This window comes from Gambusia affinis, linkage group LG15 (genome assembly GCF_019740435.1).
Source record: "Gambusia affinis linkage group LG15, SWU_Gaff_1.0, whole genome shotgun sequence".
In the NCBI taxonomy this organism is placed as follows: Eukaryota; Metazoa; Chordata; class Actinopteri; order Cyprinodontiformes; family Poeciliidae; genus Gambusia; species Gambusia affinis.
In genome coordinates, this window is record NC_057882.1 from 24,466,682 (window position 1) to 24,532,558 (window position 65,877).

The 65,877-nt window shown below is 35.7% G+C and overlaps 1 protein-coding gene across 4 annotated transcripts; it reads right to left on the bottom strand.

Annotated features, from left to right (window-relative positions):
- Window positions 1-17,231: 17,231 nt before the first annotated feature.
- gabrg2 (gamma-aminobutyric acid type A receptor subunit gamma2) lies at window positions 17,232-58,832 on the bottom strand. 4 transcript variants are annotated; one of them, XM_044140718.1, is made up of 10 exons: window positions 58,328-58,832; window positions 49,784-49,923; window positions 45,439-45,506; window positions 44,052-44,272; window positions 41,637-41,719; window positions 40,045-40,182; window positions 27,805-27,957; window positions 25,503-25,708; window positions 24,318-24,341; window positions 17,240-20,793 (listed from the first exon to the last, which is right to left on the bottom strand). In XM_044140718.1, exons 1-10 carry the CDS (start codon window positions 58,447-58,449, stop codon window positions 20,512-20,514), a joined length of 1,437 nt encoding a protein of 478 aa, XP_043996653.1. In that variant the 5' UTR covers window positions 58,450-58,832; the 3' UTR covers window positions 17,240-20,511. The 4 variants fall into 4 exon arrangements, with proteins under 4 accessions (XP_043996655.1, XP_043996653.1, XP_043996654.1 ...); XM_044140719.1 differs by having other exon boundaries at window positions 17,240-20,790; window positions 58,328-58,819; XM_044140720.1 differs by lacking the exon at window positions 24,318-24,341 and having other exon boundaries at window positions 17,232-20,793; window positions 58,328-58,819.
- Window positions 58,833-65,877: the final 7,045 nt, after the last annotated feature.

A 65,877-nucleotide genomic window follows, 5' to 3' on the forward strand; every position in this document is an offset into this window, starting at 1 on the left:
TCAGAAGGCGATTTTTGGTCAATAAAGTGCAGTTTTTTTTAAGTAAACCATCAATTCATCTATGGAAACTGGAATGTTATTGAACATTCAAATTCTCCTAGGCTTTCTATAACTTTTTACTGCTCATTTTATTTGTTCAATACTCATTTCCCCTGTCATTCCACCTTATTGCACATAATTTGAGTTATTGACTTGTTTCTTTTGATTTTATTTTTTTTTGTATTATAGATTATTTTAGCTGATATGTGCAAAGCTTGTTTATGAACCTTAACCTTTTTCTTTATCATATGTAAAGAAAACCTTTTTCTTTATCATATGTAAAGAAAAAGGTTAAGAGGAACACTAAATAAAATAAGAGATTGTTGAAATAACACAACCATTTTAAATTATCCTATATAAGGGGCAACTGACATCACAGGGGTCTTTTGTTGCCTCTGTCTACCCATCACAGAGTCATCACTATTTGCAAGTCAACCTAGTTTCCATGAACAAAGATGACATTTTACAGCAAGCCACTTAGACACGTCTCCCACAGCTGTTTATAGTTTCACAGGGGGGATGTCATCTGTTGAAAGTTTTCAGATAGCACCAGTCCCATGGGAAGCTTTTATCAAACTGACATTTTGAACACATGCAGTCTTTCTAAACTTTTTTTCATAAAGACCCACAAATAGATCTCTGCCTGTCTTTAGTTAACATCTTACAGCATTCCCCACAAAAAACCCACCTTTTCCCTGTTGCATATCACTTATCCAGCATCCCTCTCATTCCTGTAGAACCTTTCCCTGTTACAGCAAGTGAGATTTAAATGTAAAATGCACTGGACTGAATTATGTACTGAATGATTCATGTGTTTTTCTTCCAGGGCTCAATTCTTGGTATCCTTATAAGCATTTATGTTCCACATAGTGTCAAAAAGTAGAAATGAGAGCAAAAAGAATAGAAATGCTTTTTTGTTGTTGTTTTCTCTTTACATGTGACCATGTTTTTGTTCTGAGCAAAAACGAGTTTTTCCACTGGTAATGTTTTTTTTGTTTTTTCTAATCACTAAAAACAAATATGATACTGAACACAACAGGAGCGAGATGGTCATTTGGCTTTCTTCATCAGTTGTTTTACTAATTTGTTGCTTTTTGTATCTATGGGAATAGTAATTATGTCGCTTCTACTTTTTGCAGGATTTTTGGATTTCGAAAGGTTTTACATGCTGAGCAGGAGAACATGTTTTTCTGAGTGATTGATGGTGAGGTAAATAAAATTTATTTCTGTTCAAATTAAACAGAAAATTATAAATAATACCATTCATGGCATACCACAGACAGAAACCAACTGGTGTTTTAAGTAAATCAAAATATCACAGAACTGTTGAACCTAGTAGGTTTCAAAAGGTAAACTTGATTATACTTTTGCTGTTTTGTTTTATGATGTTAGAAATTGTATTTCAAAAACTTTGGTAAATATGTATTTTTGTATTGGTATTTACATTGAATAATGTGAAATACAATATTTGTTACAATTTTGTGTTTTAAAATAATACTTCTATATTTAAATGTGACCAGTGAATTTTGAATGTTGTCAGAAAATGCATATATGTGTGTATGCATGTGTAAAAGTTACAGTGAATCATTCTACACATGGTGTAGTTTTGTAAGAGGTCCGAATGGGAACAATGACAGTGGAGGACATGGAAATACATGACAGATGCAACTAATTATGTTAAACGTGTTTAGAATGACAAGCAGATATGGCCAGGTGCATAATTAGTCAGTAATAGGTATGAAATAAGTTTCCTGTCAAACAGGAGTGAAGCCTGGCACAAGTGCTTCATATTTCCACTCAAAATTAGGGCATCCTGGATGAAGTCGGAAAATGATGAAAAGGAGATGATTATCAAATATATATTTTACATAAAGTCACAAACCAGTAATCATCACAGACGTACCACAATCCTTGGTATAAATACTGCCCTCTAATCCTACCAAATGTAAACATGTTTTGTAAAAGCCCTCACTGCACCACCTGAGGCCTCCATTAAGCTCCAAGTAGTAGCATCCACTAAAGCACTGGGATCTCCCCAAGATTGATTTTGGCAGACTTGAGATAAGTTAGGAGACCTCCCCACTTTTTGCTTCTGGTCCAAACCCAATCGTCTTTTCTGGGGAAGAGGCTAGGGACTCCTGCACTACACAAAAGCAATATTGTCTGATAAATTGCCTTTCCTGGCACAATCATACACCAGAGTGTTCCCTGTGGTCTTTGGGACCACGGTTTCAGAACTGCAGCATTGTCGGAGGGTAAAAGTGAGGTAGTCTGCTTTGCAATACAACTGTAAAAGGATGAAATGAAGTACTTGGCTGCAAATAAACACTTCAGTAAAAATAAAAATAAAAATAATTCAATATATTATATTGTGATGACTGTTTTGCAAGTTATTGGTTTATAGATTTAAGTTGTTTGGTAAAGAACACTGAACAAAACAAACAAAAAAAAAAGTCAAAACTGGATATTGACATACACTATAAAACATCACTGACATTAAATCCCATAAAACCTGTCCTGTTTAATATGATAGCCAAAGTTCTTTATTTGTTAAATGACGATTTATATATATATATATATATATATATATATATATATATATATATATATTTTTTTTTACTTTTGTTTTCTTATTGTACTTTCTTACAGACTTTTAAAAAATGTTTAACTTTGGTTAAACATTTTTCATATTCTTCCACATGCTTCTCACAATAGTTGGCTAAAATGTTTTTGCCCATTCCTTCATATGGAGCTGCTGTTGGGCACGACGACAGGAAAAGGAAAATGGTCTTGTTTTTCCAAGACTACTTTGATATGATTGGCCACATTATAAAACAATCAGTCAATTAATACATTGTCTGCACAGTCGCTGTTAAATGTGTTTTTAATATTCTCAAACAAATGCAGAAGTTTCTTAAGTTCCAATTTGTGGATAAAGTGCTCTTTGCCCTCAGCGTGGTTGGTTGAAGCTCTGGAAATGCAACACATTCCCAGAACTTGCTGTAAACGTGCAAAACTAGCTGACAATCAGACTTTAGGGAATAATGAAAGCTTGTTCCAAGGCATTGGCCTAAGGACTGTTTTAGTTGAAGCACAGCAAAGTGATGTGGCTAAAAGGAGAATGTCTGCCAAAACTGTTGGGCGCACTTTAATTATGGAGAGGGATTGTACAACCCGCCTGACTGGTCTGACATTATTCAAAAGTAATTAGTTGCTTGTTATTTTAATTATGGATGAAAGGACACAAGAACAGAGTTAATCCAGAAATGGCATGGCTGCATTGCTACACAAAGACAGTAAAAAAGAATGTAGTGGGGATTTTATTCATTCATAATTTAATCACAAAATGGAAAGCAACATTCCTTTACTCCTAAAGTCCAACTTTAAGTTTTCATTTAAATGAAAATATTTTTAATCTAATGCTGACCTATTCAAATGATATTTCCTAACATTTTTCAAAATCATTCATCTACAAATTAAATATTTCCAATTATTTAGTGGTGTGTATGTAATAATCTACTCTGAAACATTTTTAAGGATTTGATATCAACTTTAGAGTTCAGAATGTTTTCATTGTTTCTCTTTCTTAGAAAATGTATTTATTTTAAAAATAAAATTGGTGAGACATTTAACCCAGCTAAGAAAATCTGGATCTAAAAAGCCTGAATGTACAGGAAACAGTGAATTCAGATCCAACTACTTCAGTGGTACAGTGTCAAATAGGTTAACTTAGGCAACATGTATGTCTAACAAAAGGTGACCACAAAGCAAAGTTTTCAATTCTGTTTTAATCTCCCTTTATATAGCATGTTAATATTTTATTTAAGCAAAATAAACCTAGGTTTTGCTTACACAAATGAATACACTGTGGTTTATATTCTTCATGGAGTGAAGCTTTTAGAAAGCAGATGCAGTGGTGGGTAAAGAATGGCAGTCCTCTGGGGATCCTCACCACATTTCAGCAGAGAGCTCTATGACTACAGATTAGGTCCTATTGCTCTTCTTTTCCGTTGACAGAGGAATCTTGGCCTTCTTCGTGCTCAAGACTTGTCTCCTTCGATTCTTCCTTTTTCTCTTTTTTAGTCTTTGCTTTGCCCATACATTCATCTGTCTGGGCTAACCTTCCCATTTAGTGACTTTCTGATGCAATATATTTTGTCTAATGTATGTGGGAACTTGCATATATTTGAAGAATCATTCTTTTGTGACCTGTTGCCTGAATTAACAATGATTTCCATAATTGATATGCAGAGAGACTCCTCCCTTGATGCCAGTCTCAGAAAACTCAGTGTCTCAGATGCCATGTTTTCCAGGTTGTACTAACCATACACAAGAGACATTGTGCGCTTGTCTTATTTTCTGGCAGCTTGCAAAACTTTATTACAGTTGCCCTCACTCACCTTACCTTCACTCCCTTTTCAATTTGGTCTCAGTACAATATCCATCTGCAAAAAATAAATCCCTTTCATTTTTGTACACTTATTTCTAACACCTCCAATGACAAAAATGAGGACAAACATTTTTTTACATTTTGCCGTTTCAAAACTTCTAAAAAGTTTGGAGTTAAAATAGAAGCTTCCCCTGAGCATTGTTGTAAGCTTATTGTCAAAAAATGTCCAATATATGAACCCACTTTCCTTTTTAGTAGCTGTATGTTGAATTAGTTAAAACAAAGAAGGGAATGAAAGCTGAGAGGAAGAATGGCTAAAAATTAAAATACAAGCAACTAACAATTAAGATATTTATTAATCAATCACTAAAAGACCTTTTATAATATCTTTGTGTCAAATTGGTTTAATTTACATAAAATAAAAATGGTTCAGGAACAAATATGTTATAGATGATCCAGTCAAATTATGATTATAAAATGGTATGAAACCTGGATCACATAAAAAACTGTAGAAAAGGAAAGTTGTTGTACACCACAGAAAGTGCAACGTTTCTGTACAATGTACTGAGTAGGTCTGAGCTGAGGATTTTTTTCTTTCTTTGATTTAAGGTTTTTCTAAAATACAGTTTTAAAATCAGCAACAAAAAAGATCCTGTCATTCTATTTCTGAGTTGTGATTGTTATTTAAACTTTCAAAACTATTCAAAAGACAGAAAATGCAAGCTGCTAAGGTTCTGTGCTGTGAAGAGTAACATCCCCCCTCTCAAGTCCATGCTGTCAGTCTGCAGTGTGATGACCAAAGGAGCTGAAATTCCTAACTTTTCCCCATGCTGAAAGAGAAAAAAAAAAGGCAGCACCAGGGCAAGACAGAGAACACCAGAGCAAGGGCATGTCCTGTATGTCTGAGAGCCAGGCAGTCTTTACCAAAGCAGCCACATCTCCACTGGGCTGCTAGGTTATTCTTTGTGGGAGGTCTGCATGTCTGCCCAACTGCCAGGCCATTCTTCCTCTCTGCATATTTGGCCTTGACGTTCACACAGTGCACATCCCCTGCAAGGTCACCCACTGAAGAGATCTCACTGATCTGTTCATCTTGACCTTTAGATTGCCTCTTAAAATCTTATGGCTGCCGGGTCTGTTCCTTGAAAGGTTCCAAATTGTAATGTTCTGTTTAGTAATAGTAATTTATTGAATGAGATTAATAGAAACAAACTATGTGACACTGTTTATATACTTAATTGTCTCCATATCATATTCAGCTACCTGAGGTACAAATGATCACTGAACGTCTTCATCTCCTCTCCATCTATCTCAATAGTCAGGGATGTATTTAATATTATTTTCTATTTTAGATTTGATCCCTCAAAGGTAAAAATTAATTACTTTCCAACTCTTCTTTTAGTTGTTTGTGCTAATGTTGTCTTAGAGTGTTATTAATTGAAAACATTGCAAAATTACACAAAAAATAAATTGTTGATGCCTAAACTAAGCACATCTGTTTATTTACATAACACAAATTTACAACACATTCATTCCAAACTAATCCTTCTTATCAAACAAACCAATCAAGTTCAGTTTATTTTTAAAATTGGTTGAAACTCTTTCTAAGGAAAGTTAGCAGATTATATCAATTCATTGACGTTTAACATTCACTCCTCCTAGACAGGAATGCAGACATGGTAGATTGTCGCTTGTATTGTGTAATTAACTTTTCAGTAATGCCTCATAGAAAAACAGAGAGAAAAACTCCTGTGAAACAGTAAGAAACTTCCAGCTGAACCGAGCTCTGTGTCTGACTGGAAATTTGAGAAGACAGAACATACACACAGAAAAGACCCAAAATCAATAGAAACAACACAGAAGCACTGATCTAGGTGTACATTGTAAGTTAAAGTGAAATGTTAATGGAAATAGTAACACCTCTATTGGTGTAGCTCGAGTTTTTCCAATAATAACCACAAGGCTTATGATCTAACTAAATTCTTTTCTTAGCTGAATTTAGTAAATCCAACACAGAAAAACAGCTAATTTCAGGCATGGCAGTTTTTACTTTTTTGTAAACCTAAGTAATGTTTAAGCTATTGCATATTAGAAAGAAATGAGAAAAGGAAGGGAAATAATCATCCCCAAGTCTTCCTAGTTTGAAAACCTTTTTTTACTTTGTTATCATTAAGTGGGAAGACATAACTCCCAAGTGATCAAACTACCAAGATTTTATAACTGCTACAGAAAATACATTTGAACCAGATTAAGAGTTAAGACAGAAATGAACCTTTGTAAAGTACTCAGGGATTTTTTAAGTTCAGCAAGTCGTGTATTTCGTATTTACTTGAACTGCTGGTAAAGTTTGGGTGGAATTTTTTTTTCTTTGCATCTTTTTAAGTAACTTGATTCCTTTGTATGTTTTTTTTCTATAATTCTCAAACGTATGTTATAATAGGCAGCAGTTGACTTCAACAACAAAAAGTAGTTACTCTCATCAAAATAACACAATAAAAAATTTTATTTGCATACAATGCCTTGTGAAACTATTTCACAATGTTTACACAGTTTTCACACCTTTACTTAATATGTTAAGTGTTCAACACTGAACAGCATGCAGTTTGGTCTTCAAACATTTTCCAATTTAATCTGAATCACAAAGAAGGAGCAAGAGCTGCTTTGCTGATTCAGCAGTTTTACAATCAGACAGAGAGTGCCGTTTATTCCTCCAGGGGCTTCTGCAAATGTTGAAGGGTTATCAGGTAGCTGTGATACTTATGCCTCAAAACACAAAGAGTTCTGGTCACTGTTGACCCACATCGCCCTCAGTGGAAGAAGAAGTCGTTCTCCAGGACCACCTGGCATTGAGGAGGATATTTTCAGAAATCGAAACCTTCTGTAAGGCCAGACAAGCCCCATTAGGGCAGATCAAGCTCCCGGGAAAGCAGAGATCTTTTGTCACACTTCTAAAAGGTTGTCCCACAATAAAAGAGCGGATTTAATGGCTATCCCACAGCCTGGGAAAATACTAAATTGGGTGTTATAAAGCAATTCTGACAAGGGCACAAGAGCCTGTTTGAGTGTCAGCAAAAAAAATGACAAATAGAAAAAGATTTTGAAAAATCCTTTTTGGGGAACTTGAGGGCAACATAAGCTGACAGGCCATATTATAAACCACATTGTGACCAGCAACTTTACTGTTGATTGGATTTCTTTTCTTATTTTAGCTATTCAAGGCATGAATCTTATATTTCAAGTCCAAGTCAAGTCTGAAAACTTTAACACTAGAATTACCAGAGAAGGGTCATTTAACATTTCTACCTGTGGAGCCCAGAGACGGGTCGAAATCCCTGGTAATGCTAGTGTTAAAGGAGGACTTATGTATTTATACAACAATCAAGTACCATCATTTGTTATGATAATGCCGTGTTTATCAAAATCAACGTTAAGAAATGTAAGGATCAACCTTTTCCGATACTCCTTCTCCACTACATCAACACAATACTACCATGTCGACTGAACAGTAAGTAGCTCTGAACATTGTACAAGTTCCTGTAAAATAACAAGTTTTTAAAAATTTAAATAATTGAGGAAAACTACAAAACAATTTTTGAGCTGGTGGTATAAGAGCACAACTCAAACTTAAAGTCATAAAATCACCTTTTAATTCAATTTCAGCATTCAGTGCCAATCAGCATTTTACTTCTTGAAATTGTAATATTTGCCCACTTTGCTTTACAAACGTATTTCAATCCAACAGACAACAGTGGCAGTTATTTAGGTGTTAATCTAACTGTTACAAAAACACGTTAGAATAATTTATACCTCAAAATCTATATTAAGAATAACCCCAAGCACAAACAATGTTTTCCTTTCTTGTTCCTCCCCTTATGATTTGCTGTCAATCTGTTCAGGGTCACCCTGCTTCTCACCTCATCATGATCTGGATAGGGTCCAGCCAACTCCCTGAACAATAAAAAGGTCCTATGGAAAGCAAATGAATGAATGCAAAAGAAAAGAGAAACTCATTTGGCCTCAGAACTACCTGAGGGATTTTAAGTAGATGTGACGAAAGACAAACGCATTGCGGGGAAGATTAAAATGTGGTCTCTCAGTATGCACCTGCGGGATCACAGCTCGTCATTACCACAAACTCTCAGAAGGAACAGAAGACAAGACAAAGAGATAAAAGGGAAAGCAGTGTAACACTTCAATGACTTTTACATCATTTCAACTTGCTCTGGGGAAAGCAGGAAGCCTTTAATAAAGAAGCAATGCAGCGGCAAAAAGTCTTCACATTCATTGAACATTTCTGTATGAAATAACACTGTTAAGAGTAATTAGCACACCTTGCAATGTTAATTTGGTTTGTTTTAACTGTAATTTTTATGCAATTTGAGTACGTATTCAGGGTAGCTGACAGTCTTTTTCACAATGCTGTCAAATGGACTACTAGGTACGTAACAATAACAGACACAAACGCAGATCTTACAAAATTATTAGAAATGTGCAAATGAAGGATGGAGATTGGACCAAGAAGTGCATTGAGTACAGAGGTAAATGAGTTAGGCAGGTGATTTGAAGGATAGAGAAGATGGCAAATTAATTTCTGTTATCTAGACAAGTCGAGAGAGACCAAAGGATGGTAAGTGGCTTGGCAGAGTATGTGGTTGGAAGAGAGTGGTGGCGTCTGGAAATAACTGCGTTTCTCTTGGGTAGACTTGAGGTAGAGAGTAGACAGACGTGAGGCTGAAGGTTTTCACTGGTGAGCAGCCGAAGGACCAGTGAAGAGATAGCGGGAGATGGATCAGCAAGCTGCAAACTTGGCAGCACAGTGAGGTAAAAAGGGCATCATTAGATTATCCTGACAGGCCTCTGCCTTAACCAATAGGGCAAAAACAGAGTTTGATCTTTGAGGTTTTAATTGTGTTGTTTTTTTGTAGCATTTATTTCTGATTGTTTTCTTTGTTTTGTATCAAAGTGTAAAATAAAGTGTAGTTCAATTGATACAGAGTTTATTAAAACTGGTTTTTAGTATTTTGTTGCATCTAACAGAGCTGTATTTAGCCTTGAGTGGTGTTATCTACAGCAGTGGTCCCCAACCACCGGGCCGCGGACCGGTACCGGTCCGTGGACCAATTGGTACCGGGCCGCGCAAGAAATAATAAAATATGTCCGCTCCATGTATTGAGTATGGAGGAGCTTTTATTTTGAAAATCGTACACCGGATGCCGATGTCATGCGCCAGCTCACAAACGCGCAACAACCCCCCACCCCACCCCGTTCAATCTTCACAACGCACGCACGAACACCCCCCCCGGTCCGCAGGAAATTTACGAAGGCTTGGCCCGGTCCGCTGTACTAAAAAGGTTGGAGACCACTGATCTACAGCACACGACAAAGAATGTTCCACACAATATTAGATTACTTACAACCTTTTTCTAACACACTTAGCTGTGTACAGGTTGGCAGGAGGGCACCACCCCTTGTACTCCCCAAAAGAAAAGATAAAAAGTAAAGTCCCTTACAAGGTTTTGTTTCTCCATAAGCAGATTTTATGTTCTTCTGTTGTAGGTGTTCCAAAGCAAGTCATCATTTGTGATTTATTTGGTGATTTTAAGCCCATAAGTGTGCTTAGTATTTCCCTAACCCCCTTTGAGATAGTTCTGTATTGCACTGGCACCTCTGACCATATTCTTTCCTATCTCATATGTCAGAATATCACCGGAAAGGTGATTTTGGTCGATACCAATTTTTTAGTCTGAAATGTTGCTCAATATAGCAAGAAAGTTGCTGAGTTAACAGTGGGGTAATTACTGTTAATTGTAAAAGTGCAGACATAACTTGGCAGGCCGGTCTGTCAATCAAACCTTTCTCACCAGAGAGCAAAAGAGAACAGTGGCTGATTCTTAGACCTTTGCCAAGCTAGATAAGATCGGTGAATAAGATCGGCTTCACATGTAAAAATTGGCCGATCACCCAAAATTAAGGAAATCGGCACCGATAAGTCGGTGCATGCCTACTTTTTACATTTAATACGAACATATGGTGGGCTCCTGGTGGACTGCCCTAGCCCCCTTATCACCAGGCATAGTGGGTTTTCTGAGGGAAACCTTGTAGAATCTAAGCATTTTCACAACTTCGTGGTGGGTAATTGTCTCTGACTGTGACATTAATGCTATATGATTATTGTATCAAAATGACCAAAAGACATTATTTGTAACTTTTTTTTATGGCCTACATAAAAACTTTGCTTTTTATAATGATGGGGTAAAACTAGGACAACTAATCAAATTACAAGTTGAAAAAAGTATTTATTTTTATTATTATTTTTAAACTATCTCGGGTCATTATGACCCGAGAGCAAAAGGAAGGTTGAAACAAGAGTCAGTTACACAATTTTCCCATCTAGTTGTTGCATAAAGTGTCTCATTTTCCCACTCACTGGGTGCAGCTGAGCTTCAGTAAGCAGGTGCTGAAGAGCACAAATGGGGACAAATAACCCAACATAAAACAAGAAGGTTAAAAAATGCCCTTAAGGTAACCTAAAATGCTCTGGCTGGTTTGTCACATGCATATAGAATGTTATTCACAGATCTAAAGTTATAAATACTAATCTCATTTAGACAGACCGGTTACTGGTTTCAAAGTATAAAAAAGTCACAATTTCAAAAAGACTGTTGTTGCATCAGTATAGGTTAATTATTCTGCATGCCAAAAATGCTAAGTATGAACGTACACACTACAGTGGAATGAAATTTCAGCGTCACACTCATGATCTAAGAACAGCTTCCAAAGACAATTACACACCATAGAAGTTATGGTTAAAGTTACATGTCGATCCTAATTGTTCCTTTAGAATAGCAGTGGCATAGCAACAGCTCATGACAAAGGGTGAAGATCAGTTCGCAATTCAGCAAACTTAAGAAGTAAATTGCCTATGCATAGACATCAAAGCAGACTAAAGAAAATGCAAAATACCATCTGATAATCTGTAATCACAATACCTTGATAGCGTAATATTTTTACCTAAGGTTATCACATTGTCATAATTCCCTATGGACTCATGCCTAATCTTATTAGAAAATGTAGAATAAAAAAAAGATCACAAAACACAAGCAATAAAAACAAGTATTATCAACTTCCAGGTGTATGAGGTTTGGGATGAGTTGAAACAGTTTAGCTGATGAGCTGGGTGCTCAATCAACCCTTCAGTGCATTTTGGTATTCATAATTTTCAATCTCTCATAATATGGGCTGTATTATTCATTTTGCTTGTTTCAGGCAACACCAATATGAGCCCTAGATTAAAGCTTATTTATTGTGCATGACAAAGTACGCTGTAACAGCTGGCTCGTTCAATTTTCATCAAACTTTTCTGCATTCGGCTGCCTCCTATTTACTTTATTTCCATGCCTGCTAAAACTATATTTTACCATAACTCAGATATGCTTTGCTAAGTAGGTAAACAAAGAATTGCAGCAGTAGTTTATGATAAAAAAGTAGCATGTTTCTTTTGGAATACTTTGACTTTTTCTGTTTACACGGCATTTCACATCAAAGCAAAAAGCAAATAGGCAAACTCCTGCACTAATGTTATTCAATTAAACACAGTTATGCTTGACATAATATTTTCAAAGCAGGGTAAGGCTTGTTAACATCTGCCATTTTCATAATTCAGGTATCAGGTGCAAAAGCTGCCTGTGAGGTACAGAAAAAAAATTGCTTAAACAATAACGCATCACCTTTAACGCCTTTGTTTTTTCTCACATGGGTCGTTTGTATCAAAGTGAAAGTTATGCTGTTTGATAATGTGGGTGGCGAGGGTACAGTGGAAGAAAAATATCAGGAAGCAAATCGAACCAAATCTGATTAAACTCACATTAGCATCTAGAGAAATCTCATCAATCAAAGCTGCCTTCCTGAGCCAACTTCAGAAGGCCATCTAGTGCCAAAGGACTGTGTGGAGGTTTTTTAAGGTGGAGTAAAAAATGTAATATAAAAATCCTTCTTAAACTAATGACCTTTCCTTACTACCTACAACTTAGCCTTTGATTTGACAGCTATTTGAATTCAATGATTGTTCTTATCCCAACATTAGTTTTGACATATTATTCCTCCCAGTTTCAATATAATGCTGGTAAAATAAAAGGGGAATACAAAAAAAAGAAATGTTGACCTTGGTAGCGTTGCAGTACAAGTAATGGATGAAGAGGACAAAGTGAAAATTTTGTACAAAACAAAATTGTAGCTTGTCAAAGAAAAATGATTTCACGTAATTTACCTTTTTGATTCATTATTATGGAATACAAGAATTAATCAAGAGGTTAGATTAGAATGTGGTACCCTGAATGAGGCTCTGGAAATGTTATTTTACAGACCATTGTACTACCAGTTTACAGGAAATGCAACTTGATATTTATATTGCATTAATATTTTTTTCTCAATCTTCTGAATAGATACTTTGTTTAAGCCACTAACAATTTAGCTTAGATAATTGTATGTCGAAAACAAAACACTTGAACTAATTTTAAACAAGAACCTGATGCAGAATTTAAGTTTAAACAACACTTTAGGTATGTAAAAAAATGAAAATACAATTCATTTGCATTGCATATGTAAAAAAACAGCTTTTCATAGTACAGTCCTTTCAATTATGGTGATTTGAATCACAATTTCACTCCATACCTCTCCTCAATATTTCAGTTAAAACATTAAACCAATAAATAAACCATTGCATTGGAGCTAAAAACAAACGGTTTGTTTCCTTGCAGAGCAAATAAAATAAACAAACACACATTCATTGGTTTGGTTTTGTACTCACAAATCCTTCAGAGTTCGAGGAAGATGTGGAAATTTCTTTATAAATGGCGCTGAGCAAGGAAAGTAGGCAGGTGACGTCAAATTGAACATCGAGATCCTTCATGGCAGCAGCCTCACAAATGGGAACCCAAACGGTCAAATGGGGAACTTCTGTTGGTCCAGCAGGCCCAAAAGGAAGTTCATGGCCCACTGTACACATTAACAGGTCTTAGTATCACTCACATTTGTCTCATATTGAGCCATTAAATCATTTAGCAACCCTCTGTTAGCATTTTAACATACAAAATGAGCTGCTACATCGCGCTAGCATGTTAAAAACTAACTGCATTTAGTATGGTTTTCTTCTACACAGAAAAAGGCATTTACCTTTCATATGCTTCCTAAAGTCCTTTACTGAAAGTAACTCCATTAACTGTTGTAATGGACAGCTTTACTTTGTTTTCGCCTCACATCTGCTCCGCTGTTTGCGCTGTCTCGAACGCCTACCCACGTTTCACGTAGAGCACTATTAATCCCGCCCACTCCCATCTGATTGGGCAAAATAAAACACTTCTTCCAATGTCAAACAAATCTGAACGAGATTTTGCACAAATCAAAATGTAGGTTGTGTACTTGCCACCGCTGCCCATGTACACTTTCAACAAACCTATGTGACATTCAAGGAGCATAGTAAAAACTACCAAGACCTGGTCTAGTCTGCTTCAGATAGATTTTCTTAAACAACAAATATGAACTATTTTCAAATATGATAAATTTTAAATGGTAAGGAATTAAAAAAATCTCAAAGAACTAGTCATGTTTTAATCATATTTTATAACTTTTGACTTTTTTACTAATCAAAACCAAAACAAGACTCAGGGTTTACAGAATGTATGTCTCTTAATAAAATTATTTTTAACAGTTGATGAAAGCCATATGGAAAAAAAGTCAAAATACATCAAAGCTCTCTATGATGCTCCCAAAAGCACAGTGTGTAATCAGCACATTAATTTATTTGCATGAAGGTAAGTGAAAAACCTGTAGACATGCGAGTCTCCACAGACTATTCCCACTTTTCCACAGCATAGCATAGCATTCATATATGCTCAAAAGGTTATTTTGTATGTAAATTTGTTATGATTTTGTTCCACTTTGCTGTTGGTGGGCATATGCACTATGTTTTGATACTACTCTATATGAGGATCCATTTTTTCACAAGTAGTAAAAGTAGCAACTATGTGAAGCTAAAAAGTTGTTGTTTTTTTCAGATGACTGTGCTTAAAACAGAAATGTGAGCTGACTTCACATTCAGTGGTATATGTGTTTATAGTTGGCTGTACAGCAAGCAGTCATTGTATGAAAAGTTTGCTAAGTTGTCAGAGGGCTCTTTGATTAACAAAATTGTTCACAATCAAAAGCTGTCCTAAACAAATGTTACTAAAGGGTCTTGTTTTTTTTAAGAAGAGAAAATTATTTAATCAAACATTTGCTTGAAAAATGCTCAATCTAGGAATTTTTAAGGACATGTTGATTGAGTAGGTTTTTTACAAAATGTTCTTGGACCATCAGCTGATGAAAAACTTTGATTTATTTTTGCTTAATTTAATCTGTAATCAACTTTTAAAAAGAGGAAAGAAAAAATTCAGTTTAGGAATGATGGATTTTTTTAATTATTAAGAAAAAAAACTGGTGGTATCCACCTTTCCTTCATTAATTTTGTTGACATTATGTACAAGTAAACAGCATGAAAATTATACCTTTTTAATGTTTTAGTTTGAAAATGAGTGTGGCATTCATTTGTATTCAATATTTAATATGCCCAAATTCTGCATAACTTTGGTTGTCAACTTTTTTGTAATGACAAAATTTGTGTCTATATGAATTAATGATCTTCTTGAACAGTCAGTCAGTTTAGTCCAATGACCATTTCATGGTATGTCATGTCTTCAGATTATGGATTGAACATACCTTAAAATTAAATTAAATTTAATGGTTTTAAAGAGACAAATGTTAAAGAGTCGAAGACGTATCATGTTATCTTTTGCAACACACTGTACTGCTGCTGCGCGTCTCAAAAGAAAGCAAAAAATGTGCATACTTAGTAAATTAGTGTGACAGCACTGTAGGAGTGTCAGAGAAAGAATTCTGGATTTGTTTTAGTACAAATATCAGATCACAGGAAAGTTCATCAGTATTTTATAACCCCCACAAAAAACATTTTTATGAAGTACAAAGTACTTCTTGGGTCTTTTTTCTTGAAAATCCACATCAGCTATGCTATATCAGTATAATCAAAGTAACCCAAAGCAACAGAATGTTCCAGTTTTACATATTTAGTCACAGGAAAGAAGCCACTAAGACGAAGAGATTAGAGATAGATATCTCTTCACCTCCAGCCTTCTCTCCCTACAGGATCTTATGCAAACAAGGAATAGAGTAAATGCACATAGATCTTAACTTAAAAAGTGGCCATTATTCACATCATGGGAAAATTATTGGCTTTTGGTTTTCATTGTATGGGACTGCAAAGTGAATATGCAGCTTCAGGAGATGTATCCATTCCTTACAATCCCATTGCTACTCTGAAAATTTTTATAGTTTTTAGTTTCCATTTTTTAGAGCTTCTTAATGCATTTGGTTCTGATGTGTTTATGTATTTCTTTTATCAAATACACTTTGCATTACTCTTTATGTGAGTAGTCCACTAGATACAAGCGCTTTCAGCAATACAGGGTAAAATGAAAGACATCTTTGATTTAAAATGAAACAAATAGCCTTACTGGATTCCCTAGTATTGTTTACAATGGAGAACACATGAAGTTTGGTCAATATGACCCTGACCCACAGCAAAGCTGACTTCATATGCCTCAGTTTGATATACCTTTAATGATCGCTTAGGGGTGAATTGTTCAGCTGTCTCTCCAAATAGCAACATCTTACTGAAGGGAGAAACTTCACTAAGATGTAAGAAATGTAAGCATGCTGTACAGAGACATAAATGGATTATATATCGAAGACCTTTTGATCTCGTTAATTAAATGTGCAATACTGTGTGCCAAAGGAAAAAAACAGCAGGATTTAATACATAGGAGAAATTTTAAACAAAACTGAATCAAAGTCCACTGTTTTTCTCAGAAGCAATAAATACTGCTTCTGAGGGAAATACTATTTTTAGGACAGTCTGCTGGATTTGCTGTTTGCAACAACACTAAATCTTATGTGTATTTCTTTTAAAATAAAACATTTTACAGTTAGTCCTGTACATATTTTCTACTTCAGACCTGCACACATGCACTACATTATTCTTTTGTAATGTAAATTTCCTGATCAATTGATCAGATTTCTTTAACATTTGAGAACTTTTTCATTTAAAAAAATGTTGTAGTTATTAATTTTTCTTTTAACATTTTACACAAATTATAGCTGTACATCACAGTTGTGTTGGTGGTTAAACTGGGGGTTGTAGTAAAATATGTTAAAATATGTTACAGTCACATATTTCCTTACACAACATACACTTGTGAAAACAAAGTTCTGCATTTTATTAGCACAACCTACTCATTTAAAACTATCCTCATAAGAAACTTGTTTATTCTTATTTAATTGCTTAGCAGAATTAGCTGCCTAAGATTGTGTAATTTAAATTTATTCTGCTGTAGGACAATGTGGCCAAATGCACAATGATGGCCAGTAAGAACTATCTTCAGTGCAAGGAACAGCAAGAGGTCCTGGAAGTGGAAGTTTCATAAAGAGCCCGGAAGTGAACATAATCAAGTCTGTCTCAGATAACATGGAAAGGAAGAAGGATTTGAGTAAGCTGACACTAACTGAAGATCTGTAATTAGGTTTTCAAAAACCTTAAGACAACCAATGAGCTGAATTTCCTCAAAACCTCTGTCCTAGAAAATTAATTCTAGATAGATAGGTAGATAGATAGATAGATAGATAGATAGATAGATAGATAGATAGATAGATAGATAGATGTAGATAGATAAAAATGAATAAGACCAACTGCACGCAGACAAATGCAACCATTTTATTATAAAATTTTACAACTATGTGCTTTTTTTCTCATGAAAATTTATATTTCTAGAACATTTGTAATATATTATCTAGACCCTGTCAGATTTGATCAGTGCCCCTTCAACACAATAATCAGATATAAACACAAAGCAACTAATATTGTATGGATGAGAACCTCATTGGATGCATTTTTCTGTTGGGTATCTTTTACAAGCCCTGCATGTCCAGTGCTTTTTGTTTTCTTTTCTGAAGTTTTAGAACATTGATAACACAAAATATCTACATGTGCTGCTCACATACCTCATGTTTTTCCCATTGATCCCAAAATAAATAACACATGTTAAAATGCTTAGTGAATGATGATGTCTGTGGAGACAAAGTATTTATGAAAAGATGAAAGAAGTCCACTCTTCCCAAACCTTTTTGACTGATAATTTATTCAACGACCATGCTTGGGAGTGTAAACCTGCCTCAGTACTTTGTGCACACCTTCGAGTCTCTCCATTCACAGGATACCAAACAGAAGTATAATAAACATACTAGCAACAGGCTTCAACCTTTACCCTAATACTGAAAACCCAAAACATTTATCATCAGGCAGAAGCATCTTCCAATCTGACCTCACACTAATGAGATTTTAGAAATTTTGGTTTCATTTTACCTGTTGCTTTATCTTCTTAGCATCTGGATTTTGCATTATACCACAAAAGACTTGAGGAACTATACTAAAATTATTAGTGAACTTCAAAAACCAACTCAGTTTATAACAAAGTCAAAGATATTTCAAAAACAACACTAAAGTCATGTATTCGGTAGACTTGTATGTCAGTTTTGGCACTGCAATTACTGATTATTATTATCTATGATGCTAATGACAATCTCATGTCCCTGATGATACATATGTAAACACTGAAAACAGGTTCAGACTGCAAAGAGGAACACAGTGGAATAATCATTTTAGACATATGGGGGAATATAATACTGGTATACACGCAATTGCATTGACTTCTTACAGAAAAAAGTCAACACCACAGCAAACAACTCAATGAATGTCGTTGGAAAATGTGAAAAAAAATTCTAGAAGAAAAGCAAATGTTCTTCTTCTTTTGGCTTTGGAACGCTTGCATTTTTCTGTTATAAGTTAAATAAAATCTACAACGCAGAAGCAGCACGAAATATAATTTTGCAAGTCACTCAACAAATAGAACATTTTGACAGGCCTTTTTAAGAGTAGTGTACATTGATCACAACATAGAAAACACAAGATAAATAGGCTCAAGTTCTATTGACACATTGAACAATAATGTATCTTTGATATAAATGACAGCATTCTGTTTCTTTTAAGGGGTCATATGAGCATTAAATGCAATTTAATAAATTCAAAATAATACCATCAACAATTCTATTAATAAATAGCCCCATTGCACAATCCTACCCACCCTTCCCCCATCATGTATGTTGCATGGTCAGTCCAGCATAAACAATAAATTTAATATAGTGTTAACTGATAGTGTAGCAATGTTACAATTACAAAATATATACCCTTTTAGAAAATGCCAAAGGCTTGACAAGTGTTTTTTCCATTAATAATTTATGTACATAGACCATGTTATTTACACCCATTCTGTGTGGTTTTACAAATCATTCTGCAACACTGTCAATTGCATACTGGGGTCTAACTAAACTGAACAGTATCGGGTTCTTGTTCAAGTGAGTTGCATGTTGTCATCCACAGCATTTGCTGTTACGTATTTAATCCAAACTTAATAGAAATAAAGGCCTTTATTAACACCTCAAAAATATTTTTTATGACTATATGAAGGGACTTACATTCTCAACGTGATTATTAGCAGAGACAAGAGACGCCAGATAACATTTTTTACACATCTGTTTTCAGATAAAGCAGCCTTGGGATATTTATGAATTTCTTTTTAAAGATAATAAATGGAACTGCAGACATTTCTAAATACCTTAAAGCTGCCTGGACTCACAGTTGCACTGACAGGTAGATAAGTAAACGAACCTCTGCTTGAGCAGCTATCATTCTGATAACGCAAAGGGCCAAAAAATTATGAGCTTTTTCAGCCCAGTTTCTCTTGAACAGCAGGTATAGAAGCAGATTATTGTTATTTTAATGAGTGCTTTTGAGGGCAAATAAATGTGGACATAAAGGGTCAAAGTTATTGATGGGGCAAGCTAATTCCTGAAGGGGAACACATTTAATTGAGATATTTTTGCTTAAATACTGTGCTGATGTTCCCACTTATGTGCAAAGATTATACCTTAACATAAAAAGATCCTAAGTACCTTTGATAAGATTTAATTTTCTAGGTTTTATAAAAAAAAAAAAAATGTTTATTAAATGAGTTGAAATAGTTTTTTTGATTCTTTTGTTGTCACCTTAGCCAACAGAAGAAGACTGTAAAGATATGGTGGGGCTTTTTTGGCCTGAAAGGTGCATGCAATAGAGGCAAACCACTATGTAATAATAAAATATATACAGAATCTGTACAGCTGAGCATTGTCCATATAAAGCGTTATTGTACTCTGACCGCACATTAAACATTTACTGAAGTTGCTCATTGTTAAACATAGCTCTTTTAAAGTGCCTCAGATTTTATACTTCTGTTAAAAAATAAAACATGAAATCAAAATGTAAAGGATGTGAATGTGATCATTTCAGCATAAAAGAATTGATAGTCATAGTCAATACATAATTAGCTACAGATGGTTTTTTGTACATTTACTTGAAAATGTAAATTTTTTCTGCAATGTTTTTTTTTTTTACATCCAGTGTCTTATAACTTATTTGAGACTGTTTCACTTGATTAAAATTCATCAGTGATATATTTTGATTAGTATTTCATTCATTCAGTAAAACGCTGATTCTTTGTTTCTCATTGTATTTTATGAATGTCTGACAGCAAATAGACTTGATGTCAAATTAATTCTAAATAACTATGTATTTTAAGACGATATTTCAGAAGAATTGTTTCCAGCTGAAGTAAAAAAAAAAAGATTGTAATCCTTTACAGAATTGATAATTTTGCAACACAACTACAGTAAAACCATTTAACACCAATAAAATGCAGTGCTACAATATGTGCAATGTTTATTAGGGTTATCTGAAAAAAGTAGCGCAAATTTAAAGGGACTTACATAACAAAAATGTGAAATTTCGGGGTATTTCAGTGGGTCTCTTTCTTGTAAAATGTCACTTGCTGGCGCTGAGCCTACAGAAAATGGTAATGGACTGGCTGGGAACGCTCCCATTCCTAAAGATATAGATAAGAGACCCAATAGACCAGATTGAAGAGAGCAAACGCAGTGGGAAAGAAGATGCGTGCGTATGAGTCTATCTTGGCAATGCGAATGTGAAGCCTTCCATGCCGCCAGGCTCCAGAGCGGCAGTCTTCGAAACAGCAGAAGAAACTGGTGCAGTCTTTTCCATCGAGACACTCATAGCCATATTCCTCGTCTCGCTCCTGCATGTGTGTGGCGTTGTTCATCTGGATGGCTGTCGCCGAGCGTGGACGGATGTCCACCGTTGGTGTCTGCTTTAAATAAGATAAACCAACGGTTAGCCACAAAAGTTATGTCATGAAATCTCTTCTGAAGGCTAATGTTTATAACTAGAACTTTATTTTCGGGTCAAAAATGGGCAAATGTAATTTGCACTGTCAGCTTGCCAGGTGACCTTCCTCAATGCAAAAAATGCAAAGACTCATAACTTACAAGTGGAATAGTCCACACCTGAATGAACGCCATCTCACTCAGGTGTGGAATAAGGTGTTTATAGATACATTATCTTGGACTATCAGATAATCCAAGATATCTTATATCTAAAATATAAGGTATTTTAGTTGCCACTAAAAATATCTTATATTAATTAGCACTGTGTGCTTTTCAGTGATGTTGTTGTAAGATATGCAGATGTTGTTTGCCTCATGGGTGTCTTGGTTCTGTACTTTTTTCTCTCTTGCTGCAGGTGTAGAAGCAGACTGAGTGTTTTCTGTTATTTTCTCTATCCTCTCCCCTCTTTAATTTTGACTTCACCTCCATTCCTTTTCATGAGGACAAGGAAAAGCAAGACATTGTGTGTTTTCTCTTTCCCTTCTATCTCTCTGTCTAATGAATTAGAAACAAACCCAAAGACATTTCTAATGCACCCATTTATTGTCATCAATTTCCTTAAATTTGGCAAATGCTCCTCTGGTGAAAGTAAATTTGCTGGGCTTCTTCTTGATACTCAACCAATTCTGCTTGCTACATGCCAGACAATACATGTAAAGTAAAAGAAAAACCATCCGAACAACTATAAACACCTGGAGTAGTTTGTGAATATTTCAGGTGAACTTATTTTAAACCTGTGATGATCCGTCTTTGGGTAGAATGAAGCTGAGACGCTGTGGTGACTGTTGTTTTTCTGATAGTTAGGATACATTTTTTATAGCATTTTTGACTTATCATTATATCCGATAAACCACCTTTGTTCTGTTGTAATCACAACAACAAATGTAACTGAAGTCATGAACCAATAGTTGTCTCATGAACTAACCTTTTTAAGTTAACATTGGTTGTAAGTATTGCTGTCCAGCACCTTTTACCACAAACTAGTATTAGGGGATTTGCTTGGGAGATCCAGTTTAACCAACCTGAATATATATGATGTGTGGTGTTATGGAAGCTGGCTTTCAACTGTCTAAGTAAATCCAGAGCTACTGACTCTGAATATGTTCACTTTCATGTAAAACAGGACAAAATTATATAGGAGCACCAATCACAATGAATAGGCAGGAAAAAGCTGATGGATGGGCAAGATAATGACAATATTGCAGCCAGTTTCATAAAACAAATGCATTTTACATCTTTTCAGAAAATAGACCAGTTTTAGACTTTGCAACTGTCATCTGTTAGACATGAGAAAAAGTCCAAAAATATCTGTTTATAAGCAACAATTCATACTGTTTTAAAATATGCTTTGCTAAATTATCTACAAAGAAACAAAACAATTTATTCCAGCAGGTGAGATACTTACAATTTTTAGTTTTAGTTATTTCCCTGGTTCAATACAGCTGGATCAAATGATGGATTACAAGCAGAACCTTTCCCAAACTTTTACATACTAAAGAGATAGTTGGACCATTTGAATTAAAACTCATCTAAAACTGTCAGGACGCCGGTCACTGAGGGCTGAACCTGGACACCTGTGTCCTAAATCAGGGGTGGGCAACTCCAGGCCTCGAGGGCTGGTCTCCTGCAACCTTTAGATGTATCTTTACTTCTACACACCTGAGTCAAGTAATGAGGTCATTAGCAGGACTCTGGAGAACCTGACTGAACTTAGGAGGTGATTCAGCTATTGGATTCAAGTGTGTTAGACCAGAGAGACATCTAAGAGTTTCAGGACACTGGCCCTCCAGGACCAGGATTGCCCACCCCTGCCCTAAGTTCTCACCACCTGAGGTCAGAGCTTGCAAAAAAGCAGGTGGATAAGTTTCACAATCCAACATGTATAACTGTTAGTGCATCCTGCAAGACTGCTCCAACAGTTTGCAGAAACTACAGATATTCTGTCTGATTTCTAATGTTGTGCTGCAGTTTTGGTCCAGTGCAATGTTTGAATTCTCTTTATAATATAGAAGTCGATAAGCCTTGAGAAGACTTTGTGCTGTTTTAATGTAGATAATACAAACTATGTCTTATTAATTTGAATTTAAAAGCACAGAGCACTTGATACTCATTCTTCATTTACTTTGCAAATAATTACCCTGTCAATTATGATCTTTACACAAACATGGCTGCATGGCTAGAAATGAAACAAAATTAAAACCGCCGGGCAATGCAGGTTTATATGAAACTATTAGCTGTAGGCATGCATCCTCAAAATCTTAATGTTGATTCCTTGACACTTCTCATTATGCCCAACATTAGATCACAAACTGGCTCTCCCTTTGAAAACTATACATAACCACAAACATAAGCAAAAAAAAGTAAGAAACAAACAGAACATGGGTTAGTTGAGGCATATCTTTCCATATTACAGACCCATAAAGTGTTAAGTTAATAAAAGGAGTAGCAGTGGCAGGTTATGACTGAGTTTTCAAAGGGTGTTGCTTAAGGAAAACGTTGTGGAAGCTCAAGCAGGAGGGACAGTAAAACTGTCCTGCTGCATGATCCGGTTAAGCTGGGGTAGGCTGATTTGGTGTTTGCAAAATGAAAAAAGTAAACATAGAACCAGCATAGTGGCACCGGCAGCTTTAACTGGCTGAAAGTCAACAACCCGTTTGAGAGTTTGAGATAAGAAAATTATGAACAACCTCAGAAGGAGGAAAATTTAGAATTCCTACCTTTAAGATAATAAGACTAATATTTGTTTTGATCCTGCAGCAAATTTAGACAAGCTTTTGTATTTTAAAATATCCCCGTTTTGTTGCTGATGTAGAGACAAACATATAAGAGTAGAATTAGCATATTCTCACTTGTTTAATGTCATTTCTTTTGTAGCTTGCAAACACTTACTTCTCTAAAAGTATCTCCAAATCAAAGTAAAATTTGCACAGGGTGTGGGTTGTCTGTTTCAGTCTGTTAAGGCTCTGCTGACTCTTTAGGAAGTGTCAGGTTAAGAAGCTCAATGAGTACACTGAAAGATTAACTGACAGAAAAAGGAAAAGAGAAAATAGGAAGCTCTTGGTTCGGCTGCTTGTTCGCTGTGGTAACAACAACAAAGAGTGAAACAGGACAGAGGGAGCCAGAATGAGTCCTCACTGGGCTCTTGACTAAAAACATTTTTGACCACAGGATATGTGAGATGCTTATTAGAGTTTCATGAAAAAAATAAACTGCATAAGTATGTCTAGCTGGCTGCCTCCGCACTGTGCACTGTTTAGCGCCCCTTTCATTGTAATCTTCAGTACCCATTTAGTAATTGAAGAGGTGAACAGTTAGTTAAAATGCAGGTATATAAGTGGTAATAGGAAGAGGCGTATCTGCTGTTGCGCAAAGAGAAAAGCAGTGAGGTGCTGGGGGCCCAAAGAGGCGAAATGCAGCAGACACATGCAGTCAGACACAGGCAATATACCTTGGAGGAAAAGAGCCGGAGGAGCTTTTGTCCAGACGGGAGAAACAAAGCAAAATAAAACAAAGGAATGTATATACACACAATTTTTGAAAACAGAGAGATATAAAACAGTAACCAGAAAAATAAGGGGGCACACAAAGTTATTGTATTAAGAAACAGAAGTAAGGTCCATCTTTGGTCTTATGGAATGGCACATTCACTGTATAAAGACACAAGCAAGAGTGGGAGGATTATTCCTGTGCATTTCACATTTTTCTTACATCGTCATCACCTCAGGAGAAAAAGAACAAACAGTAAGTCTGAAAAGATTTAGTGCATTTCATAAAAAACTAAATTCATACTGTAGATGTACCAAAATTGGCACATTTTGTTTATAAAGCTTCACCTTCTAATACTGAATTTAGCTTTTTTCAATTTCTCTTTGTTTGAAACTAGGATTAATAGCGTCCAACATATTTCTCAAGCCTTCTGGATCTGAGTTGTCATTAAATATTTATTTTAGGAACAGAACAGTCTATGTTTCAAAATAACCGTAGAACCCTGACTTACAGAGAAAATTATAAGTGAGTCAGTAAGACCTACACATTATGCATCATCCTTCCCTTTTCTTTCTCTATCTCTAAAGATGTTGGACAATTTACACAGCTTTAAAATGCATTAAAAAAGCACAGAATCGCTCTGTCTCTCTCTCTCTTTCTCGTCAGAAAATATCAGTACACTTACACAAGAACACTGCGTTTCTTTTTCCCAGTCACAAAATCAGTGGTTTGAATGAATCATTATCCCTACTCTTTGAACAGTAACACTGCAGAGGAAAGCAAGATTTACATGTGAAAGAGTTCACAACCGTTATTTGGATTTCCCATGATCTCTTGAAGGATTTAGAGCTCAGATGAGGCCAAATCTTATGTCATGTGACCCTGGTCTAAAAACAACAACTGTAACAGATGTGTGATGGATTATGAAAAGGTTAGAGCTTCATGTCTAACCTACTGAATGCAGCCTTGGATAAAACACATTCATTGGAAACTATGCAACATAAAGCTTCACAGTTTACTCAACTCTAGAATGTAAGGGACTGTTAAACCGATAAAAAAAGCAATGACCAACTCTACTGCAATATTAGGAAGCTCAAATGATAATTTAGAAACTCGCAGATTCTGTTATCTTTTGAAAGGGGCTCACCGGGTTTTTCTTCTTCTTATCCTTTTTGGCGCTCGGCTTTCTGTTGCTGACAAAGTAGTGTAGTGTGCCATACTCTATGAGTGCAGCAAAGACGAAAATGAAGCAGACAGACACAAACAGGTCCATTGCAGTCACATAAGACACTTTTGGAAGAGATTTCCTGGCAATGGTACTCAGTGTGGTCATAGTCAGCACAGTGGTGATGCCTGGTGAAGAAAACAAAGAAAAATTATATTTTTGTAAACATGCACCAAACAAAATCTCCAAAACGCTATGACTCCAGTGCCTTTTATTAATTTTGCATTCACTTTTATTACATTAGTAAAAAGTCTCATGACAAGAAAATTGTTATCTGAAAACAGCTTTTTGTATGTACTTGGTTCGTTTATGTTGGGCTTTCAATGTCAAAAAGCATCTTCTGTTAAAGGGCAAATATTTTCCCCCAACACTATCCATTTTAAGGTTACATTTATATGTATTTCAACTTTTATGAACATGCAACCTTTTGCATTTAATCTTACATGAGGGTAGAAAAATATACATGTGAGAGAAACTGTATGCGACAGTGGCAGAATAAATTAAACAGCCCCTTCAAACATCAATTATTTCATTCAATTGTCTTTGTTTTTTAACCAAAATGTTTATGTGAGGCTAATTTCCTTTAAAAAGAAAAAAACCTACTGCTTCAGCTGATGAACAGAGTAAATATAGATGTTGTGTTAATATGAATGTTGTATTACATGTCCATTTTTTCACTACTTTTTAGTTGTGGTTAGGTATATGCTGATTGTTATGAAAAAAACAAAAGCTGCACAATGCAAACAAGAAATCACAATGTAATACAGTTCATGCCATTTGTTATTAGCTGTCATACGAAGCATACGTTTGAAAATAATTTCATATTTTAAACAATTTCATGAGCAAAGCAAGAACTTAATAACATATTGTCTGTTTTGTGCTGGAAAGGTTGTTATTGTACACATTTGAATTTACTATTTCTTCCTTTTAATCACAACATCTCATCTGCCACTATTATGTCACTATTTTGACATAATGCATTCCTACATCAGCCATCTTGTAAAACTATTTTGAAACCTTTTTACTTTCCCTGTAAAGGCTGATGACATCCGTAGAGGTTCTCCCATGACAAGCAAAATGTAAGTACACAGATATAACTGATTGCCCGACAGCAGTATTACAACTCACAACCACCAAAAGGCAAGCAGAAGACTTCTTCTCTCCTTTTAATTATTCCCTGTGTACAAGGGGACATGCTTGATATCTCTTGAAATTAATTTTAGTATAAATTTAATGGGAGCTTAGTGACGTTCGTCTGCAGTGATATTTTGTGTGAACTGATATATTTTTAGGCATTGAAAGATTAGGAATTATGTCATCAATGATAATCCACTTCCTAAATACACTGGCAGCGTGAACCTCCTACATCATCTAATAGACAGAATTACATTTGATTTGTGTTATTATTAGTTTATTAATATAACCACAATTCATCAATGTTGGAAAGGTCATAGAAAAACTGGTTTAGAAAGATGTAAAGTAATCATTAAAAGTTTCTGCTTTAAATTCTAGATTTTCTTTATAAAAACTCTTTGTTTAAATCTTAAAAATCCCTAAGGACTAAAGGGATGTGTTTGCAAGTGAATCACAAAGTAGCATCTGAAGATGCCAAGGACAAGCTCAAAAGCTGACAAATTTCCTTGGATTTCTTACTTTTGCCCTCTTTTTTCATCCTGTGTGCCCTTTTTTGCATTCTGTGAAGAAGACACCTGTATTATTATTGTGCTGAAGTAGCATCTCCACATCTTCCTGCCTGTATTGCATAATTAATGTCTCATTAAGGCATGGATGCAAACATATGTCTGAGGATGGGCTCATCTTCTCAGGATACACAAGATTTTTAAGCAGCTGCCCCGTCTCACAGGGGAAAAGAAAGAGGGGAAGGATCTTGAAATAAAAAAGAAGGCGACAAGAAGGAAAAGAGAGCTGCATTAATAAGGAGGCTTAAGCTTACTGCTATAATATAAGGTGGTTTTTAAGAACTGCATGTGGCTCTTGATGTGTTTCACAGCAGGGAGCAATTAAAACCAAGGTGGTCTTGCAACTTACATCTGCATTGTGTCTGTGATGGAGTTAGGTGAACTGATCAGAAGAGAAAGTATTACATTAAAATAGAGTGGAGTTTAAGGTTTTATAGCATGACAGGCGAAGAGAAAATTACATGTCATGTAAGCATAAATTTAGCAGGTTTTGTAGTCACTAGGCATTAGTCTATCTTAAATACCTAATGACGTTCTTGCAGGAACTGCATCTTTGTTGATCCAGAAAGAGACCCAGGAGAGGACAACAATTAGTGTGCATGGAATGTAGGTCTGGATGGTGAAGTAGCCCATCCTCCTGCTCAGGTCAAAAAAGACAGTCAGCACTACGTAGTCCCCTGAAAAAGAGACAGAAAAGAAAATACAAGACGCTGGGTGTCATTTGAGGGATGGATGATTATAATTAGTAACATATTTATGTATGTAATTCCAGTGAGACGTATAGACTCATCATTGACATGAGTAGAACCATCATGGTAAGGATCTATTAAACTACAAGAGATACTAGCATATTACACAAAGTGAATGACAACAAAGAGCTCCGCCTCCATACAGCTACACCTCAAAATAACAACATGTCAGTGCCAAATGACTTTAGGTTTCTATATACATGTTTGAGCCTGTATGTATGACATTATTCATGTATGGATGAGAGAAAATCCATCGTAAATCAAAATTTTTCCACCCCATTCTAGTTTTAAAAAATGTCAAGGTTGATTGTCCTATAGTAAACCAAAAAAGGAGAATGGTTCAAATAAATTATTAAAGCCTCAAATTAATATGACAGTCATGTTGATAATGATTAGAGGAAGTCATTCTGAACAAACAGTAACTTTATTTTTCAAAAAGTTACTGTTTGAAAAAAATAGAAACTCACAAATATGATATACGTTAATATAAGAGGAAGAAAAAGAAACAGTTCAAGAAAAAAAATTACTGTACGCTATCAATTTACAGAAATGGGCAAGGTAATCATTTCAAGTACTTGGTTAAATAAGAGTCTCTTAAAGAAACATTCTGGGTGATATGGTCATTAAAAGGCTGTCAAAACATTAACACCTAACAGATTTCACAAACTGTTAACTGTTCAGTTAATTATGTTGTGCAACCAAAATCCCTTACTGCTTGTTAGCTAGAGGCAACTTCAGACCTAAAATGAAAGCGAGTGATTCAGTGAACTGGAGCTGAACTTGCACGGATGCGCACTCAAACCTTAGTCTCCTGCCAGGAGTTAGCCAGAACATGACCACCAGCAGCCAGCAGTTGATGAGCTGTCCAGGCGTTGGCTGGCCAACCCAAGCAGATGTCGGGTGTGCAGAGATTGAGGTTAACTGGGCCGAGAAAGACCTGACCCTGACAATAAGGATCACCTGCCTTGTGTGTTGAAAATGCATGCTAAGCATGAATGCCACGTGCAAAGTAAACATGTACCTGTATGAGTTTCTCCCGATATGACAGGCTGGTCCAGCAGCCCACTATTTTGTGTTATTTTAATGTGGGTTATTAAAATGACTTGAAAACATTGAAGCACTGTCAAAAAAGTTGAGCCAATTTGGAATACACAGATACCAATAACCATCTTATGTAAAGTCCACAGGTGAACTGCAACATTCACCACACATTAAATCAAATGCATTTTTTATGCTTTTCTATGAGACACACAAGTTTCCATTTCAATGCTTCCTAGCTTGACAGTACAAAATCGCATGCCAATAGTTACCGTCCCCTTTATCTGTTTACCAGAAAGCCTGTCTGTTTCTGTGAACTTAATGACAGTTTGCTCCTGGCCTCCAGCTCATTCAAATGTCTACTAATTGATTAACATCAGACAATTAACAGTGTCAGAAACCTCCGTTGGCTTCCCTCCACGGTCTGTAACCTTCGGGCACAAGCATACTGTTTCTCTGGTATCTATCTGTGTGAGAGTGTGCGTGCATTTAGGCCCCCATAAGAACGTGAACAAAATGTTCACAGCTGGGGAATGAGCAGCTGGCTTATAATTTTTCTCATGGGAAAGGACAAACTGTATGAAAAAATAGACATCTGTCTTTTTGTTGGGTAAGAAGAGGCACGGAAGGAGATGAGACTGTCAGTACTTGTTTTCTCTTTAACCATGTGAAAGTACTTTCACATTTTCTGTACAAGGACCAGAGTGGGGTGATGCTCCCCTCATGCAACCCTTTCATTCAGCGTTGATAGTATCATTAAATAAACCACAAGCAATAACCTCAGCAACCAGAATTATTGCTGTTGATATCACCATGTGTGCTTTCTGCTGATGGAGGCAGGTGAATGGGATATTACAGTGCACTGCCTGGGTGTGTAGGAGTAAGGAAGACACATGAAGGCTTCTCTCAGGGGTCCAGCAGCCCACTATTTTGTGTTTATTAACATATCATTAACCAGCCTCCAAAACCGAGACCCCATGACAGCTGAGAAACTGCAGGTGAATAAATTTTTTTGGCTTGGTCAGCAACATAATGGCTGCTTCACAAATCCTCAGACTCTTAATGATAATGGACTTTCCACCACAGGGATGAGGTCAGTTAGTGTAAGACTTTTCTGCTGTACCTTTCACTTCCTCTGCCTCAGATTCAGTGTGGTCTACTTTGCAAATTGCCAAGATGACACCTTCAAGGGATTTTCTTTCAGCGAACCTTCAGGATACTGTATCAGTATGGGACCGTCTACCATTACAACAACTCACCAGATCCACATAGTTTTTGTTGTGTTTTGAAGGGAGGGAATTTACAATGTAGACATTTGGAGACCAGATTATTTTGTGCTCCAAATAAACAGTCCCAACACAGTTACTAACCGAACAAAATCATTAAATTACGTTTAGCTATTTTATATTGATATATTTGCACAGCAAAATGTAAAACAGAAACATGTATTGGGTAATATATGAATGTCATCAAATGTCATCAAAGGTAGACATTTAAAACAAAATATGGATTAAAATGTTTATGTTGTTTAAACTGCAGAATTTAGGAATCTACAAACAATGTTTTTTTTATCCTCGTCTGCTTTATTGGAACATATGAACAAAATGCTATTTGTGAACTGAGGAGGGGAAGATGCTCTTATGTAAAACAGAACATTTTAAAATGTAAGTAATGTTTTCAGAGGTAACATATCCAGACAAGTTAGTAAGGTGAACATAATACTTATTTTGTCACAAGGTAAAAAGGTAGAGGAAGATTATTCCACTAGATTTGATCAAAGAATTACAGAAGAAGAAGAATCCTCTTTTTATTTGACATTATTTTCCAAATAAATCAAATTAATCATTTTCTATACCTAATAACTTCAGGGTCATCAGGGGATGCTGCTTATTTCCTGGGATTGAAATGGCATGAGATGTGAATGCACCTTCAACTTATGCATGGTCCATGCCAGTGCAACACAGACACACACCAGTGCAAACTACACACCTTAGGGCAGCATAGTGGCCAATTACCCTCCATGTTTTAGACTGGATCATTCACCTGACCTTTATTCATGTGAATAATGCTTAATGGTAATCAATAATCAGGGCAAATCTAGCAAGACCTTAATTGAAATTCTTTCATTGCATAAAACGTATCAACAAATACAACTTGCAGAAAGACATAATCTAACAGAATCACAAAAAAAGTTGACCTAAGACATTAAGAAATTAGTAGATTAAAGAATAAGATGAATCTTGCAGTTTTCTGTATCATTTACTTCATTTTCTACTTCATATACACCTTTATTTTATCATCAGTGATGCATAAAAGCCATATCACTTACATGGAAACTGAAGCTACTTTAAATCTATATCTTAAAAGAACACTGTTAACGCTCATCTGTCAAAGGTCACATAGTACTCCAGCAGGCAGTAACAAAATAAAGGACGGCTGATGCCTCAGTACTGGATGTCATGTTTAATATGCCACAGTTCGATGGCTCAGAGGTAAGGATGTCCCATTTTGTTAAGTTTCTGTTGTTGTGACTCGTGTGTCCTTGAATCTCCTTCCCACCTCCTCTGGTTACATCACAGGTGGGAGAGGCGAGGAGAAGCATGAACATAAACAACATTAAGGCAGAATAAACAAAACTAAAAGGAAGAAGCCCAAAATAAAATAGTAGCTCTAAACAAAGAACATCATAAACTCCTTAAATTCAACTTTATTACTTTATATTTTGTCTTGAAGTTTGCTTTTCTTGTTTGTTTCTGTTTGAATGCTCAAGGCATAACTGTGCAGCCATTTATTCCATCATAAAATAAAAATAGAGAAGTCATAAATGATGTAACCTTCTGACTGCCATTCTCATAAACCCAGAAGTTCAAATCATTCAATGTAAATTCTGATCTATTTTGTTTAGTAACAAACCACAAATCTCCAGGAAGGGAAGCAATCTTCTTCTATCATTAAATTACAATGTAGTTTCCACAATTTTCCTTTGGAAGTAGTGAATTAAAATGTTGAGTGAAGAACAACCATTCAGACAAAAACTCCAATCATTCTTTGTAAAACAGCATGCTCTGAAGTAATTTTTTTTATTAGGATGACAAATTTTCTCTGTCAGAGTAATTTGCTGTGAGTTGATGTAATCTACCGAAAGCAATAAAAGCTTGGCAGACATGTTCATTAATCAGAAAATAGTGTTGCTTCTCTGTTGAATTTGGATAAAGATAATACACACAAAAACAAAGAGACAAAAAGGAAGGGCAAAAAACAAATAAAATTATTTGAACACCAATCAGCCAAAGCATGATAGCATAGCAGAAGTTGGAAATTAGGTAAAATGTCCAACTTCAGCACTCAATACTCGATACCGCAGCAATATATTTCACAAGAGTTATAGTTTTTGAAAAGCTCTGAACCAAGGGGACCTCAGAATTCCAGCCCAGTTCCTTTTCTCCTGAGCCCAGGTGAGACACATCTGATGTTCTCTGTGGTTCAGCAGTGGCTGTCTAGTCCATGTCTAGTATTCGTCTCTAGATTGAATTTGTTTGACAAACTCCTCAAGACAGCAGTTCTCCCAGTTGCTGGTGCAACTTTTCCTACTGCACTCATTCCTTCCACTCAATTTTCTGTTAATATGCTTGGATTCAGAACTCTATGAACAACCAGCTCCTTCAACAATGACTTTTGTAGCTTACTCTCCTTGTGAAGGCTGTCATTGACTATCTTCTGGACATCTGTCAAGTCAGCAGTTTTCTCCATGATTGTGTTGCCTGCTGACCCAAAGTGAGAAGTCGTTTAAAGGCTCAGGAAACCTTTGCAGCTGTTTTGAGTTAATTAGCTGATTAGGCTTTGCTGCGTCCTTGTGAAAACCAAGAGCGGTGGAGATACCAGCAGTTTATGGGCCGGTGCCCATAAACTGCTGTATGTGTATGTTTCCATGGGTTTTTTAAAAAAAAATAATTTGTAGGTGCAGCTCATAGTGAGTTACGCTCTATAGTCCAGAAAATACAGTATTTTCACAAGGTACTTTTAATCTGGTAAACGAGCCTTACTGGATTGCATATTTTAATTTCTTGAATGTGACAGTATGTACATCTTTATTTGTTTGAATGTGAAAATGCAGAGAGCTACAGAGAAAATGTAATTTTTGGAGAGTTGGCAGGGGGCAAAAATACCTCTCAGACTAAAGTATCATTGGGCTGGCAGCAAGTCTGGAAACTGCTGCGGATATGCATGGGCAGGCGAGACCTGAGGCACATGCTGGGCATCCATTGAAGGGAGACAAGCAAGACACATTGCAGAGCAGCTGACAGGCTGTCTCATTGAGCTCCTCTCCTGTCCGGGGTCGTGTATATGAGAGGTGACAGTGCCTGTTATTGCACGTATATGCGTGTGCCTGCATACATATTTGTGTTGGTTACAAATAAAGGGAGATTTGCTAATAACTGGTTGCCAGGACCAACAATGCATACACAGAATGCAAGTCACCACTTTTCGCAACATGGCCACAGGCTTCATGTGAGTGATTAACCAGTCACTGAAGCTTTGTATTGTCCCTCCACAGGGCTGCTGGCAGCTATTCCTACCGCACAGTGGTGAGCAAGATAAAGTCACAAAAAAAAAGAAGAATAGCATTGTCACTGAGCAACTGCAGCAACACAGCCAAATGATTGAATGGCAAAAATGAGTATATAGACTTTGACTGCTTAGTAGTGAGTGCTGTGTTTACCGTGAAGGGGACAGATGATTATCCTGCTTTCATAGCAGATGACGGTGCTGAAATTATGAAGAGCAAGGCTGTTAATAGGTTTTATGACAGTAAAAAGCTATCCAAGCTACTGCTTAGAGCAGATTTTCTGACCTAAATGTGAGTCTGCCAAGGTTTTTCTGTTAGTTACACAAGAAGGTTTTGTTTAAATATAAAAAGAGAAAAAACAGAGGCAATATTAAAGGTATTTATTTAACATGATGGTCCTATTTCTTGTTTTTGTCTTAGGGGATGCGTGTTGCTAGTTATTATCAATCAATATTATTCAATTAACACATTTCTAAGACATCTGCCCCCATACATTAAACTGTACTTACTTTTACTTTGTCTAAAAAATGCTATAATTACATCTATTCCCACATTAAGAATTCAAATTCTTTTCTGCCCCCCAGATTTCAAGGCAAAATAACATTAAGGAAAACACCTCTCAGTTTTAGTTTACTTTTGTTCCAGTTCCCAATTTTTATTCACACACAAGAAAACGTGTGATTCACACCCATTACATAAACTTTTGGTCTTAAAATTAAACTACATTGTTTTCTTCTAATGTTTGATGCATTGTCTCATTTTTAGTCTGTTCTAATCCTTTGGTCAGGTGACAGGATTATAATCCTCACTGTTCGGCGGGAGGGGGACACTGACAACACTCATATCTGCCAATGTAGAAGTTTTGAAATGAATGCATGAATTTTAAATCATAAATAAACAAAAAAAATCTGTGGAATGAAATTGGGAAAAAAAGTTACCAGTTCTGAGCACATTGCATTGTGAAATGTTCTCTTTCTGTCTGATTTGATCTCACCGTTCACTTCATCTCTCAGTGGGCATCACTATTAGCACCTCTACTAAATATATGCACAGATAAATTATTGCTAATTTGGAGCCCCTATGACTTCCAACCAAAAACATTTTACACAAGTTACACAATTATTATGACTTTTCTACTTGATATTAGGACATAAATGTAAACTTCTGAATTTGAAGAAATACCTAAAAAAAGTTGTATTATTTTAAGCAAATAGAAATAATTTCAGTAGTCCTAACTGATTACCATTAAAACAATGCAAAAGCTGCATGTTCAAAATGACTTAATATAAATTTAGAAAGTCACAGTGCTAGGAAAGGAATAAAAGAGTTATGAAGCTTAAAAACATGAGACATTTCATCAGAAAAGACAGTGTGTGCAGTATGTGTAACCACCTTATGTCTTGTACCTTCAGGGTGATGAAATCTGAGGCTAACTCTCAGCACCCAGAGCTGACCTTTCTGCAGTTTATGCAGAAAGATTTTTTTCCATGCGTTTTTAAATTCTTTAATTCATTAACCTCCTGTCTGTTTGCACAATTTCCTTTTTTGCCTTACAGCATTCAGTTAGAAAACGATAACTATGGCAGTGTCACTACTTCACACTTTCTTTTTTTCCCAATGATGCCAATTGCATGACTTTGATGTTGTTTTCCATGCATTCAGTTGTCCTAGTTATCACTTCAATGTATGTTGCAACATCATTAGTGCTGAACCAAGATTTATTGTCATCAAAGAAGAATTTTTGGTTACATCTGAAAAAACATATTCTACTGATATTGTTGCATTTTCAATGCCTAACATGCAGCATTTCTCAAAATAAATTCCTTGTATTTTGCGCCCAAAAGTCCTATTTTATATGCAGAGTGGCTGATGAGATAGAAAAAAAGGGCTTTGTTTATCCAAAGCACTCTCTTCATCTAGGACGTCTTCCCTGGTTTCAGGTGTTAATTACTGGCATATTAGGCTGTAGAAAAAAGGACAGGAAAAAGAGAGCAAAACAAAGAGAGATAGAGAAGCTGTGGATGTGGATGGGGGAGGGAGGAAGTGTAAAAAGTAGGACAGGAATATACCAGGCTGAAAATAAAATCCTCTCCTTGTGAGAGTGAACAGGGGGAGTATGGGAGGGGTGGTTTCACAGAGCAAAACCCTTTGTATATTTACTAGTTTGGGATAAAAAAAGGACATGAGAATATGAATCTTGTAAGTGTACCGAGATTTTTTGGGAATGTATGTGTACTAAAAAAGAGACAGGGAAGAGTATAAATTGATATTTTATAACATAAAGGGGAAATTTGTGCTGAGTCAGATTGTTTTCAGACATTTCCTGTCCATCACAAATCACCCAGAAGCAAAAAGGGACTCACAGAGAAGGAAAGAAAAGATAAAGGCAAGGAGATATTAGAAAAATCTGCATTACAGCAACACACAATCCTTATGGATTGTTTCTGTAACCTTTATAAAGCTAAACCTCTATAATAAAGTCCAGTGTCAGACCTTTTAATGTAGTAAAATTACTATTTTCATATGAAAGAAATCACCATGAATAATTTGAGGAATCCACTGGGTATCATTTTAGGAAAAGGAAAGAGAAAAGAAAAAGTAATAGTGTAGAGATGTATTGTAAGCAAATATTAATTTGACTTTGACAAGACAAGGCAGAAACAGCGAGACTTGCTGTCTGTTGTGGATAAATAATCCAGAAGCATTGATGTAACTCGTCATAAACGTGACAGAAATGCTAAAAGTGCAGCCATCATTCATATTATAAACATAGTCTAATTACGGTATGTTTATTTCTGCACGTTGTTTGATCAAAAACTCTCCTTTGTAAATTTTTCTGAATTGCTCTGAGGGTTTTGTACTGAAATGATTTCAGACAGTGTGCTGGAGTTTGTACTGGTTATTTGATAAGGGATTCAATGTCTCAGGAACAATAAAAGGCCATTGTCATTTCAGTTTATTGCTTTTTCTCTCACTTCATCTTTTCATGATTAAAGCAGGCAAACAGCGATAAATACTCCTGTCTCCATGGCATCATTTACTTTGAGAAATGTAATCACATTCTCCCATTAATTGTCCTTGGATTTCTGTTATTGAACTTGTGTCATAGCATAGCTATTATCATACAGTTACTGAAGCATTTTAAAATATCCTTCTCCTTTGCCAAAAAAACATTTAGGATCATTTTGTCTTACTGGTACTTTTGCCAGAAAGACAAAATGTTCATTTTGCTTTGCCAGCGCTTTAAATCTAATTAGTGACCACTTTACTATATAGACTATATTTACATTAAAACATGCAAGAAGCTAGTTTTAGATGAATAAAAGTGAGTTAAAAAAACAACTGCAAGGAACTGTTGCAGTGCTCAGTTTATTCATGAAAGGATTTGGACAGTCCTCCTGAATGATGATTTCACATCACCCACAAAAGAGTTGTGAATGGGCATCTTCCACATTCGTTGTAAAAATGAGTAAGTAGAACATCAGTAAGACGGGCAGGAGGAGAATGATTTTCTCTCATTTCCTTTTGAAATTATGGTTTTATAAGGAACCACAGAAGGGCTTAGACATCAGCAAGTAGATTTGCTGCTTTTCCTGTCCTTTTAACAGAGAGCAGATGTACCTCATGTGCATCAATAAGTTGTAAGATTGTGTCTGTGAGTATTTCCAACAGCAAGAGCGCTTTGGTCTGTGCCGTCATCCATGAATTATTGCATGTTTTAATGTCCATTTGCTTGCCTGCACATTTCAACATGTGCTTTTCATTGGATAGGAGGCTCGTTTACTTATCGGAAGCTATTCTTAGAGTGACCTTTCAAAAGCAATGCCACGCAGCCCTGTTGTCTGTGTGCGGCCGCCTGTATGATTCAGTTTGAGAGCAGAAAGCCCAGGGACACATCAGTGGCCTTCTTGCGATTAAGGAGCTTCTCAGTCTCCACATGATTCCTTGATGGGGCAAATCTGGAGGCACTTTGACTATCTGCTCTGCATGAAAAGTCAAAAACACAACCATGCACAGCCATGCTTATAACATATTTATATAAATGCACATGGCAGGAGCTTAAAGGATTATCCTAAAAATATGATAAATCACGCTTTTGTTTCATCTATGCATCCTCAGGGGTAATTGTAGGGCCCAGGAAATATTCTCCAACTGCATAATGATGGTTTCACACAACCAGGCAACTTTGGCAGATAAAAAAACTGGTTTCTGGCCTGTAAAAGGTGAAGTTGGTTTTTGAGTCCTTTTACTCTGAAAAAGTAACAAAAACAAACATGGCACTTTTAACAGCTTTTTAACCAAATTAACAGATGCCACTTTCCTGCAAGTCATTTTTACTATCCTTTTTCAACATTCTATTCTTTTTTGCATATCTATTATACTCTAAAATATAATATTGTAGACATACGAGTAAGAGAGGTTTTGTTGTTAAAATTGAATACAAGTGGAGACAAAAAAATTTGATGGCCATTTGTGCATTAATTATGACTTCCAATATTACCACAGCTTAATTTAATTTAGGACAACAAAGCCAAATTTGACCAAGAATTTACAGGAAACTAAAGAGACCACTACAAATAACAAGCCTTAAATTATTTCTCCAAATCAATTCCTATTGCCTAAAAAAATACTGTTGTTCTGTCAGAATTATTTTACTGAGGTTTTTAGTACACAAGGTAAATAAATAAATACATATCTTTAGTGATATTTTGCCAACAGACTAGAAAATCTAGAGTGGCAATAAAAAAATATAATTCTGAAATTGAATATGTGTATACAGCAAAGATATTTAAAAAGTAATAATATCATCATTAGTACTAGCAATTCAAATAATAATACAAAAAACAAATCAGAATAATTTATTATGTGTTTGTCACATTTTTAATAACAATCCAGCTCCTGAAGTTGCACTCCCTTGCGTGTTGGTTATTTCTGACGACACAGTAATTATATTGCCCCAACTGACTGCTGTTTCAGACAGATGTTGTGTTCACAAATCTTGAAGCAGGTCAGTTCCCAAACTGACTAGAAAATGAGACAAGAGGTCTCTCAGCCAGTCAAGGTTCTCTGCTCCGACAAGAGAGCAGATGGCAGTTTGTGAAAATAACAAACCAGATCAAAAGGAGAGAAACTGACGACTGCAATTTCTCAACACATGCGTATCACTTGTAGATTCCCCTTTTATGATTCCACATGAAACATGCTAGAGAACTGAAACAGAAAAAGTGCAGGACATTGTAATTTTTAACCACTTACTTGCACATAGCATATGTGAAGCCAGATGAAATTCACAGTGACATTTTTTTTGTTTGCTTTGCCTGTGTGCCTTAAGGTAACACTGTAATGACAATGGTTGTGTTTTTAGTTTCTGTTGTGCTATTTAGTGGTACAGGAGGAACTGTTTTTAAAATGTAGTGTATTTCCAATCAATGACAGCACGTAGCAATGCAGTCAGCCTGACTACCTGTCTTAGTTTTCAAATGTTTGTTGCCATGTGTAATTCTCGTTGCCAGCATACACTTTAGACTTTGTAAGCACTCAAAGAAAATGTGGTTCAATGATGAAGAAATTTAGTTAAGTCCTAAACAAATGTTGTTGTTTTTTTTCACTTTTTCTATGGATTCTATGTGGGATCATCAATCAAACAGCAAAAAATATTTAGAATGGTCAATTAGATTTAGAAAAAAAGCATACTGTGGGTTTAAAAACAAGAAAAACTTTTTTGATGCATTTCTGTCACGATAAGCAATAAATCAATAAATGGCATTATAGATTAAAAATGAGCTTGATAATTTCAGTTCTTATGATAGTTTTTGAAGGATCATTTTGTTTTTACTAGAACTTCATAATCCATTTTATTTATGGTTTCAGTTGTGTGGGGCTTTTAGTTTATGTGAGACATTTAAGATGTCTTCCAGTTCCAGAGGGGAGTGTTCTGTACAAAATTAAAGTTCATTTGTCTTTGAGAGGGCAAACTTGGATTATTAAACATGAAGCTCACGACTTAAACAACAGTATTAATCACAATAATCTATGGGATGTTTTATCATCCCGAAAAAAAAAACAAGCACAAACCTGAATTTTTAAATACTGATTACAACGAGAACAGATTTAAAAATGTAACAATATTATTAAAAAGGTTTTGCAAAGATTCCCAACAATCAAATCCCATTAAAGCATCTCCTTGTTTGTGTCATTCATCTCAGGGAGGGACGGAGAAGAAACTCGACTCTGCAGGAAAGTTCAACGTTTCAAACTATAGAAACTTTCTTTTCAAGAAAAATGTCATTGCTAATAAAAGCAGAACACTGTACCCTGTACACAATTTGATGCTATGAAAAAGCACATCCAGCTTGTTCTTTTGTAATAAAGTAAGCAGATGCTCTTTTATTCAGAGTTGGGTTATATACCTGAAACTGTCCTGACGGTTTCAGTGGTGTTTCTCAGGCCAACGAAGGAGAATTGGTAAAGCCTCCATGAACGAATGTCCCCAACCTCCACGGAGCTCCTTTTCCACCTGTACATAATTTCCTCCTTGGGGTAGCCATCTGAAGAGGACAGGACATTTGCTCAGTCAGGGAGCTTTTTAAACTATTAACAGAGCATTGTTTTTCCAAAGCTAACTATCAAAGATTTATCTGATGACTTTTTCCAGATAAGAAAAAAAAAATTGCATCACTATTCACATTTTGATCAGTTTAATTTTACTCATTTCAACCTGAGACAATGATTGTCTAACTGAGGGATGTACTTCATGTTGAGAAGATGTTTGCTCCATTTCTGAGGAAAAAGTGTATTTTCCTTGAAAGTACTGAGCTGACTTAGAAGTAAAAATTGCACCATTGATCTCAGGCCATGGGTGAGTGAGCTTTCAGTAATTTCATTCTACATTGCACACTCTGCAGATGCTCTAATGAAAATAGTAATCTTACTTGTCTAAAACAGATTCACTTAACTGAGCAATTGGATTATCATAATCAAGTCTAGAGAGTATCGAATTTCTGTGCGGTTTTGAAAAACAGACTGACCAAAATTAAAGCTTTGGCTTTTCTCAATGTTCTCCAGCAGAGTGGTGTAATACCTCTGCAGACAGTCAAAGTCTAGAGATGAACTGTGGTTTAAATTATGCAGGTGAACTTCTTTAGAGCAAGCCTAAGTGCTCTCAGACATCCAATAATGTTGGTCTTCAAAGTAACACATCATCGCAGACCAAGAAAGCAGTCTGCTGTTTTGCTGCTAATGCTTCTGGGAGATATGATACATTCAGTCTCCTTCTGGGAAGTTGAAACAAGGAGGAAACAAAGGCTCAATGACAGTAGTTTAACTTCATTTCAATCCACTACAGGTAAATGTACTGAAATGTATTTTCTTCTCGTTTGAATCAAAATTTCTGCCAAATAGCCTGATAACATTTGACTAGTCTTAACAATTGCAAAAAAGCATGCAATGACTAAGCTTTGCTCCCTTTTGACATGTGATGTGGAAATTTTCCCCGTGATAAATAGCTGCACGCTTCTCTGCGTGCAACATCTGAGACCGAGCTTCTGTGGTGTAAGTCAAACAACTTTCAAAGCAATGGAAAAAATCCATAGCTCTCATCAAATTTAAATGAATTCACAAGCTGCAGTTTTAGCCTTGCTAACCTCTTCAGCTTCTCTTTCTTCACCTCTAGAGATATTCAAACAGGATTCTTCCTGGAGAACGTCTCAAAGTATCTCAAGGTTTTGTTGTGTCATTAACACAATGGGATGTTAAGTGTTTTGAGCTCCTGTTACTTTTTTCCAAGGTTAAAAAAAGTCTCAAGTAATATTCACAAGTGCATCAAAGCCAATCAACAGTGATGCTGGTGGATGATAAGAAAAACATTATTCTGACCATTTTAAGAATTTGAACACATATTGTGCTAATGCGCGGAAATATTTCACTACAGTCTATAACTATGCACATAATAAAACAGGAGAGAAAAAGAAGCTGTAAAGTAGCAGAGTATTAGCAAACTTACAGCTTGAAAACTCCAGGGGACAGGAGTGCTCATCCATTGGGAAGTTATTTAACTTAAGCTGGCACTCAGCATCAATGGTTAACCTGCAGAAACAAAACATTTGCATTTACCATTCCTTAAAATATACTAGAAAGACTGAGCATAATGTTTAAATACTTAATAACCACATAGTCAATTAATTTAACTAACAACAAAATGGCCCTTTTCCTAATGATGCTATGTATTAGAAAGCAGGATTTTTCTAAATTAAATTAGACAGAAAATATTTTTCTCTTTTTTTTATCCTTGAGGAAGTTAACAGCAAAGTCATTAAACTTCTGCTTAATGGGAGAATGACCTTAAATTGCTTCACCCATCCATGCATTTGCTATGGTCATGTATCATTGTGCTTGGAATCACAGCAGCCATCCTAATTAACCAGTGCTTAAGTTCTGAGTTCCCTAACAAATTAATGAGGTGGAGGACTAGTGTTCTGCTCAGGAGAACATCCATCATAGCTTGATTGAGCCTGGAAGACTTTGCTTTCTCTCTTTTTTTCACAGGTAATGCATCTTTGTGCAAGTGTCATATAACAAGGTAATATCTGTCACTTTATGAACATATGTTACAAAGTCATTTATTTTTCTTACTCTGAAGCATAATATTCTTAAATATACTTGGGTGTACTGATAATAAAAATAAATTAATGAATAATTATTATATTAAATTATTACAAATAATTTAAAAAGGGAGTAAATTATAATTTGCTATAGATAATTTGCTGATTTGAATAGTTTTTTTCCTCAGTGTTGACTCAAGTAATTTTTCTCTTATATTTGAAGTTGATTATTTAGAGATCTGAAACACAATGTATGACACAAATAAACAAACTGAAGGACCATGTAAAGGTGCAAATACTTTTTAACAGCACTACTATATTCAACTGCTTACTTTTCTCTCTTCAAATAAGTTACCACTGGCCTGGTGTTTTGTTTAGCGGTGACAGGAGGGGGGCATTGGCAGGGTTATTGTTGCCAATAACTTCATGTTATTGTTTTGTAGACGACACACTTGGCTCTGTCTCTCTCCAAGACACAGCAATTGAGGCAACTATTGCTGTGACTAACTCTGTTATGTTCTCTGTTTTTCATAGCATAGGTCTGGCTCAGACCTTATGTAATTAGATGTGTTCCTCTCCTGGATGAAGTCACTAAAAGAGCTACTGCTGCCATTAACTTTTTAATTTTTGGTTAGCAGATGGCACTGCAGATGGCAACTCACGCTGAACCAGGTTCTGCTGCAGGTTTTTTTATTTAAAAAGGAGAGATCTCTTCTCCACTAAAGCTATATGTATACTCACTGTAAGGAATTACAGTAAAATTAATTACTAATAACAAACTATCCAATATCACCATAGCTACTCTTGCAGGAAAAGTAATTTTTGTAGAGTAAATTGACTCAATTTCCTTTGACAACCTTTTACCAAATGAAACATACTGAACATTTACATCTCTGCAATGATAACTTGTAAATAGTGGAATCAAATTACTAATTACTTATTTCTGAAATAAGTAATTAATTTGCCTTTTTTGAGTGAGGCATTGTTTTCATCTGGAGAATTACATCCAAATTTTCTAGTACAACGTTTCATTGTTTTTGTTCTTTTAAATTCACAATTGTGCTGGCAATATATGCATATATATTTATATGTGTATTTGCATTTCAACTTATCCCTCTACTTCAAATACAAGGCACAAAGTGTGTCTTTAGCATTTGCTCTTTTAACTTTAAGTTTTCTAAATATATATTTACTGTTTTGATGGATTACAAACTGCACTGCTCCACTCATACAATGCATCATAAATCTAAACCTGTTGTGACTATATAATTCATTAATGACTGGACATTGTGACTGATCTGATCTGCTGAGCAGATAATAACTACAACAATCTCTAATGCGAATGAGCACAGAGCTATTCTGGACTTTAATAGGCTCCAGCATCATAGTTGGTTTACACAGACTGAGGACTTAGAGGTTGGAAACTAACCTGGCAGAACAGTTTGAATAACAGGTCTTTGAAGTCTGAGAAATAATTTTAGGTCCAGGTGTCACATGATTTACAACAAACTACTTTACAAGCAGACGATAGCAAAGTTCATGTGTAGTATTGGATTTCAAATTATTGAAGAAACAAAATGACACTCTTTCCTAGCATGATTAATTGATTGTGTATTTTTTTGTCATGCAATTAAGATTTATAAATCGATAAAAGTAAAAGAAAACATAAGAAAAACTGATGGAACATTAGTTTTTCTGAAACATTTTCTGAAACATGCAACTCAAATGTTATTCACTTTCAACTCTTCCAATCTTTATTGGGAGAAATTGTTAGTCTTTGACGAATCTACAAAATCTTGACATGTCAACACTGTTACCTGAGTGTGTAGAGTATTCTTCCGTCATTCCAGATCCTGAGCATACGATTGGGTGTGGTGATCCAGTGGGCATCAGCTTTCTTTGAATTCCGAAAGAAAGTGTCTGGGATCCAGATCTTCCCAACCATGTTGCTGTTGAGACGAAGAACCTTCATCGTGCTGTTGAATTTTAGCCTCCTGTCGTACCAGGTCTGAGCAAAAAATATGTCGATGGTGTATTCCTGACATGAACACAAAAATATGTTTAAGCTCCATTTATCAAGTACGTTTGCAACAAGCTATTTTATGTATTTGTGCACGTTCTCCAGGCCATCCACATTCAGACAGCAAGAGTGCTGGAGTAAATAAAAAGAAACAATACACCAAAAAAGAGACCAGATGAGCCCAGAGATTCAGAAGAAAGTAGAAAAGGAGTGGAAAAATAGAGATGTGTGTGTAAGAGGACTAAGTATTGACTTTCTAACAAAGATTTCTAAAAAAAAAATAAAGTCAAAGTCCATGCTAAAGGGTTCTAACAGAAACTTAAAAATACTAACCAGAAAAAAATTCTTCTTTTCTTTGACAAAGCACAGACAGACAGCTGAAAACAGTAATGACAGAAAGTCTGAATGATGTTGGAAGGATAATAGTTTGTTTTGTTCAAACTGTTGGAAATATCCAAGAGCAGTAAACTGCTAAACTCCCACAGCCATACAATCTGAATTCCTGATACTCAGTCTCCTTCAAACCTCTTTCTCTACAATAGTTCAGCCAGTCCGTCCTCCCTTTGATCCATAGATCAAAATTAACAAATGAAAATTTACCAGTACAGATACATACGCCCACAACATCCATCTTCTCTCCTCTTCAGAAAAAATGACATGCTGCATTTGTCATGTCATTGTGGGAATGTACTTTCCCAATAGCATGCATTACATGTGAATGTTAAGCCATCAGTCAACCTTTCATGTGAGTATAGTGTTCTCTTCTCTCTCTCACACACACAAACAACCCCCCCTCCCCCCCCCCCCACACACACACACACACACACGCCCACACACACACCATGCATTCAATGTGCTTGTATTGTGACTCCCAAATGCAAAATCAAACACTCATTTTCTAACTGATCATATCAATGTATGGGTTGGTCTTGAAATTAACACGGAGTTAAATGAAACACCATCAACATCATAAATTACGGACAAAAATCAATTAATTTTGACCCAAAAGAAAATAATTTAGAGCTAGATCTTGTTAAGGATGAACTGGCAGAACAACAGTCGCATGCTTTACACCTGCATAACACAGCACCTATGAGAGACCTCTTTATGAATGATAGAGAAAGGTTCTGGGACACTTTTCATGTGATGGTGACCAATTTGCATATTATTCCTTTCCCACTTACCATATTGATGGCATTGACTGGGCCGATGCTGTTGACAAACATGTCAGTGTGGATCACTGTTGGCTTGACTGCAAAGAAGAATAGAAAACTAGAGTTTAGGATTTGGCTGCCGTTTATACATATATATATAAGTTTATTTTAAACAGAAATTTAAGAAAGTACAGGTTCTATTGACTTGTAATATTAGTAATTTGTGTCCTCCCTAACATCTACATTTTAAATATTCCTCCTGTCCACCAGGATTTCCAAAGCCCTTGAATCAGCCTGGGTCAGAGGCTGCATGGCCATCATTCATGGATCATGACTGAAAGAACAAGATTCTGGACGCAAGTGACTGATCTGAGCTTGAAAACTTCTATCAGCCAAGATGATCACTTTATTTTCTAAAGTAACATTCTTTTAAATACTGATATGAATTTATATCAGGAATTTAGAATTAGCTTTGATCCAATTTGATCTCTGACCAAATAACTTCAGATTTCATCCAAACAACATTCTCCAGAGACATTAAATCACAATGGACTTCAAAAGAGAAGCACAGTCAGCAACTATTCTTAATTTACAGCACTCCATGGAATAGAGGTAAAACTTCTCTGACTAAATATGGCTCGTTAGTGTAGTTGCTGGCTCAGACACCAGTAGAGCTGGCTAATTATTTCCCCTGTGGGAATGTGTAAGTTGTAGCAACTGAGAGAAAAAGATCATAGCATGTTTTGAAGATGACAGTAAAGACAGTGGCTGCCAGCTGCCCACTGGTGCCCACAATCACCAGTTTCTCCTGGTGATTGTTGTTCTGGTTGATACTACATACACACACACACACACACGCACATATACATATATATATTACCAACGCATTAAGCAGATGAATGTACAGTATGTAATGTTTTCTCCACCGTGACAAAAACACTTATTCTCTAGTCCCAATGACTAATTATGAACAATGCAATTGAATAATTGCATCTAAATAATGAGCAATTCCTCTGCTGCGACTTGAACACAATGTTTCTTCCTCCTGGTTTGCATAGACCTGAATTGCACACCAGCTTGTGTGTTGTCAAATGTCTCTTGCTGCAGAGACTAACATCATGAAGTTTTGAACTTTTGTCTCACACAGACAACTTCTCCTGCTGTCTTAATGTTCATCTTCAGGTTGGATCTGCCCTTTGATCCACACTGGAGACTGGAATTACAAGCACCACAAAAGTTTTGAAATCAGGGAATATTTATCTAATTGAAGTGATCAGAAGCACCTGTACTCTGGGTGTCAAATTAAAAATGTCTGTATGTCTGCACCAAGTTGTCAAGTCTTTCAAAATCACAAACAAGCTTGTGATAGAAAGCACAGAACATATGTAGGTTAGGCCTGTCACGATAATAAATTTTGCTGACTGATTAATTGTCTCAAAAACTATTGCGATAAACAATAATATTGTTTGAAGACCTTTTTACACTGATTTAATGACATAATAATGCATGCAATTTCCTGCCAAAGATAGATACACTTTATTTTCAAAAAACTCTTAACACTGGAACTGATAAAATAAACAAATCAACCAAAAACAAAAATAAAATGGATTCTCAGTCTCCATTAACAACAATTTACTTGAATAAAAACACCAAAGTGTAAATAAATACTGCATTCAACCAAAAGAGTGCAGATTATGAAGTCTGTAAACCATATTGTCCTTCAGTAATCATTAGATTTAAATAGAGAAGATGGAACATCGACTACCTGATGCAATAGTTCACACTACATGTTAGTTCACACCTACATTTTCCCCTGAAGACAATCTGAGAACGTTGATCGTTCTAAGATTGTCTCTTGTGATTTCGTAACCGATCATCCTGCAGTGTGTGGTGTGTTACAGTAGATCGTTGTGGCGCTCCGATCTAAATCAGGGGTTTTCCCCACTGGGATTGTTAAAGCAGCCTGTTGAATGTGACAGGTAGCCAATCAGAAAGCGCGGATTCTCCTCCTGCTTTCTGAGGGGAAATTACAGAGGGGAATCCCAAACAGCTGACACAAAGTCCAGCGGACATTGGAGATGATATGTGGAAACATCATTAATGTTTATAAAACATTTTGTGCAAGGAATACAGAAATGAGGAAGGGAGGAGTTGGAGCGGAATTGCTACACAGTGGATGAACCCGGTAACTTTTCAGCTGTTCTTCGTTAACGTGACATAAATAGGTTCTAATGATTTTCATTCAGTCAGGACGTTACACTGACACTAGATTGTAGTAAAGCATAGTTTTAAAATGATTTCACTGGACTTGTAGCCATTACTTTGTGCCCATTGTTGGACACCACACGGCCCGATGGAACCCGATGGAACCGTTATACATAAGATTTCTGTCAACTAATATGTGATCTCTCAGGTTTTGAAAATGGGCCGACAATCGGCCGACAGCTCTAAGATGGTGTAGCGTGAACTGGGCATTACACTGAGGAAATGAGGAAGGGAGGGTCAGTGGAGAGCACCGGAGTTTAGCCTTTTTTCATTCAGTGTCATCAACAAAAAGAGAAAAAGGCCGGAAGAGACGATAAAGCTGATAATTAAAATGATGTCGATAGTTTTAATTTATTGTACGATTAATTGATTTATCGTTTATTGTGACAGGCCTAATGTAGGTAAGACATAATTAGAGAATTAAAGGTTTCATAGAGCTAGAAAAGGTTGGAAATTATTTCAGTTGAAATGTACAATTTACAGAAAAAAAAAACAGTAGATTAACAGAGCTTTATCATTACAGGATGGTGTGTGACAGCTTCTGTCTTTAGCCAGATTTCCCAGGAATGCTGCCTCATGAATCAAGCATTCAGGGATACTGAGCATCCCCCAGTACTGCACAGATGGATGTGATAGGCACATGCAGACAAGCAAGTCCTCCTCAGCTGTCTGTCAAAGTGAAGAGAGAGAGCAACTTGTCTGCGGTCTTACAGGACCAGGATGAACAGCTTTCCTCACCATAACACACGCATGAACATAAACACTGTTAAATGCTTTTATAAATAGCCAGGCTGTCTGTCACAGCTCAACACACAGTGGCATTGACCACTCAGCATGTGGTAATTATGAATTAGTTCATGTGAATTTGGAATGTTGTTTCATTTCTGGAGCTTGAACAAACAGAAGACACCTACAGTGCTTGACCATAACTGATGAGCAACTTGTCTTCGGGCTTACAGGACCATGATGGACTGATTCTTTGTTCATCATGTTTCTGAATTTTAACTTGAGGATAGTTAAAATTCAAGAACGTCTAGTTTGCAAAAAAACTTGATTTAGAATCTGTTTGATTTGTTAGGCCACTACATTACTAAAACAAACTGATTGGACTGCATCTCACAGCATCTGTTGAAGTGCTGGAGATCATCATTCCAGATGTCACAATAGGCACATAAGCTCTCAAACAACCAGCCCTGCCTTTGCTTTGGGGTCACAGACCTGAAAGGAAGGCACACAGTCACATGTGGCTTATTTTTCTTCCTTCCTCCTGGGCAGGAAAGATGACTTTCTAAAATCTTCAAAGGATGAGCTAGAAAGTTTAAGATGCTTAGTCAAAACTGAGACGTGTCAATTCCTTTGTCATCCACCCCTCCAGAAGTTCACTAAAGCCAATATGGTGAATATCGATGAGTGGTTTCCCTTTGGTCTTTAAAACCTAATGATACCGCTCACTCTGCCAGAGCGGGGCAGCTGTGTACCAGTTTGCCTGCTGGACCAGAATGAGTTATTCCAATTAATTGTATTGCTTTTTGCCAGTCCTCCAAGCATCGCCCCACACATATCTGGGCATGTTAATTAGATAAAATCATTTAGCCATTTTTCTTTTATATGTTGGTTAATGCTTCTCACTGAAGAGTTGCTGATTGTATGCTCCGGGATTCATTGGTCTCTCTTAGGCTTGAAGCTATATTTTTTATTTTGGAAGTCTGTTCATGTTTTTCTCAGTTAGCGCATAATTATTGACACAATCTTTCAACTGCAAAATTGGGCTCTTTTGTTAATACATTTTCAGACAAGTATGTCTGATCATTCTGTCTCTGTGTGAGGAGTGTTTACCATTCAGTAGCATTGAATTCATTCTTTCATGGGTGACTGGCATCTTTGGCTAATGATGTAGTAGTCTGGTGGTACCCCAATTCAACTAAAGAAACTCTAACTTTATTAATAACTTCATTAATAATAAATTTACTTATCATCATTAATAATCACATAAACAAAATATTCATACAATTTATGAATTGATTTATTATTTTTTCTGCTTATGCTTGATTACAGACTGATAATTGCATTAACTGTGAAAATAAGAGGGAGAGAAAAAAACCCTCCATACCTCCAATGTCAGGTCTGAGCTTGTTATCGTAGCCATCTAGTAGGCTGTTTAGGATGTGTGTTACATCACTCTCATAGACTTTGGGAGTCAGCACCCACGTCTTGTTAGACACCTCATCATCATCATCATTCTGGAGGGAGCTGCAGGGAAGAGAGAAGGAAAAATTACACGTAACTGGTGAATGCTTTAAAAAGGCAAACAGGCAACAACCATCTTCATCTTCAATAACTCTTTGAAGAATATAAATTAATGAGTTACAACGTTTAATTTCCTTTTGGGATTAATAAAGTATTTTGGAATTTGAAATTGTCTTCAGCCAAAGTGTAAAAAAAAAAAACCTCAGAGACAAAAATGAAAATCTTCATTAAAATCCCTTTGCTGTTTTCATTTTATCCTGTGGAACTAAGTATATAAAATGCTGCTGTCATGTTCTGCAGGTACAGAATATCTATGTTCCCTTATAATGTCTGTTGTCTCGATCCTTTAAAACAAGGCAGAAACTCAGGAGCATAAAGCAACCACTGTGACACAATATTCCCAAACATGAATGTTCTTCATTTTATATCCGTCTTTAGCATATGCTGCATATTGTACGTTATGCCTTTGCTATACTTTAACAATTTTCTTTACTCTTCTGTAACCTTTGTTTTCTTTTTTCCAACCATAAAGTAATCCTTTCCTTAATGATTGGATGGCTTTAGTTGTGTTTCTGGGAAAATAACCCACTAAATTCAATGGAAAGTTATAACATTTGTTCTTAAAGTGAAAAGTAACAAAACACCTTTAATGGAAGACTGATTAAATGTTAACATAGAGTTATAACTTTAACAAATTCATCGTATATAACTAGCCATTATCTTAGTATGGAAGTGACCTGATGGAGAATCTGTTTTCTTCCAAGCAGATGGTCAAAATCATCCACTAAACTATGACATACTTTAGCATCTCAAGGGACAGAAGCATTTTTAGAGCTTCTTTTCTGGCTTAACTTTAAATAGCACCAAGCTATCTGATCAGCTTAAGTAACCCCCTTTTAACACCTCTAAGATCAGGCTGTGACTTTATAAGGAAGAACAACTGTCAAAAAAAATTATAAAAAAATATAACATCAACAAGTTGACTTTTTTTTGCAAAACTTGCTGTTATTTTAAAAGCCAATCACATGATAATGTGCTGTATTAAAAAGAAAAAGAGGTTGCTGTGATGAAGTACATAAAATATTTCAACTGCAGTTAGTTGTGTCTACTTACTTCTACTCTTTAAGTCAAAGAAATTGTATAAGTTTTACATCAGAGTTTAAAAAAAAAAAAGTTTAGCCAGCTTGTCTCTTGTTAAATCACCGTAATGAACTTTCATTTCTGAGTTAAAATAAAAACAAACTTCTAGTTGACATTACTTAGAGAGTGGTAGGTAAATTTCTATCTCCAGGTCAAACCAGCTGAAGAAAGGTGGTCAAACCTGGTCTGTCATTAGTAGGTGACCTTATATCATATCATTAATGAGTCATCAATAAGACTTAGCAAAAAGATAAACTTAAACTTTAATAAATTAATTAATTAATACAACTTTTCTACCTCCCACAACAACTCCCAGAGCGGATTTTAATTTGCAGCCAAAACTTTTGGCAAGGACAAAAATGTTCTGTGTTGCAGCTCTAATATTTTTTTTAGATATTTTTACATGTCTCCATGGTATGCAAAAATATTTAACAGATTCTAAAAAGGTTCAAAGGCTATTATAAGCAAATAAGCATACTGTATGTGAAGAATTTATTTAACATCTTCTTCATATATTTGTAATTTCTTACAGCATGCTAGATAATCCATGTACTGCTATGGCATTAAGTTAATTACATTGCTTTTGTTTATTAACTTGTTGTTAAGAATAGATAACGTTTTCTTTACAGGGTTAAGATCTCGAAACGCTCCTGACTCAAGTAACTAAATATCATTATTTTGATCTATATTCTTCTACACTATGAAAGAGTGGCTCATCAATACACAAATCACAAAAATACAACACTCTGTGTCCAGAATGTTGGAAGAATTCTCTCCAAACAAACATATCTGATAACTCCTTATTCATGGCAGTGTTCTTAGGCAGAACAGGGAGCATCACACTCCTTTAGATAAGAAGCAACCCTACACATGTATCATGATGCTTTAGTATTCGCACGACTCAGGGCTGATGGTAGCATTCACATTTTTCTCTCTGAATTATTGAGTTTCAGGTGTTGCAAACAGTAAGATAAAGGATTTATCAGATAAAAAGAAATGCACCAGTCTTTTGTTGTCCAGAGGGAGCTTTCCTCATTTGCTCTGGTTGGTGTTTATATCTCACTACAATGCCAAATATCAGACGCTGAGAATCATCTCACTGACCTGAGAGCCAAAGACAAGAAAAAAAACATGCAGACTCTCTCATCTCTGTTATTGGGAATCTCCACAGAAATTCAAACGGATTTGAAAATAAAGACAGCATATTATCTGTCACACAAAAGATACAAGCACACTAAGAATCTGACCACTGCCACATAGAGCAACAATAAACCACAGTTAACTCTGCATCTGAGGAAAATAAGCACAAAGAAGATGCTTACAGCAGTGGGGCAGCAGTTTGGAGGAGCCAGCCTAATTTCCCAAACCCCCACACTGGGATGACTGGTGTGATCACTGGTGTGAGATCACGTTGGACTCAAACACCCTCTACCCTCAATTTCATCACTATCCTCCTCAGCAACATTATCCAGTTCTTAGATACCACTCTTTCTCTGGTCCTGACAGATGGACACAGTGCAGAGGAATTCCCAGCAGAAACAGAACCTCATCTACACAAAAAGTAGAACTTTCCACAAAAGCTGCTGGTCATCCTTTACACTGTCATTATTCAGTCTGTCTTCTTCACATCAACCAGTGTGAAGTTTGGGACTGACACAAAATTTAAAATCCAATAAATATCTTTGCATCAAATCACTCTAATCACTCAGAATATAGTTTAAGATGTTAACACACAAAAAAGCACATTTGTGTCATCTTACATAATTTTGCATTTGTTTTTTGTAAATTTGTTCACCATTCACTGTCTATCCCAGAGTTTGAATGAAAGCATTTATAACATACAACTGGCAATAAAATATCTCGTTCAATTAAAAAAAATAATGATAGCATTTCAAGACAACAGTGTTTCACTTGTTTGTCAATATCTCAGGTGCATCAGGGTCCCCAAAATGTTGAAAGTGTACAAACAATGAAGCTTTCCTAACTGGAAAAGATAATCATCTCTCAAGAGCCCAAACAGCGATTTCACCAAAACAAAGGAGCAGATGATTTTCTGCTGCTAGTCAGACAGGAAACATATTGATAAAATACACATGTAAAATGACAACTCATAAGAATGTTTTAGGTTGGAGAGCTAAGTAGCAGATGGAGGCATGTTACATATAACCCCTAACATGTATGATAAGATCATTTAAAATGGGTTGAGAAAGGACTGAACCAAAATAAAAAACTAACATGGCTGATCTAATCAAAGAAAAGCAACAAAGGTCCACAGAAATGAACAAAAACCCAAAACCAACTCAAAGAACTCAAGATCCAATCAATTCTACTGTACAATGAGAAGGTGATGTGTTCATCTTAACTGTAATGCAGAAAATAACCCTTGAAAACCTATCAGGGAGATATTGCATAGAAGGAAACCCTTCCAAAATAATTTATATTTTAAGAGCTAAAAGAGACACCAGTATAAAATAATAAAAGTTTAGAAATGGTGAAGGTTTTCACAGGAAAGCACAGAGACGGATGGCTTTCTTATGTTCTTAGGTAAGGAATGAGGGACAGTCTTCCTTAGACTTCATTAAATGCCATTAAGAGCCATCAACTTCCACTGTAACATGAGTGTCTAAAACATTAAATCTTGATTTACTTATTTAGGTGAGCATAAACGGGCAGACAGAGGAGACAGACAGGGTTGGAAGAGGGAAAAAATATCTGCAGTTTTTCAAAGTAGCTGGATTTTTTCAATATTCATGTTGAATGGTATCTCTCTATGGAAATATTCCCAACATCACCAGATCAAAGGACAAGCCATGTGTCCTCCACTGCAGACAGAAATGAGGCTCTGCCTACTAATTTGATACCTGAAGTTACACAGAAAGAAAAAGAGCACTGAGCTATATGAGCACGTTTGAGCTGCATGTGTGTATTTGTGTTTATACATATGAATATGTAAGCCAGTGACTTCATTTGCAGAGATTAAAATGAGAAGAATGTCGCTGGATCATGGTAACAAACAGCTCTATGACGACCACTTCACATTCTGGTTGTCTATATTATTCTAAATAAACTAAACTAAATCTGACAAAAAAGCACATAATTCACCAGTTCTGGGTTCACTTTCTCAGGAACAATAAAACAAACCAGGTTTGCTATATTGTTAAACTTGCTAAACCATGCATTAGAATCACAAAACAAAGAGCTTTACGAAATCTTGAATGTTAACTTGTAGCTCTGGGTGTGAGATGATGGTTTCTCTGGGACAAAGATGGGTTGTCCTGTTAATTTTAGGAACTTTCATGTTGTAACCACCTAAAATTGGTATAGGCAGGTAAACGCTAAAGCAAACTTAAACCAAACAAACACTAATTCTGGCCATTTCTATATTTTATTTTCTGGCTTAGACAACTATGCTGCCTCTTGTTCAATAATGAAAAATAAATGAAAATGAGATTCTGCAGCTGTAACAACAACTAGGGATGCACTTATATAATACTTATTAATTTGATCTACTTTTTATAAATTTCCAGAGAAATGTTCAGACAGACAACAAAATGGAGAAAAAATGCAAATTGCTCTATAAAAAGATATTTAGTAAGATAACCAGCAGTGAGGCCCTGCAGTAAAGTGTAACAATTTGGTCAGAATTTTAAAAGTGTGTCACAGTCATTGGAAGTGCATTTTTATGAACGGAAAAATGCAAAAAACTTTCCTATGTTTATTTGATTCGGACTGATATATTTGTGGTGGGATCAGAATCTTCCCTAGGTTCAGCCAAGTCTCCCAAAGCAACTGCATTTAATTTGCTGCAAGGCTTGATGTCAGGAAAATGGACTGACTAGGTGAATCGTCTTTGGAAAGGCTGCCAGAAGAAAACTTCTTGTCTCTGAAAAGCAGTGAAATTTCCTATTGATAACTGACATACATCTGCGCGTAACAGACACCCTGTAAATTCTAGACACTAACAGGAACCATAGAATTGCACAAAAATCCGTGAGGGACGGCGAAGTCCCCGAGCAAAATTCCGTGAAAGAAGTGTATGGAGCCTGGTGCCGGAAACCCATTGAAAGGCTGTTTACATGGTTTTAAACTGTGTGATTGTGAGCCTGAGTGGGAATAAAAATAGCAACAGGTATTTTGTTCCCTATAACATAGCAGGAGTGTAACAGGTAAACCTTTTATGGATGCAAACTCGACTAAAAACCAACCTGTTTAGGATTGTATTTGAAAAGTAATCAATTACAAATTTACTGATGGAACTTGACTTATTGTTGTGTTTTGATTATTGATTCTATGTTGCATTGTGTTTCTGTGTTTGATATGATGTAAAGCACTTTGAAATACCTTGCTGCTGAAATGTGCTATACAAATAAAATTTGATTGATCAATTGATTGATCTGGAATTATGCCAAAACAAGGAAACTTGGGGGACTTTGTGGTTTAGAAGGCATATAGTAAATGGAAGCTCCAGTCCACAATGGGTTTGATTCTCAACCCTGGGCCACTCACTGCATGTTATCTCTTTTTATCCCTTGGGCACTCCTCTTGTCATGCTCTGAATAAACAAGTCACAAGTGCTGCAAAATATTCAAAACAAAACAGAAGAACATCAAAGAAAGAAGCTTTGACAAATTTGACCAAGTTTGTGATATGTAGCTGTAAGGCACAACATGGGCAAAACTCTGCTCAGCATATCAGCACAGGTACCTCATACCAACTGCCAAGCAGGGTAGTGCATGGATGACAGTTGACACTTGTTTTGTTGCCACAGAACAGAAAAACTTGCAACAGCTGAGTCAAACCAGAAACACTTTGCTGTACCTCAAAATGTAATGTGAAGCAGTCTGCTTCACAGCTGAAGTTTGAAAATGAAAATAAGATAGCAGTGTAATTCTTCAGGACTAACTTCCTTTTAAGGTCATATGAACATTTTAACAACCACCCTTGTGCAATTAATTGTGCACATATCTTAAAAATGTATAAATGACTAAAGTGAGAGTCTTTTTATAGTGAATAAACATACTCGAATTCCACTTCTCCTTAAGTAAAACTATTATGCCATTCTGTTTTTGCACATCTCTAACAACAGTTTGATTTATGGTAGAAGGCACTGTATATATGAACTGCAAACAACTGTCTGTGTAAAAAACCTTCTGATAATGCAATCACTCTGTTTCTCTGAAATATAATACAAAAAAAAAAGATTACCCTGCAACTTTATCACCTAAAAATAGCTTTAAATCAGGGGTCCCCAAAATGGGTCCTTGAGGCCCGGCATCCTGCATGTTTTAATTCTCTCCCTGGTGGCACCAACAACCTATTCAGCATGTCAGTGATCTTCTTAGGCCTTCTAACAAGCCATTATTTGATCCAGGTGCGTTAAACCAGGGAGAGAACTACAACATGCAGGAGGTCGGCCCTCGAGGACCCACTTTGGGGACCCCAGCTTTAAATAAATATATTAAAAACATAAACAACATTTGGATATTTTATTGTAAACAACACCTTTTCAACCTTGCCAATAACTGCTAGCAGGACAAACCTTTATACATATACAACAACATTAGCTTAGAAGAAAGCAGATCATATAAGTAACCTTGACCCACCCATCAATCAAAGGTGGAGATAAACAATAATTCTCTTATATAATTTACAATTACATATGATTTGAAATCATATATAATTAGAACTACATCCAGGAAATTCCTTCTTCCAACTAAGAATGAGTTGAAGCATCACATAGGAAAATAAAAGTTTGGTCACATGACTTCCTCAAGGTTGCGTTCCCATGAAATCAATGTTTTCATGACCCATATCTTATAATCTGTTGCTGATAAATTAAACAGTGTCCAAACACATTTCCTGCATTTTGCTTGTTGGTTTTCTTTTAACCAGCATTGCATATCAGCTTTGATCTATATCTGGACCTGCACTCAGGTCCATGTATCATAATGCAGTCTGACATCAATGCATAGAGCAGATGTTGGTGAGTCACAAAGTGGCACAGATCACACTGAAAGCATGAGGAGACCTTGGGAAATGCCTTATGTAAGAGCTTTCCTACATGAATCATAATTAACTTTATGAAAAAAAGGTAGCAAATAAACACAACTGCTAATTAAATCATCTGCAGGACCATCATTGTCAAAATGAAATATGTTTGATATAATGTGTTACTTTCATTTAAAACATATATTTCCCCATATGACTATTTTAGTTCAACTGAAAAAACCTTTGCTATGATTGGCATTAACTATTGATGTTTGAACTCTAAATTTCACAAAAAAACTCTCAGATGTAAATGTGAAGAGTGTAGTGTTTACCCTGATGCATTATGAACACTAATTATGCACACAATTAGAAATAAACAGGCCTGACAAAGGAAGGGTTGGACAAGGAGCCCTGAGGTTGCGATTAACGTGATGGAGACTGATTTATCTGCCTCCATTTTTCACTCTTCAAGCAGCACAAGAGGAAACGATAGGACGAGAAAAATACCAGCTGCTTTTTTTCTCTCTCTGCACATGGGAAAGAACTAACTGGCACACAGCTTTTATTTTATAAAAAGAAAAATCACCCACATTTGAAGTGCAGATAAAATTAACACTAAAAATGTTGAGGATCTCTCTTAGTGTGTCTGTGCCTTTCTCTTATGTTCTCTGTGTGGTTGTCTGCCATTTTGATTTTTTTTTTATTTCAGATAAGAAATACAAAAGCTCTTAATAATGCCCAAGTTCTTAAATTAAGCTGACAGTTGTCCAATATTTCACCTGAGGCGTATCTGACACATGAATTTGTAAAGGAAGCTTTGACTCCTGAAATAGACTTGATCCTTGAAGAGAGCTTATGTAGCTTTAGCTTCCCCCAACTTAGCCTGCCACTATGCTATTTCTAACCGGAGACATACTGAGAGAATCTGCAGGAGAGATTTCACCACAAGATTAAACAGTAACAAATCTTACACTCAGTATCATTATGTGGATGTTTCATACGTTGTTTTCAGTAAATAGAAAGAATTCAATCTTTGTGTTGATGAGGATATTAAAGCTCGATTAGTTTCAAGCCACAGGTATATGAAAGTAAGCATTAAAATACCCACCGGGTTTATTACCTATCAAGATTTTCATCGCTTAGAAATCCGTAAATAGCAGGGTGGTATTAAATGGGAGGAGGCATGCATTGCTATGTGCACTTAGAACTAGAAATATGCAGATTCACAGAGCCGACATAGACCCACGAGTTGAAAGGAAATGTGCATTTAATAGCTTACCTTTGAGATAGACTAAAGACAATAAACGCCCAGAGTAACCGCTTCAGTGGGAGGGAAGGCTTCGCCATTGCTATTGAGCATCTAGAGGTTGCCTTCGGTGAAGCCGTCATCACCGTCTTCATTTCCTCTTTTCTGCAGATGGACGTCTCCGTCTATTTACTGTGTTTCCTCTTAGCGATACATTACGTACGCTGACAGTAGCGGCTCTGCGATTCTAAACCCAAGACGGACGAAACGACGTGACTCGAAGTGCGAGCAGGCAGAACTAAATCGATGCGAGTCTGCAGCTCGACTTGGTGCAGCTCGGCTGGTTTTTTGTCCCGTACGACAGCCTAGAAGGGGCCTACAGACCTACCACAGAGGACGAAGCCTCGAGTAATAAAACACTCAGCGAGCTCTGGAGAAAAGCTTGGAACCTCAGAATGAATTCAGATTAACGCCGGGGTCATAAAGGGACTGATGCACGTTGCTGCAGCACAGATCAACACATGCGCGGACTCAGAAAGCGGAAGTGTATGTGTATATATATATATATATATATATATATATATATATATATATATATATATATATATATATATATATATATATATATATATATATATATATATATATATATATATATATATATATATATATATATATATATATATATATATATATATATATATATATATATATATATATATATATATATATATATATATATACTGTTGGGTTTTATTCACTAACTAATCTGTTTTGCTGCTCTGGTGCTGCGGTAAAATGTACATGTGAGCTTAAATGGTATCCAATTCCTAATTTTGGTATTGATTAAATAACAGCATTCACAGTTTTGTATTTCTGGAAATTTCTGTTTACTTTTCCAGATGCATAATTGTGAGGTCAGACACTAGTGTTGGACGAGAAGGCCTGGTTTAAAATCTCTGCTCTAATTTCTCCCACTGGTGTTCCTCCAGGGCTAGATCTGGACTCTCTGCACACCAGTCAAGTTCTTCGACACCAGACTTGCTCATCCATGTCTTTGTGATGGTGATAAAATATTATCCAATCCTTTGTTATTCTGAAGCAGCAGTAGCTCTACTAACTTCAGTTTACAAACACGATTTACACTGAGTGAGTAAGAGACTGCAAACATCTTTTATGCTATATGCTTATTTTGCATTCTTTTTTTAAAGCATTTCAAGGAGTACAGTATTTTAAGTACAGTTGAAATGATCAGATAATTTCAACTGTACTTAAAATATTTTCTTTAAGTTAATTATGTTCAGTTGCCAGAGAAAAACATGTGTTGATTGGGACATGGTTAGCTCATAAATGGATATATAATGAGCTTAGCATGCCATGCAGCAGTGCAATTAAACAAAATTGAATAACTGACTGTTAATGGAATAAAATGTAATAAAATTTAAACAAACAGCAAAATTTAAATGAAAGACCATTAAATGTGTTTGGGGTTTTGATATTCATAATCACATAGATTTACATTACATCCAATAGAGACAGTGTGTCTGTAATTGATAGTTCGAGGACTTTTCTGTTTAGAAGATTCACTATGAGCTCATCCATATTGGCACCCATTTTCTCTCCACACAAAGTCATATGTGTGAGTTGGACAGCCATGATATCTTGTGTCATCTTTAGATAATAGCTGGGGGAGGTACAGTCTTCTTTAATGGCAATGCTGAATGCACAGATGCCCAGTTTCACTATCATTCCAGCTTTACAACCCACACATATGGCATTACAGCCTCACTCTGTTAGCATCAAGCTGTGGGAGCAGTTCCTCTATTGGATATGAAGAACAGTCTGGCATTCTGTCTAAAGTGATGTAATGTCAGGAGCAAACACACAGTACATTCCAAGACATTTTAATGTGAACCTATCATTGAACCATCGGAACACAAGTAAATGTGAAAATAACTTTTTAATTATGCAAAATATCCTGGATGAAGTTATATGTTTTATTTATTGAACCTGGCAAACACACATCAGACTTTCCTTAAAGCTTTTGGATGTGAACATGAGAAAGCACTCTCTATGGTGTGATATTCCTCAAAAATAAAACTGATATCTAAAATAGAGCCTGACCTAAAAGTGCCATGTCGATTTTGCTGTAAGTCAACTTTCAAAAGCTTTTTTTTACAGCCAGTTGGTTTGTGGTTCCATAAGAAAGGATTCTGTAACTACTTGAGTGTCCAGCTGTCATTTGGTGCTTTCTGATGATAATGAGACTCCCATGAGGAGGGACATAAAGTATTTCCTTCTTCACTGATGTAGTTCAGGTTCTGATACATTTTATCTATTTATTAATGAAAGGTTTACTATAAACACAATCATAATAACCTAATAACTACAAACTATGGTTAGAATAGGTATTTTGTGTTTGCTTTTAGTTGCTCTCAGCAAAATCAGTGATTTTTGGTCAAAGGGAAGCCACTTTCATCTTCTATACAGCACAAATCTGAAATAAACTCCCAGATAATTACAAAACAGCTGAAACACTGAGAGCCTTTAAGTCATTCAGATTATTATTTCACCCTAGGTGAAATAATTACTTTGTTCGTACCAGACACCTTTGTTTATAAAGACACTGTCAAGAAAATGGTTTTGATTTACTCCTACATAGGTGGAGACCTTTCAGCTGCAGATTCAGCAGTCAAGTTCATGTTTGATGATTAGGTGAGACCATCTGTCTAAAAGTTATAAATAGCAGTGGGTGGGATGTGCAGTGAATGCAAGAAAATACACAAAACAGTTTGTCAGATATTACACTTGACAGTTGGGTTTGAATTCTGTGAAGATGTCATTTTTTGTCATATCAGGAAATACAAACGTTAATGGCTCACAATGTATTAAAATAAATTTTACTTTTTCTTGTTTAGACGCAAAACATTTTCTTGGAAGTTGCTAAGTCTTCACAAGGTAATCGTAACTAAGAAATACCTACAGTTTTATATTTTGGCTTGGTCTAACTTTTCAGGCTTAATTTTCTCTTACAATTGAAACTAGATATTAACATAAACCAAATAAGACACATGCACATTTTCTCACTGCCTGAAGTTAAATCTGGCCAAACCTCTCTTTTTAGATCAGTTAGAATTACCTAAATTATTTCTATTTGCCAAATTCCTCAAAACTCAAAGAACACTCTAAAGTTTACACACATTTGGTCAGAATCAGGGATAACTCTTTTCATCATTAAAACTTTTCATCTGTATTTTCATTCTAGTAGCCATCTGTTGTGTTAAGGCTCAAACAGTCATTCAGATTATTCAAAAACCCCTTTTTCCTTGAATCTCATTCACATGCTACCTATAAAGCTTCCACACATTTTCCTGGACTGTGGGTTTGTGAGGTGCCTGCCAGTAACTCACCTCTCTGCTGTGATTATGAGAAAATGTAACTGGCTGATTTCATGGCCTCCTTAGTATTTGGGAAGCTTGACGTTAAGCAAGTTTTATCTTCTCTCCCGAAGGTAGATCACAGCAAATTTCAGCTTTGTGCTCTTGTATTATTTTGGAAGCTTTTATGATTCCTTTAGGGTTGCAGATTTATCAAAACAAAAAATAAAAACAAGTCCAAAGTCTTCATAGCAGATGCTACAGATTGCAAAAGACAGGCCCAAAAGGGAAAACTGTTGGGGGTTACAGGCAGATTGATGAAAGGATAAAGCAAAAATTTAATCTGTGAGATGTTTGGTTTTTTAAAAAAATATATATATTTCCTTGACTCCTGAGAGCTGGTGTATTCTCAGGGCTCTCAAGCTGAAACAAATACACTTTGTGGTGATACAAAAATATGTATCTGCTTTGAGATGTACTTACAGCATATTTTTTTTTACCTTACCATCAAAATTATATCTTTACCATTACAGAGCAGTTGCACTCATGTATAACTGTTTATTCATGCAGAAAGATAACATCCTGCAAGTTCTGTGTGATCCATTTATTGCCTCAAAGCACAACTATGCAAAAAATAAAATAAAATAAAATAAAATAGCCTTACCTTCTTAGTTCTCAGCCATCTTCTTAACTTTGATGTTCTCAACTTCAAGGTGGACTTTCAGCCTCCATTTACACAATTTACCACTGAGATTGAATCAGAGCCCTACTTTGTTGTCTTAGTAACAAAAATGTTTTTAATCAGTTTATCAGTTTAGTTTGGTGATCAGTGCTATCTTGTCAGGCCATTTTTGTTAATAAAGACACCTTCTTGTTTTGAGTATTGATAACAGGTAAAGCCCAAATGTTTCCCCTGAGCATATCATACAGATTATAATTCTGGTAAAACAGACAATCCAAGTGAAACATTTCAACATTTTTCTACTTTTAATGCATGCAAAATACCAGACCATGCTAAGGTAAGTTGGTCTCCTTACATTCTGTGCTTAAAATCTATAGAAACTAATTAGGAAAGCTATAAAAGGACTGATTTTTGAGGACATTTTTTGTGTGCCTTATTTTAATAAAATTAGGAGGGTTTCTCTCCAACTGAAAACCAGTAAAATTACAGTATTATATCAAAATAACATTTTACTTGAGAAATATAACCTTTAAAGCCAGTAAAATATTTACCCAATACTAATAATGCATGATTACTGACAATAAATGGGACAATCCATTGGTTATGAAAAATGTTTTAACAGTTTATATCAATTAGTCTAAGCTTAAAAATACTTCACATATTCAAAAGGACAATCAATACATAGATTTCAGTGTAATTTAGCACCTCTGTGTGAAACTCTGTTATAAATACAAGACTTGTCTTGCTTCATCAAGCATTTTGTCTTTGCTTATCTCAATAATTTTCTTTAATGCTTTAGATTTAAATTCATTGCGTAGGAGAGGGTTTGATCCAATGCTCATTACTTTTTTCTGTGTCTCTGCTGGGAACCTTGCATAACATCTGTTCAACCCAAGGCCGTAGTACTCCATCTCATTGCGCACATCAGGCACATTGGCCATTCGCAGCAGTGCTGGACAATTTACTGAGTGCTGTGCTCATAATGAAGGCTTCACATTTGTTTCCACTGAAAGGAAACTTTATGTTTAAATGCCACACATTATTAACTGTGTTGAATATTAGTGTCTCTAAATTTAACAAAAGAAAATAAATGTATACTGTTCAATGGACTTAAAATATATTGAAAATGTCTAGGGTTTTGGGAGTAAACATACCCAAAACACACACATATATATATATATATATATATATATATATATATATATATATATATATATATATATATATATATATATATATATATATATATATATATATATATATATATATATATATATATATATATATATATATTTCTTTATATTATTAACTTTTCACAATGAATATGAGGTCACATGCCAATCTCATATAATTTTCTAAGACTTAACTGCAAACTAAAGTAAACTTGTAGCTATGAGTCAAGACTTCTAAGACAAGTATATATGTACACAAAACAACAATTTATTTACTTCTGTTTGAAACTGTTAAGAACCAGAAACAACTTTTAACATCTGAGCAGGACACAAAACAGATTTGCCAAAAATCAGGCGCAGACAATAAACATGTGGAAATCATATGTGTAGAAAAGGGTTTAAAACTATCAGTGCCAGTCCAGAGAGGGAAAACAAAACCTGTTGAATAAACCATGGATCACATGAACAAAATACTTTATCACATGTGGAAAATGGGAACCATGTGTGATCACATGTGATTTTCAAGGGATGTTTTTGTAAGGCTAATGGAGCCCCTCTAGGGCATATCACTTGACAATGTCAAAGTTTAGTTGTCATTTTATTTCTAGTAACTTTTACAGACTTAGTATTTTACAGATTTAGAAAATTAATTTTTAATTTAAGAATTATACTCCTGGGCAAAACACAATATTTATACAACATAGTGATGCATATGATTGCGTGAGTTTTTGTGTAGTAAAAGGCACCTCTAATATTAAATGTGAGGACGAGAGAGAGATACTAAAACCTAGAGCTGTTGATGTTCTGCTCTAAAAGGTTAATGAGATTCTGTGTTCATTTGTATCTTAAAGATTTTCAATTATCCAGTTTTCTCCTCTGATTGACATCATGTTAGGGTCAATTTGGACTTCACACATTGAAGGTTTGAGTAATTCATTAGGTGCTGCACACTCATTTTTCTTACCAAATGAGGACTAATGTGGTCTGCTTGCAGTACCTCATAAATCCTGATTTGTATGACATTGTTATAAATATTTTTAAATTATGTATCACACCATATTACATTTTCTTCACATAAATTTGAAATCATGTAAAGTAGACTTTCTTTATACTCCCCATATTAAATAGTCAGTATAGAATTCAGATTTCAATCTTTAATAGCTTCTATTTTATCGTATCTCATGTCAAATTACTGGCTGAATGTACCAGATATGACTGATGTTATAACTAGGAAATCACATGTGAATATAAAAATATATTAAATGTGTCTGCTTTTCCTTGTTAAACTTTCCTTATTATTGAATCTACATTTATTATTTAAATTGGTTTTAATTTGTTACATTCAGTTGCAACAAAAAACAAATAAGCAGTACTGCAGAACCTGGTAATGTCATTTTAAATGTTGTAATGTGTCACTTTATATTTTTTATTTGTAATTTTCAATTTTGTAAAAGTTTGAACATTTTTCAAACTAGACCAGAAACTCCAAGTGTTTAAGGTAACTGTGTTACAAAAAATAACGGATGTGTCTGAATGTATCTGAAAGTGCTAAGGAAATGGCAAATACAGATTCATTATTTAATCTACTATTAAATCCATCCATCCATCCATTTTCTATTCACCCTTTGTCCCTAATGGGGTCGGGAGGGTTTCTGGTACCTATCCCCAGCTAACGTTCCAGGTGAGAGGCGGGGTCACCCTGGACAGGTCGCCAGTCTGTCGCAGGGCAACACAGAGACATACAGGACACACAACCATTCACACACACACCTAGGGAGAATTTAGAGAGCTCAATTAACCTGACAGTCATGTTTTTGGACTGTGGGAGGAAGCCAGAGAACCCGGAGAGAACCCACCATGCACAGGGAGAACATGCAAACTCCATGCAGAATCGAACCCAGGACCTTCTTGCTGCAAGGCAACAGCTCTACCATCTGCGCCACTGTGCAGCCCTTCTATTAAATCATTGAATCCATTATTGGATTAATTTAAAAAAAGGAGTAAAGTCCAAGAGCACAAAATTCTGTGTGTCTGAGGCAGGAGGATGAGTAATCCAGTAATTTGCTGATATAGAGGAAGGTTTAGAGCTGACCATGTCATAGTATTTAATATATCTGGACATGTTGGTTGTCTGCTTCAACTGGACTCCATTATCCGCATTTTTAAGCCTAATTAAAACATAAATAAATATAGATATAGATAATCCATAACACCCCAACCACTTATTTGAGTTCCTATCACTTTATCTTAATGTACACATTCAAAGCATCTCTTAGCATGCATTTTAACCCATTTATGTTTTAAGGTAAAAAAAAAAAAAAAAAAAAAAAAAAAAGTTTTTTCCATTATCTT

Excerpts from the sequence above, each read along its gene's own strand:
- gabrg2 (XM_044140718.1), bottom strand. The coding sequence starts at position 58,449 with ATGAAGACGGTGATGACGGCTTCACCGAAGGCAACCTCTAGATGCTCA. Across the intron at positions 40,183-41,636 it reads TCCCCTGGAGTTTTCAAGCT|ATGGCTACCCCAAGGAGGAA; the intron begins GTAAGTTTGCTA and ends TGTCCTCTTCAG. Across the intron at positions 24,342-25,502 it reads ATAAGAAGAAGAAAAACCCG|CTCCTCCGGCTCTTTTCCTC; the intron begins GTGAGCCCCTTT and ends TCTGGACAAAAG.